Source organism: Solanum dulcamara, chromosome 9, assembly GCF_947179165.1.
Source record: "Solanum dulcamara chromosome 9, daSolDulc1.2, whole genome shotgun sequence".
NCBI lineage: Eukaryota > Viridiplantae > Streptophyta > Magnoliopsida > Solanales > Solanaceae > Solanum > Solanum dulcamara.
Window position 1 is genome coordinate 58957030 of NC_077245.1, and position 72089 is coordinate 59029118.

General features: G+C 34.4%; 2 protein-coding genes and 1 long non-coding RNA gene across 9 annotated transcripts; 1 reads left to right on the plus strand and 2 right to left on the minus strand.

Annotated features, from left to right (window-relative positions):
• Positions 1-16626: 16626 nt before the first annotated feature.
• Positions 16627-24521, minus strand: LOC129903411 (uncharacterized). Its single transcript, XM_055978961.1, has 5 exons — positions 23945-24521; positions 23739-23859; positions 18623-18906; positions 17920-18147; positions 16627-17293 (listed from the first exon to the last, which is right to left on the minus strand). Exons 1-5 carry the CDS (start codon positions 24269-24271, stop codon positions 16778-16780), a joined length of 1476 nt encoding a protein of 491 aa, XP_055834936.1. The 5' UTR covers positions 24272-24521; the 3' UTR covers positions 16627-16777.
• Positions 24522-45014: 20493 nt separating this feature from the next.
• Positions 45015-49086, plus strand: LOC129903273 (uncharacterized). 7 transcript variants are annotated; one of them, XR_008770238.1, is made up of 5 exons: positions 45015-45170; positions 46445-46533; positions 46609-46670; positions 47985-48045; positions 48222-49086. It is a non-coding gene; the product is annotated as an uncharacterized LOC129903273 (long non-coding RNA). The 7 variants fall into 7 exon arrangements; XR_008770235.1 differs by having other exon boundaries at positions 46445-46670; positions 47985-48149; positions 48241-49086; XR_008770233.1 differs by having other exon boundaries at positions 46445-46670.
• LOC129903272 (uncharacterized) lies at positions 48458-52677 on the minus strand. The gene is made up of 6 exons (XM_055978781.1): positions 52112-52677; positions 50720-50845; positions 50322-50456; positions 49500-49619; positions 49285-49371; positions 48458-48904 (listed from the first exon to the last, which is right to left on the minus strand). The coding sequence occupies exons 1-6, from the start codon at positions 52496-52498 to the stop codon at positions 48458-48460; spliced, it is 1302 nt and encodes a 433-aa protein (XP_055834756.1). The 5' UTR covers positions 52499-52677.
• Positions 52678-72089: the final 19412 nt, after the last annotated feature.

Here is a 72089-nt window from a genome sequence, read left to right on the forward strand (position 1 = left end):
CTCTTAGCAGAATAATATTTAAATGTCATAATAACATAAGCATTTATATAACTTTAACATAAAATAATCATTCCATTTAATAGCTCATTAAAATTTTTGGTTTATAATATCATCATGATTGCCATGCCCTATTTACCATTCTATTAATGAACCTTATTTTATAAGAAAATTAGGTCTACAATAAGTGATGATACTTCGAGTACCATGCTAGTCGGATCTTCCTTTTTCGAAAAATGTTCAAAAGCATTGACGGCCTATAGGGATGTCATACATGTCATATCATAACATTCAACATTTCATTTGATTCAATGCGAGAATTGTCCTTTCACATTGAAACCTTACTTTTTTCAAAAAGCCCTTTCATCAATCAATCATTTCATAAAGTCTCTCCTTCATAAGCATTTACTTCATAATATTCATTTGGAGTCAAACTTCATTTCAACTTTTCTTCATCACAAGAACTAGGAGGTTTCATTTTGTAAAGACCTTCAAATACATTTAAAGAATACTTGTATGCATGAGAGTGATATAAATACATCAAATCAAACATCTTAAAAATAACCCACCATATGCACTTTAAAACTACCTTTCAAACTTTCATATTAGAACCTTGATAAATCATCCATTTCATATAAATAAGAATCATCATAAGCCAATATAGGTAAATAAACATCAAATAATTTAAGAATCTATACATTTGGAATAGTAGTATGAAAACCCATAAAAGACTCATCACTTGAAATTGAGGGTCAATATACATATATCAATAGGAGTAAATAGACTTAAAATATACCATAATCTATGTATTTGGAACCATCATGTAAAATCCCATAGGATTTCATCATTAAAAATTAAATAACTAGGTTGAGAAAACATTTGGGCTCCATGGGTGAAAAAACCCATTGATGAAAACCCACATACCTTAGATTAAAGTCTGAAGGAATCTTGATGCTTGGTCTTCAATAAGAAGCCTTGAATCTCTTGATTTTGAGAGGCGTTTTTTTTGTAGGACGAGATTTGAGAGTATAAGAATGTTGTTAGATTGAAAGATTTAGAAACATGACATTTTAATGAGTTTCGTTGGCCAAATCGGTGAGTTGGAGGTCTCCTCGCCAACCTATTCGGCGAGTCGCCAAATGGTGTTTTAGCTCGCCCAATCTAACAGTTTCTGAAGGAATTTGGGTATTATTCGGTGAGCTAGGTCATGGTTCGCCGTACTATTCAGCGAATCGCCAAATTGGCTGGTGAGCTCACTAAATTGTCCTGTCTGGATGTGCTTCGGTAAAACTGTCATGACCCAACCCCGTAGGCCATGACGAGTGCCCTAACTGGACACATACGTGTACCCCTGCCTCCTACACAAAACCCATCTCCTATTTATACTTAAAATGTACTAATAGGTAAGAAAACATATAAGCCGACAGGGCTATTGTAACGTATAGGGTCGTTCTATAGTATACATATATGCAAGCTGATAAGGCCGCCACGACACAGGGAATGCCCCAATTCATAAGTCATATCAGCACAGTTGTACATACACGCATATACGACTCATATACCACTAATATCCAACTCATATACAGATTATATACAACTCATATACACACTAATATACAACTCATATATAGCTCATATACAACTCATATACACACACAACCCACTTATATACAACCTACATCCGTATCCACAGACCTCTAAGAGTAAGGAAAATAGTAACATAAGGCGAGACAGGGCACCCACCGTACCCGTGAACAAAACTAATATACACATCAAGGTTTAGTACCCAAAATCAGTCTCCAGCATATTGGAGCACTTCTGGACCGCTGAGTGGGACTCCTATGCTGGCGAATCCCCAAACTGTGTACCTGTACTTGCGGGTATAAATGCAGCCCCCTGAGAAAGGGGGCCAGTACGATAAATGTACTGAGTGTGTAAAACATAACATAGCATAACTGGAAACATATTTGAAGCAGAGAAGCAGGGAATCCAGTACATTATAAAAGAAGCCTCTGTACCTGTACTCTGTGAATCATAAAAACATGCATGTTCAAATTATATCATATAGACGGCCCTATCAGGAGTCCGGTGGATACACCTGTAAGATCATCACAACCCAGTGCCATCACTATCTTATTACAACACATCATCATATATATATACATACGTATCCCAGCCCTCTAGTGAGGGGCTCGGTGGACAATGTAGTGAATTATGCATGATTACTATTCTCGACTCGGGATGCGGTGAAAGAAGCATTATAGTATACACGAGTAGAGTAGTGAGTAATTATATGCTGTTTAAATCGTTATCGGAGACTCGATAGTATATGAAGGCTAAACTAGCGTCTGAGAATCAGGGTGGTAATATGATCAGCTTAAGTGCCGTCTAAAGGCCATTAGGACCATATTAATTAACATCTCGGGGTCCTTAGATACATACCAAAGTAGTTCTAACCGCTTAAGGATTTCAGAGTACATGTAGTCATATAGTCTCTCCAATTAGAAACCTGTATATTCATTGTTTGTTTAACGTATAGTAAGTTCTAGGAATGTAGTTCAACTACAGTGAGAGTTCACAATCCAGAAGATAAAAGGAGACATTTAGGAATGGAATTACTTTAGAGATCGTATTACTTTTTACTTACCTCTACGACATGCCAAAAGAAAGAGAAAGAATAGGCTTTACATACCTCTTATAGGTTACTTTTTATCCCGTTCGTCTTGTCGTACTTTGAACCTAAGTAATATAAAAGCAACATGAATATTAACAACCCTTGGCTGTCCATCACCTTAGGATACACATGAGTATTCATAGAACTCGACTCTTCGCTCGCCTCCTCGATTAGTTCTTTAACTAGTTAAAGAGTTAATGGAAATCGAGCAACACCTCCCCTATAATATGCCCTATCCAAATTTCCAATTACACTCCTAATAGCTACATCAAACCAAAAAAAAAATAACCTGCAAGGTATATATATGCCATTCATATCAACATTCTACAACACAAACTTCAAATGACTCGCTCGAAACCATGATACCAAAATAGAGTTTCTAGTTTCTATTTTGCAAAATCTTTAATTATACGAAATGGAGGGTCGAGTTTCTGAAACCAGCAGCACCCATACCTCTTTTAAAGCATTTTCCATCACCTCAACACACCACCACACAACAATCATCTGCAGCATCACAACCATATCACAAACACAACCCACTATTCGACTTTAATTTAGCTATAACGACTTTAATTTAGATTATTTCTAATGTCGATCATTACTATGACTTTCTCACACTTACAGCAACATCAAAGATGTGTACCACACCCTATTCTGACACCATAAACTTCAAATCAAAAGAAAAGAACTTACCTTTCCTGAAATTGACCAAAACTAGTTGAAACTTGCCTCGGAAACTCTTCTAACGCGATTAAAACATCGTGGCTGCTTGCTGTCCATTTTGTGCTGCTCCAAACCATGATTTTATAATATTAATACCTCTGTATCATCATGGTATACCATATATAATTAATACACGGAACGAAATCGGGACTTACCTATTTTTTTCTCCCATAGGTCATCACTCTTTTCCCTTTAGTTCTAGGGTTTTTGGTCTTTGTTTGGCTGATGTTTTGAGCAAGAAAATGACTTATGAGTCATTTATTATGTATATATATGCTTCCTAGGGGTGACACGTGTTATCCCCTAAGGGTGACACGTGTCCAGCCCCCATTGGGCCAACACATACATGCTGCCAATTAGGGGCTGTCACGTGGCAGTGGGGTTCACCCCCACCCCCAAGCAGGCAGGTGAGTCACCTGCTTGCTTGAGGTGCTTCCATGTGTCATCTTCTCCTTGGTGCCATATGTCATCCTCTCCTCTTTCCCGTGGGTTTGTAATCTTGTTCGTAATTTCATCTCACTTTAAGAACCTATGAAATTCTTTCTACGTAAGCTTGGTATGTACTCAAGTAACTCACATATGTAAGACTTCTAAATTAGTAGTTTACGTAGATAAGTCAAGTCCTAAGACCCATCACTTGGCCTCCAACTCCTTCCGGATTCTTATAACTCTATTTCCAACCTTCTCTACTATGAGGTGTCACATTCTCCCCTCCTTAGAGTTGTTTGATAGCATTTTGGATTGTCCGGCTCACATGATAACTTCTAAGTAACTTAAGAATATTCCGAGCCCAAGAGTGTGGGGTATAACAACTCACACCTCTTTTAGACCACCTTCTAAGAGGCTTAAGCACCTTTCAAGAAGCTTAAGAACCCCTCAAGAAGCTTAAGAACCTTCCAAGGTACGAAAGTCTCAAGGTACGACAATACGGGGTATAACAAAAACATCCATAACTTTCTACTCCGAACTCTAAATGAGGTAAACTTAGTGGAGTTTGAAAGAAGACTCGAAGACCTTTAATTGTATAGGCCATGGGACACCCAATTCGTCATAGTCTAGGAGAGATGGTCATTTTAAGTTGACTCTTATACGAACTCATTCGAAAATTTAGCCGATAGAACTTTTTTGGACTTGGCTTGGTGTTCCAGATCCCTTATCTCCCTAAACCACATCTAATACACTCTAAATAGTTAGTAATTGATGCTAACTCATATATACAACTAGAAGTCATCGAGTTCGATTTTATATGCATATGAAGAATGGTTCGGGTCTTGGTGTATAAATTTTTTTGGGGGTGTTATAATATCTCCCCCTTGGGAACATTCATCTTCGACTGAGAATCATTAGCATAGAAGGGTACATGGAATGAGGAATAGCAACCCAATAAGAAAATAATGACACTAGCAATGCATAAAACATGAGATCTTTAAACTTAGCATAAAACTTGACTTTAAAATTAGACTTCATGAACATGCATGCATGTGAGGACTTAAGAAAACTGAAACATAGGAGTCTTATGCATTTGAGTATGAATAACTTAGTACCTTAGGCTTGAGTAGAATGAACAAGATGAAGATAACATTTCATCATATCTATTTCCACTTCCCATATAGCGCTTTCAACTTGTTGATTTCTCCAAAGGACTTTGACGGATGTAACTTCCCTTTTCCTCAATCTCTTAACTTGCCGGTCCAAAATTTCAACCGGAACCTCTTCATAGGTCAAGCTTTCTTCAATATTTACTATTTCCAATGGGACGATGGAACTAGGATCATCCACATATTTTCTCAACATAAACACATGGAATACCGAATGAATCGAGGAAAACTCCAATGAAAAATTAAGTTCATATACCACCTTACCAATATACCTTAGGATCCTACACCTCTATAAGAAACAAAATTTCCCAAGAGTACTACTCCTAACCACCACATTTAATCAAACCTTGAGGCCTAATCAAGAACCACCCAATACACTGCACACTCACCCACATGCCATCAACAGCACATTCAAGCCTAGTTCTATAACCGCTCTAATACACTCACTTGAAACCCTTAACAAGAAGTCATCAATAACCTACTACAATCACTCATATATGTACAAACACGCATTCAAGCCTATCATTCTAACCACTTTATGTCTCTCTTGAAGTCATCATCACTTAAGAATTTTCATGTCTATATTAGCATCTCTAAATCTACATTTGCATTAACTCCTACTAACGGACACACCAATATACTCTTACCATACTATACACCACAAGATCCTTCTAGCTCTTCCTTCATGTCTATAACCTTAAATGGAATAAGCACATTTCAATCATCACAATATGGAACACCCACTTTTCTCTATCTATCATGACTCATCTAATATTATCAACCTTGGAACACATAACCGACCTTGATAACTAGGTACTCTATCTCCCCCTTGGGAAAAGATTTCTACTTTCTTATCTCCCTCCAATTCCTTCAACTTTACCAATGACGGATCAAGGTCTTTTTTTTTACTTAACATCTACTACCAAAAAGGATTCGGACCCAATTTGCACCACCATAATTGGAACCACTCAACCTCACCCTCAATCTAGCTAACCGATGAACATCCCTTAAAACTCCTTCTTCTATTCATCAATATGAGTCACGCTCCCTATAAACACCCTGCTAAGTGCATCGGCCACACATTGGCCTTACTCGTATTAGAATGCACACACATGTCATAAAACTCATTATCTACGGGATCCAACTCAAGAGAAGGACTCTCAAAGTTGACATCCCTAACCCACACAATATGATAAATGCAACCCTTAGAATATACTTTCGGGCCTTAAAACAAGAAATGAACCTACCCTTAGCTACTGAATCATAACCCTTCCATTCTAGAATAGACTCATTTGAGAATTGAAACTTGACTCAATGAGTTCAACAATCTATAAAAGAAAAAGGTGCATGCAACCAATCTATACCAATCATTATCATTTCAAAAAGAGAATTCACACTTACTGGATGAAGTACCACGCTAAGTTTGGGGACCCATATAAGGGTAGGGCTGAAATCGTCGACGACTATACTTATCATTTTTAGCAACACATGGACAATGCCTCAATTATGATCCTTCACCCTACAACCAAAATATGCACCCGAACTGGCTAAACAATCTCTCGGATGGTACCTTCCACACTTTTGGCATGCGAGAAAAGTTAGATCACTATCATTGTAACCTTGATACCAGGGTTAGGCACCCTATCCTTGTGATACTTAGGCACTGAGGCACTATCAAAAGATGATCCATCCTCAATATGGGATTTCTTGGTCACTCTAGAAACCTCCATAAGGTTTATCTCTTCAATTTGCTCAGCATGTTTCATTAACCGGGAGATGTCCATTTTCTTTATCAACATTGCCGTCTTGCACTCCTTGGACACCAATCTTAAGATACTGGAAATAAATTTGTTTATTCTATCACGAGGGTCGGAGGCCATAAAGGGAGCATACTTGGATAGTTTTATGAACTTGAGGGTATACTCCCTTACACTCATACTCCCTTGATGGAGGTTGATGAAATATTGGATTTTAGCCTCCCTAAGCTCTAATGGGAAGAAACAGTCTAGGAAAGAACTTTTGAACTCTTCCTATTCTATCGATCCCCTTTCCTCATTCCTATTAACAATCCATTGCTCATACCACACTCGAGCCACACCTTTTAGTTGGTAAGTCACTAGTTCGACTTTTTCATTTTATGGCACACCCATGATAGCCATAATCCGGTATACCTCATCAACAAACTCCATAGGATCCTCACCTAGCTTAGAACCATCAAACTTAGGTAGATTCATCCTTTGAAAATCCCAAATTCGAGAGGTTGGATTTTGCACTTGAGGAGGAGGTACACCTTGATGCCCTTGGTGGGCTATAGCTTGAGCTAATAATGCGATGATGTTGCGGAACTCGACATGAGTTACCCCTTCCTCATGATGTGGGATATCTGGAACCGGAGGAGCTTGGTCCTCATTGTCAACCCTTACTCTTTGAGGTACTTTTCCACAAGGCATTATCTAGAGAATATAAAATTGTTTTAGTTAGAGGAAAAGTTAGGACACTCTAGGGGATGTCATAAATTGCAAGAAGTGAAGACTTTCCTAAATGTATCATAATATCCTATTCATAATTGTGGCGCACTTAAAAACTATGAACAAGACCCTATTTGATGTAGTATATTGGATTTCGAGGACAATTTCAAAACCTCATGCTCTAATACCAAGTTTGTCATGACCTAAGCCTAGGGCCTAGATATGACACAGCGAATGAGACACCCGGAGGTACCTCACTCAAGCCTCTTAGCATTCATTTACCTTTTCATAAGTAATAACATACAATAACAAGCGAAAATAAAAACATTTTCCATTTGTGTCCAAATAGACCTTTACTAATAGACTTGGGAGAAAGGTTAAGACATGTCCCTAGATCACCCTCACGATATGTATCCAAAAATACCATAAGATAACTGAAAGTCTATACATGTAAATAGCGAGAAAAGGAAATGGAATACTGCTCCCGGAATATGGGAACTCACCAAAAAGTAGCTTTCAACGATCAAACTAGCCATATAAAGGAGCATATTGAGCAACGTCGTTCCCTACATGGTGATATCATGTAGGCAAAAACATGTTTTAGTACTTTGAATCTACTAAGTATGTGAGCATATAATGCAATATATCATTATATAATAAGGTGATACAATGGACCATGCTAGAACCTTGTATTCATTTGAAATACCATTTGGAGCTATGAAGCTTAGTCAATGAAATATAGAAACCATCATTAATCATAAAAGAAACTTAAACATTTTAGAGGTAATCATGAGTCATTATAAGAAACCATATATTTGTAAGGTACCATGAATCGTAAATAAGTATATCATAAACCTTTTGAAAGAAATCTTTAGATTTGTGAGAGTATATACTTTACTTTGTGATAGATATAATAGACATCATAAGATATATCTTAAACATGGAAGAGGGACCTCGCACCTTTCTGAGAGAGATCATTAACCGACATAAACTATGTGAGCTATAACATGGAGTCCCGATGTTACCCCTACATCAGAGAAAAAGGGGGAGACTACTTGCCAAGGTAGACTCTGTCATGCCTAAGTGGATCCACTAAGCTATTATGTGAACTGGGTACTCACCCCTAGTTCTTAGACTCGGGTACTCACCTCCAAGCCTTGATATATCGGGTACTCACCTCTTAGAGATTTGGGTATTTGCCTCTATCTCTTTTATACCTATGGTGGCATGTAGTTCTGGGACATGGGTATTTACCCCTAGTCCAGCTCGGTGCTACGTAAGCTCGCAGCAGAATAATATTTAAATGTCATAATAACATAAGAATTTATATAACTTTAACATAAAATCATCATTTCATGGAATAGCTCATTAAAACCTTTGGTTTATAATATCATCATGTCTGCCTGGCCCTTTTTACCGTTCTATTAATGAACCTTGTTTTATAAGAAAATTAAGCCTACAATCAGTGATGGTATTTCGAGTACCATGCTAGTCAAACCTTCCTTTTTGGAAAAATATTCAAAAGCATTGATGGCCTATAGGGATGTCATACATGTCATATCATAACATTCAACATTTTATTTAATTCAATGCGAGAATAGTCCTTTCACATTGAAATCTTACTTTGGCTAAGAAGTTTTTTCATCAATCAATCATTTCATAAAGACTCCCCTTCATACGCATTTACTTCATAATATTCATTTGGAGTCAAACTTCATTTCAACGTTTCTTTGTCATAAGAAGTAGGTGGGTTCATTTCATATAAATGCATCAAATCAAACATCTTAAAAATAACCCACCATATCTACTTTAAAACTACCTTACAAACCTTCATATAAGAACCTTGATAAACTATTCATTTCATGTAAATAAGAATCATCATAAGCCAATATAGGTAAATAAACTTCAAATATTCAAGAATCTATACATTTGAAATCGTAGTACAAAAATCCATAAAAAAACTCATCACTTGAAATTGAGGGTCAATATACATATATCAATAGGAGTAAATAAACTTAAAATATACCATAATCTATGCATTTGGAACCATCATGTAAAAGCCCATAGGATTTCATCATTAAAAATTTAAAATACTAAGTTGAGAAAATATTTGGGCTCCATGAGTGGAAGAACCCAAGGATGAAAACCCACATACCTTAGAGTAAAGTCTGAAGGAATCTTGATGTTTGGTCTTCAATAAGGAGCCTTGAATATCTTGATTTTGAGAGTAGTTTTTTTTGTAGGAGGAGATTTGAGAGTATAAGAATGTTGTTAGGTTGAAAGATTTAGAAACATGACATTTTAATGAGTTCTGTCTACCAAATCGGTGAGTTGGAGGTCTCCTCACTGACCTATTTGGCGAGTCGCCAAATTATGCTTTAGCTCACCCAATCCAATAGTTTTGAAAGGATTTCGGGCACTATTCGGCGAGCTAGGTCGTGGTTCGCCAAACTATTCGGCGAGTCACCAAATTGGCTAGTGAGCTCATCGAATTATCCTGTATGGACGTGCTTCGGTAAAACAACCATAACTTTCTACTACGAAATCCAAATAAGATAAATTTGGTGGCTTTAGAAAGAAGACTCAAATACCTTTAAATTTATAGGTCATGGGCCACCGAATCCATTATAGTCTAGGAGATATGGTCATTTGAAATTGTCCCTTATATGGACTTATTTGAAAACTTAGCCGATAGAAATTCTTTGGACTTGGGTTGGTGTTAAAGATACCTTATGACCCTAAACCACATATAATATACTCTAAATACTAAGTAATTTATGCTATCTCATATATACAACTAGAAGTCATCGATTTTGATCAAATAGAAGTCATCGAGTTCGATCCTATATGCATATGAAGAATGGTTCGAGTCTTGGTGTAGAAATATTTTTTTGGGGTGTTACACTATGGGTCGTCACTCTTCCTACGGGTCATGAAGTTCTTTCATGAAAACGACTTTCAAGTCATCCTTCAGTGCCTTTTCTATGGACAGGACCTACAGTCTGTAGGTCTATGCATGGTTCGTCCTGCTCACTTGTAGGTCAAGTATTGAGGCTTCATTCTCTGATCATCTTCTACGGACATCTTCCTACGACTCGTAAGGGTTACTATGACTCGTAGCTCTACTTGTAACTCAACCCGAACTTCAATTCTTCATACTTCTCACCTACGAGTGTCATCTACAGCTCATGGGAAGAATCACAGCTCGTAAGTTGACTCGTAGATGGCCAACATTACACTGCTAACACTTCCTTCTCCTTCTCCTCTGCGGAAATCTATTTTCCTGCAAATCAAAGATAAAAAATAATCAAATCTAATTGAAAATTCTTAAAAGACATGTAAAATCTTAAGTTTAATGGATTACAAGTACCATAAATCCATGATACATCACTATTGCATTTTAATTCGTCCTTATAGTTAATAAATTATTATTATTATTCAATCTATACCCATAAATTCTGAATTAAAAAGTTATTTTAAACTCCCAAATACTAAACCTAATCTTTAAGACAATATCTGCTAATTTCATTGCATGTGGAGTATTTTTTTTGAATTCGAGGAACTACTCAACGAACACAAAGTTACCCAAGTTAGTATTTTCTGTTTGGGTTGTTGTAGATTTTGGGTTTAGGGATTTTCCTTGGAAGTTTTTGTTTTTTAGTTGTGTTAGGTTTTGATTATATTATTATAGATCTTAAACTCGTATTTTTTATTATTTTTTCAGTTTAACAATAAATTTTGTGTACGTAACCTGGAGGTTTCACCATGGAGCTTCATTACAACAAAAACCCCATTTAAGTACATAGAGTTACTGTTACAGATTGCTTTAATGTACATGCTGATACATTCTCCTATTTTGAGTTTATTGATTATGTTAAAGAAATTTGATATAATTTTTCTTTGCATATTGTCTATTTTAGACCACCCAAATCTAGTTATTTAGTAGAAATTACAAGTTATAGTGATAATGGTAATTCAATTATGTTGGGGTCGAATTCATAGAGAATGTGAGACAACCTCTTACGTATATGTATTGGTATGGCTACTCAGTTTATAGCCTAAAAGTTGTAGTGATTGATTGTAAACTAAACTACTAAGACAGAAAGTAAACATGCTTATAATACCTATAGGATTAAAAAACTAAGATTGTATCCCTATAATGGATTGCTTTGTTAATCATGTAAGTACATGCACCTGGGGTTATAGATATGCACTTGGTATCCTATACTACCACTCAGTCTCTTTCACTTTCATGAACGATATCTATATATGATGTTGACATAATTACTATATGAATTATTAACAATAAGAACTATCACGATCCAAGCTACCCCTAGATGTGACATGATGAAGAGGATCCCAAAACACCTTAAACAAGTCTCTTAGCAAAAGCATGACACTAAAGCAACCATGAATCGAAAAGCGGAAGATAAATCTCAACATAGTAATCTCAATATAAGGAGAATCTAAGTATAACAACTAATAATGCAGAAATCATACTAAGTCTGACATAGGCTCTACTATCATAAATGCAACATAGGACAAGTCCTAGCTCATAAAATAAATTAAAACTGAAAGAAGTTTGAAAAAAATATAAAGAACTCATTATGTGGTCATGCCCTCGAATCATGAGGAATCACCAAGCAATATAATGTTGATAACATCTAATGCTAACCTCGAGCCTGATGAGAAGCATCGTGACCAATATTATAAAATAATATAGAAAAAAGAAGTATGATGCCAGTACTATGAAATGTATTGATTATGGAGAATGTGCAATGCATGACATAAAACATGATAATGTAATGACTAAGCTAAAACATAACAAGATCTCTTTGAAACATGGTCAATGAGAACTCGTAAGAAAATCATAATCATAACATAAGTGACAGATACCATTAACTGACATAAACCATGTGAGTTGTAACATGGAGTCCAGTATCTTCCCCACACCGAAAAGAGGTTGTTCTACTTGCCAGGTGAGGACCATGAAAATGAGCTATATCCACTAGCTTAAGCTGATTTGTCCAATTAGGACATCCTACGGGGTCACGTAGTTCTAGGAATTGGGTAATCTCCACTAGTCCAACTCAATGTTAGGTGATAATCTCAATAAGAATAGTCATAATCATAGCATAGTCTTTGAAAATGGTTAAGTCTAGTAATATCAAATTCATCATAACATACTAGAAATATAAGAAAAGCTCTTTTAACAAATCATGATTTCTAAACATATTCATAAAGACACTTATCTAAAGCATCTAGATCATTATATATTTTTTTCATAAAAATCATGAAAATTCTTCACGATGAGAATGCTTCACTTTGAATCAATCTTGTTTTCATAAAAATCATCGTGATATTTTCAAGCAATCAGCTTGAATCTACCAAGGGGGCTGATAGACATTTTGAAGAAACCAGTGGGGGGGACCATTCATGTCATGACACCACAACTTCCTTTATTCATGCCGCAACGCCTACCTAACAAGCTGTAGTTGCTCATGAAGAACCAGGAGCGGATCTATGTAGTAGTGTCCATGGCACTCAAGTCATCTCAGTTGAAACTCTATTATATAGGTATATATGTATGAGAATTTATATAAATATAACACATGTCACCCTCAATACAGCATGACTGCATAGTGCCAATGGCAAAGAGTCAACTTTTACTTTCTAGGGTCATGGGTTAACCTGCTCTTGCACGTTTTTCTTACAAAAATGTGTCTTCATATTGTTTTACAAAAGAAATTGTGGTTGAGCAGATTTGAACCAAAACGTCCTTTAGGGCCTGTTTTACACTCTCCAAACATTGTATTACTGATAATTACATGGTGTAATTATGAGTTGATTACTTTTTAATTTCTTCATTTGTTTCTATTTTTATTTTTAATTTAATTTATTTTTTATTTCTATTATTTTAAATTCTTTTTTATTTTTATTATTCTAAAAATTTCTAAAACATTTTTTACATAATATTTATATTTCATTTCTTTCTCATTCTCAACTTTTACTTCATGTGATTCTATGTAAATTTTTGAATTATCTATTTTTTAAAATTTATTCTATGTCTTTTTTTTAATGAGCATAATTTTATTAGTAATCTAATTTTTAAATGAAAGTAGAAATCATTGTTACCTTGTAGACTTACGTTTTTCTTTTCTTTTGAGTCATATTTATGTACGTTATGTTAAAATTTGACAAAAGGGTATTATGTTAAATTTTTTGTTTTTAATATAGAACTTATGTTATATTTGCACTTTCATTTGTTTTAGTAGTATTGACTTAATATTTCATATCGTAAGTTATTTATATTTTAGTTAGACTTGATAGATTATATTTTTGTCAAATGTTTAAATAAATTATGATATTATATTTATAATATTAACCTTTTTGTCAAACATGCATTTCATTATGTTCATAGAAATCTTGTACTTTTAATTTTTATGATTAATTTAATTAAAATATACTAATTTAAAAATAGAAAATCAATTATTTTTTAATAGTATTAGTTAAGAACATATGTTTATTAATTAATATATTTTCAAAAGATAATATATATATTTAATATTTAGTTTAATATCATTTATAAAGTCCCTTATTTGTCTAATATAATTTTTAAATTTTAGATAATTAACTTTTATTTTTAAAATCTATTATAACCTTACCATTGCAATTGTGCAACCAAACAGTACATTTGTAACATTGTGGCAAACACACAATTCAACTTAATTACTAGACTGATAATTACTAGCCTAATAATTACACTAACTATAATTATCAAATGGCTTTCCAAATAGACCCTTAAGGTAAAAATTCGAACAAACAAATAAGCCAAGTAGATGATAAAGGTTTTTATACCTTGTTTGAACAAGCTTTTAAGAACATATGTTTATTAAAGGAAAACCTATTTTTTTTTATCTGAAGTACTTTTTCAAGGAAAACATGTTTTTTTAAAATTCTTAAAAATAGGTTTTGCTATTCGTCAAAAATATTATTTTTTCTCCTAAAAACTTGATTAAATACCTTATTTTAAAAATAAATTCTAAAAAAAAAAGCACTTTCGAGGCCAAACGGGCTATTAGAATTCTCCTATGTAAATATTGAAATCATACTATTATTCATAGAATGTGGCACCCGGAAGATTAAAATCCTGGATCCGCCTCTCCGGAGATAGTCTAAATTTTCTACACTATGGTTTTCCAGCTGATGAGCTAGAAAAGCCAGCCAAGGTGCCTAAGTTATGTGAATATGAGGAGCTGCAGATGCTCTTTCCTAGCAATCATTGTTCTTCCATTAACAACTTAACTCAGTTATTCCTAGAATGCAGGTGAAGGAGTTGAGCCTCAGGCCTCTGTGTCTTAGTGAGGTCATAATCTTCCAAAACTCTTTTAGACACAACAATTAACAACACAGAGGTTAACGGTAAAGGTGATTTCCTCCATGGAGGCATTGTTTAGGTTCATAATTATAAGTAAATGAACTTCGTCTCTTATAGACGCTAAGCTTACTCGGACTACAGTCTAATAATGGCATGGAGAAATGAAGTTTTTGGTATATGTAATATGTATGAAGCACTGAGTTACATGCCATGCTCGCTGCAATACACTGAGCCTTCCAGTCAGTATGGCCTCTAGGTATTCTGAAGCCAACAGAAAGATGAGTTATTTTACTGTCTTCCCCAGCAGTAAGTGTTTTTTCTTATGTCTATGGATTAGTTTTACACTATTATCACATCCGGATTATATGAGATGTTGGAGTGTGTTATTTTAGTGGATATAAATTGACAAGAATGTGGTCGATTATTTGTGTAACTTATGTAACTACTAAGTCATGTTCTACCTCATTATGCCTTGTAGCTTATGTAACCTCCAAGGCATAATTCCTCCATTCATTTACTTATATTATTATCCACTCTATTCATATTCAAGACAAGGAAGATTTTCTCACCTATAAATAGTGGTATTTCTTCCTTTGTGAAGGAAATGCAAGAAAGATGAAAAGTATGGATAAATATTGTAGTGTCTAATAAGGTTAGTGTAGTGAAAGAGAGAGTTGAGACAGAGAAATTATTCTAAGTCTTTAACTAATTTACTATACAAAAAAGAGTAAATAGATGTTAAAGGAAGATATTCTTTTTGTGGAGCTTTGGACTCTTCAACTAATTTGGAGTTGTTTGAGTTACACAATGTTGTTGGTTGTTGCATCCTGGAGAGGACAAATCAAGGGTATTACTGCTGGATCGATGTAGATTATGTCGCAGTAGGCTTGAATTTTCTAAAAAAGAGCGAGAAATCTGCGTGTCGGCCTGAATATATTTTTTATTCAATTTTGTCATTTTACTTTTTCAACTGTAATTTATTATATGTATGGTACATTACAACAACATGAGACGTACCCAACTCACTTATGTGACGTACCCAACTCACTTATGTGGAGAAGAAGTCTTTGATTTCTCTCCGAGTCTGTTACTTGATTGCAGGAATTCGATGATGAAGCGGTTGTTTCAGGAGTTCCCTCGAGAAGAATAGGTAAGGAAGAAGAAATAGTGAGAGAAGAGTGTAATTTCATATATGATTGTGAATAAAGTGATTATAATCTATATATTGAATGACTAAATTAGTTGGACTCACTAACAATCTAACAGAATCTGTTATCGCAATTGCCAACTGCTGTAACTAATAAAGGGAAATGGCGGCTTCTACTTAATTCGTGTATCACTGTCCCTTCTTTTACCACTAGGTAGTGAGACTCTTGTGTTTGATAAGTAATGTATCTTTCACTTCTCAACAGTCAATTTGCACAATTTATGAAGATTGATTTATGTCATTATTAGATTTTGAACAATTTTAACTAGTATATAAATTAGAGCAGTTAAACAAAAGGTTTAAGCTTTTATGTTCCAGCTACTAAATACTGCTATTGAAAAGTTTATCTAAAAATACGAAAACAGAGAAAATTAACGGAAGACGCTAAAACAAAGAAGGGGAGGTAATAAATGTCATTCAAGTCGCTCTGAAAGAGTACAGCATGAGAGCTTGTTTATTAGTTCTAAAACTTAAGCAATCATGTTGAAGTTGTTCTTTTTGGTATATTTTCATCTGTTGTCTGGCATGATACGATCAATGAGAAAATCACCATTGCTCTCGACAATGCCTACAATTCTGACTAAACAGCAGAACTCTTTTTTTACTTTATAAAGTTTAATGATTGAAACTCCATAGCGGAATAAGCTGTTACAAATGCCCCTTAAACTGATCACCCTTAGTTGTAAAACTTGTCATCTTTATGTACATCAAACAACGTTAAAAGAAAAAAAATTACACCCAATTATTTGGTAGAGAAAAATCATGGAAGCGAAAAGAAGATTCCCCAGCAGTGTCCCTGTCATGCCTTAGTTCTGATTCATCACTGTGACTTCCTCTTTCATATTCAACTTCTAGAGGCAACGGCATCACCTGATTATCATTCGGTTGGCGTGCCAACCGAACTTCAGGTGCCAGCGGTGGTAGCATGGTCGGGGAAATAGTCCTCGACCGATTAATGTTACCACCATTTGGCACAGGGACAGAACGGTCCCAAAGGAACACGTGCATAAGAATGGGAACCTTTGCATGTCGATGCAAAGACAGTTTTTGACTCAGAGAGACAGTGTCAAAGCATCTGACTGCCCCCGTTGGAGAAACGATCCATGGAAGTACCTTTTGGTTGGATATTCTTGATACAACTAAAAGCTTGCACTCTTTCATTGCTTCTTTGTATAGATTGCTAAGGCCTGATCTTGAGGAAGGTGCATCCTCATCACCTTCATTTACTGATGATATGTGAATAAACCCCTAAAGAGTTAAATTGTAAAGTCAAAATATAAGCAGAGAATGATAATGAAAAGTAAAAAGGTAGAATTTTAATATATGGTTAGTGAGATTTTACATAATTAAAGTAAATTAATAGTCATTCTAACCAGTATGTTCAAACTTTCTAGATCAAACTAACAATACTATCATGGTCTAATCTTGAACGAACAATTGGTCAAGTTGGAATACAAAAATGAACTTTATCATAGTAGTAAAAATGTGATCTAAGATTATGGAAGTTTTCTTCTTGTGTAATCTGTACGGACTTTAAGAAATTACATGTTATTATTGTAATGTAATTGATTGACTTGGATACCTTGACATGGATGATATCACAGTGATAAAGAAGTTAATTTTAGTAAGGCTCTATAGTCTTCTTTAATGACTTGGAAGGTTAGTCATGCTACCTGATACAACAAGTTAAAAATGTACACTAATGTTGTAAAATAACAGCAATAACGATAACATACTCAGTGTAATCCCATAAGAGGGGTTTGGGGAGGATAGAGCGTACACAAACCTTATATCTACTGGGGGAGGTAGAGAAGTTGTTTTCGAGGTATATAAGTTCAATTATATGGATGGTAATGAAGCAAGAAGTTAGTTACCTCTTCTGTTCTGCTGATGGCAAATCCAAGTTTGACATCATTTTCTTTGATTTTAATGTCAATAGGAATCTCTCCTCCTAGTGGAGAAAACCAAAGACGAACTGCTCGGACAACACCAATATCCACTCCATGGTAATCTTCAAAACCATACAAACTTGCATTTGCTAGGTTTGATAAATCAGAAAGTGATCCAGCACTTACAGTGCACGAAGCTGTCTCCCCTGATATCTAACAGAAAGAAGTACAGAGGAAAGTTAATTATTGTCATAACTTGATTTTACATAGCTAAATGTTCAATACTAATATATTTGCCATTTGTAGCAGCGTTAAGCAAAAATTATTAAGCATAGTACTGGTGGAGTCCCACATCTTTTGCGGGATGGGTCATGGGTTCTAAGTCTCCTTATATCCATTTCATTACATGGTGTCCATGCTCAAGATGCCCAGTCCTTAGTCTTGGGCGATCTTCCCCTCATGAGCTAGGTTTTGGGGTTGATTTTGGCTCAAGATCCTTTTTTTACAATTACTTGCAAATATTGAAGTTCAATATTTAAAATGTTGGTGGATTAGGAGTTTGGATGATATTTAGTTGAGGTTGAAAGTAACAATATGTGAAGTTGAAGTTGTGTGAACATAAATTTCATCTGGAAAAAATTAAAGATAATTTTTGTGAGTGAAAAGATAGATATGAATATTTAGGTACCTTCGTAAGTAGAGACTCAGTCTGGATATTCATGAAAACAATGGGAACTCCAGAGGCTTGAGAAGCAATGAGCCAAGCATTTGCTCTGGAAAGGGTGTCTTCTAAATCATTATAATGAATTGAAACTTTGTCCGAGGCTTTTGGCAAGAGAAGTAGTGAGTAAAAGCTGCTTGACTTTGGAACTGCTAGCAACTCATTCATTCTCTTCTCCCATGGATAGCTCACATATCCATCTTGGAGTGGAGTCCTTGTCAGTGCTCCCACCATTCTTGACTTCCTTGAACCTGCATATAATTATATAAACATTTGTCAATAATAATATCATTAATTAAAGAGTGCAACGCGAAGTAAGTTGTTGGACTTAACATGTTTTGATGATAGACAGTGTATAGTGAAGAAGTAATTGTTTTCATCTTAAACATTACTACAAGTCAAGTCTTATCCTCTAAGGTGTTAGTAATAACTGACTTTCCATCATTTCCAAGTATATATGTGCAAGTTTCCTACAGAAGAAGGTCACACACATACATTAAGAGCTAAAGATAGAACTCAAAGAAAATAAGCAAGAGCATATCTAAGAGAGGTTTCGTACTTACTATCCAAGTCTTGCCTAATACAAGAACCGGATTAAAGAACATGTTTCATGCTTATATATATTACAGTCTTCAGATCTAGAATTCTTGTATTAGGAGTGTGATTGAATTGTAACTATATAAGTTTTTTTTCTTTTTTAAACAGCATAATAACTATATCAGCTTTCTTAGAAACAATTGTTTAGGATAAACTGTATATGAAGTTAGCTTCAAGTTAAGGGTTACTTGAAGAGAGAATAATATGTTTAAGTTTTTATTTGAGGGATTAGACATGGTTCCTAGATTTGAACTCTTGGAATCTAAATTCTATTGATCAGACTTACTAGTTTCAGTGAATTTGGGATAAATCTCTTGGTTTTGTACTTCATAATTCCGCATCGTAGTAGAAAGGAACAAGTTAAGTTACCCATCTCATCACTTAGAAGAAAATCAGGCATAACTTAATTCACCCCTCTTGTGTTCTTAGAACGTGCATAATATCATAATTAAATCAAACCCTTTTACTAGGGGCAGATTATTTAAATGTAAAAATATGTCCTCCATCATATTAGTTTACTGTGATTAATATGTATAAAATTGTGGAGACAACTGCAATAATTACTTATGATTAAGTGATAACTATATATTTATTTATGGAATTGACATAAATATTTGATGTTGGTAAGTCTTTATCCAGAAATATATATATGGCATGTCTATTTGTATCCACTTTTTGGTATGTCTGTGTATTCGAAATCTTTTTAAGATTATAGATAATTATATCAAATTCGCACCAATTGCCTTAAACAAGAAATAGGTATAGCTTATCCATTATCTTAAAATCTAAGTCTGCCTCTAATTAATTCATTAGTTAACCATTATTTTTCTATTACCTGGCACATTTTAATTTGTTAAAAGGGTAATCCGGTAATCCATACAGTCACACGTTTCGATACTTTTTTGTTTTACTCCTCCTCCAGAAGCTTCCATCTTTTTGGAAAAATGATGACTCGGACTCAAAATCTTAAGGTTAAAAATGACGGATGCTTACCATCTAAATAACTCCTCTCATCTGTTTTAATACTTTAGGAAATGGTTTAAATAAACATACCTTTGCTCTTGTAGATTTAATTTGAATGAGCTAAGTGCAGGCCATGCTTCGCCAAGGAGTAGCAACTAGCAACCATATTATCCTCATTGTAATTAGTTTACTAAAATTTGTTTGCCAAACATATTATATATATATAAAATATGTTTGGCACAATTGGAGTTCTTTGTTCTCTGGACACATCATAACCCCTCCACTAGGTCCCACGTCCCACTAAGCTTAAACCATAACCTAAAAAGGAAAAAAGAAAAAAAGAGAATTTCGATCGAAAAAAAAAAAACCACTCACACTCGATATTTTTATTAAATTAAAATAAATCTATGATATGTATTTGTATTTAATTCTTTATTACCCAACAAAAGTTAAACTCTATACATTTTCATCTCATTGTATTACTTGATTCTAATAAATTAATACATTTTGATATAGTCCCCTATAGATCTTAAATCACGAGGTCCTAATCTTATTAAGAAGTTATTATTTACCTGTCAACTATTTGGACAGAGAAACTAGGTCATTCCAAGTGGACAAATTTAATTTTGGGAAAAAGAGTCAAAAGTGTCCTTAAACTATTTGAAATAAATAAAAATGTCATTCATTTATAATTTGATTTTAAAATGTCATTGCCGTCAATATTTTGGTTCAAAAATGTCATTATTGTTATTTAATGGATCAAAAATGCTTTTTTTCAAATAAATATATTATTTATTTTCTTCTTAACACATTTTTTCCTAATAATATTTCTTTTATTAGCAAATTTTTATTCTACTTCAATTAAAAAAAATTAAAATTTAAAATATTTTTTATTTTATTATGATCTTATATATATGACATATATTATCCATTAAAACTTAGAACACATGAAATTATTATTTTTTAATTGATAAAATGAGATTACGAAGAATAAAAATAATTTTCTACATTTTTATTACTTAAAGTGGTTTAAAAAGAAAGAAAATAAAAATAGAGTTCCTTAAAAGTAATATTTTTATAAGGAACAAGATTTGTTTTTTTAACAATAGGGGCATTTTTGATTAATTAAATAACAATAAGGGCATTTCTGAACCAAAATATTGATGGCTCGAATGGTACGATCCCTCCGTCACCCCAGAATGAAAGGGGTGATCTCATAGTTTCCTTCATCAGTGATTATGAATGACTGATTTTTTGACAAAGACATTTTGAATCAAATTATAATTGAAGAATATTTTTATTTATTTCAAATAGTTTAAGAGGCATTTTGACCCTTTTTTCCTTCAATTTGATGGATCAATATTTATCAATGTGACTAGTATGCAATTACCAAATAAACAATTTAACAATTAAGAAGTTAAACAAACACCTAGTCAAAGGGCCTAACAAGCAATAACAACCTTTAAAATGATTTTTTCTTAAGACTAATCGTTTAACCGCAAAAACAAAAGGCCTCGAAAATGATGCCTTTGTAAAAAAAACATTTGAAGACTTTGTGTACTCTAACAAGTTTTGTTCATTTTTAATTTTCAAAATATGACATAAGCACTTTACATATATTCAGCAATTAAGTAAAGTCATTTTCCAATGAACAGCACTCAATATTTTTACTTACTAAATGAAAATTACATTAAATGCTTCTAGATCGCATAGTTCCAAGTCAGTCCGCTGGCCTTCGGGCCGAGGCCAACTCGTGGGCTCAAAAGCAGCTCCGAGTTGATCATTTTAAGTACTTGTACGTGTACTTTCCGTGTGCGTAATATGTACTCCTTCTATTTTATATTAATTAAATTTTTAAAATAATATATACATATTAAAAAAATATTTAAAAATAAAATTTAAATTATATTTTTCTCTATTATCTTTTTGTTTAATCAACCTCATAAGAAGATTAAATGTGAAATCATAAATAGAAGAAATCATTTATTGAAGTATAACTTTGTAAGCAATGTAATTTAACTTCTAGAAAATTACAAAACTTCGTTAATGGAAAGGGTAAACATGAAAAAAGTTTCAAACATTTTTCTTGAATTTTGAATAATTCAACTATTTTGAATAATAAAAAAACCTCTAGAAATTCAATTAATATAAAATAGAGGGAGTACTACAATAATATGGTGTTGTTGACATTTTGCGTACATTATTTGACTAAATTATTTGTTATATATTACTTCCTAGCCAACCCCCAAACAATATATATATATATATATATATATATATATATATATATATATATATATATTCTACAAAACTTAGAGAAAAAATTATTATTTCTTCCGTTTCAATTTGTTTGACTTATTTTTTTAGTCTGTTTAAAAAAGATCACAGAATGATTTGTTTTTTTTAGCAATTCTTTAATTTTAATTTTCTCTTAACATGTTTATGACCACAAAATTAAAAGATATTTTATTATATTTAATATATTTTAAATTTTAAATCACAAAATTCAAAAGTAAATATATGAATGATGAAAAATATGCAAAATCAAAATGGGAAAACGTGTGGAAAGAAAACAAGTTGCATGTACGGGCAACTACAAGCAAAACAAAAGAATAGTAGTACCACCTCCAATAAATTAAAAGTAGGAAAGAGCTAGCTAGCGCACCTAAGGGCTGAGTCAAAAGGGAAGAGCTTGTTCTTGAATTTAGAGCCCGTTTGGATGGGCTTAAAAAAAATAATTTTTATGTATGAAGTGTTTTTAGAATTTTGAAGTGCTGAAAGTTATTTTTATAAATAAGCAGTTGAGTGTTTGGATAAAAGTGCTTATGATGTAATTTTTAGGGTTAAAAGAATAAAAAAATATAGTTTGGGAATTTAGTTAAAATATAAGGAATATAAAAGTAATTTCCATGGTCAAAGAAAATGACTTTAAGCACTTTGGAAAAAAAAAGTTAAGAATCCTAACTTTTCATTTTTGACTGACTTTAAAAACTTTATGGCTTAAAGTCAGAATTAGACAAACACGTCCAAAAGCTAAAAATAGGCTTTAAGTTGGTTAACCAACTTAAAGCCAATCCAAATGGGCTCTTAGAGCCCGTTTGGATGGGCTTAAAAAAAGTAACTTTTATGTATAAAGTGCTTTTAGAACTTTGAAGTGCTGAAAGTTATTTTTATAAATAAGCAGTTGAGTGTTTGGATAAAAGTGCTTATAATGTGAATTTTAGGGTTAAAAGAATAAAAAAAGGTAGTTTGAGAATTTAGTTAAAATATAAAAGATATAAAAGTAATTTCCATGGTCAAAAAAAATAACTTTAAGCACTTTGGAAAAAAAAGGTAGGAATCCTAACTTTTCATTTCTGACTGACTTTAAGAACTTTATAGCTTAAAATCAGCATTAGGCAAACACATCCAAAAGCTAAAAAAGGGTTTTATCCAAACGGGCTCTTAGTCTAAAAATTCATTCACATCGATAAGGGGCAGAAAACACAAAGCAAAAGAAAAGTCAACTATGGAGAAAGGATACCTTGCAATTCCAAACACTCCATCTCCGTTCGATCAACAAAACCGACGGCATAATTAGGATCATCAATAGCTCTAAGCATATAGTTTTTTCTTCCGCCAAACTCATTCGGAACGATACATGCCTAGTTCAAACATAATATAATATAATATAACATGGATATATTTCTCTCTTTCTAAACTTGTAGATAGATAATAAATATTCAATACCTGTAATTCGGTGAATAATTCATCATCAGATTCAGATCCACGTCTAACACGAACAGTAATAAAAGTTTCCTTAGCTTTAAAAGAATTATGCATGATCTTTTGTATACCATTTTTGCCATTTTTGAAGGGTGATCGGAGAATCATGTTCCCTATTCGAAGCTCCTCCACGATATCCCCCGTTATCAACATGTCTCCTGTCCATTCATCGCCTTTTGAGCTACCTTTTAAGCACTGTATTGATACAACTACTGAGGTTGATGATGATCTTGATGTTGTTGAGTATGAAGAGTTTGTGCTTCCTGATGAGTTTGAACGTTCCATGGGCATTTCTTTTAAGTCTTCAAAAATGGGCTTTTAAGAAAAGTTTGGGGAAGAAAATATATAATAAAGAAAGAGGAGAGATTAAATGTTTATGGAGGAAATATTTTAATCGAAGGAAAAAACAAATGGTAGTTGAGGTTGGGTTTTGAGAAATTTAGGAACAAGATTGTGGGAGAAAATAGAGAGGAGAATAATATCTAGGAAGGTCTAGGTGAAGGACTAGAGAGGTCAAATAGTTATTGGAGGGGTTGGCAAATTAAATTTAGTTACGTAAATGTACTTTAATTTCTTGGAAGTTATAAAAGTCGTCTTTACATCGCTTTTTACATGTCAAATGATTTAAAACGACAATTCCTCTTAATTTATTGAAGTAATTAATTTGAAGTTGTGTTACATAAAATTCATTTTAAATTTATTTTTTAAAAGAAATTTCTTTATTGTTATATTTTGAACCTAACATTTCTTATTAAAAGAGAAGCGATGACATGCATCTGATCACTCTCCTTCGTAATTGAATCAGTGATTGATAGAGAATAGAAGTGCTAGGTTTATATGAATTCGATTTTATTGATACGAAGCAATGAGTATAGAACTATATCTGAAAAATTACTAAATTTTTAATAATTAATAAGTTATGAATAAGTAATTTTAAAAGTGTAGTGGATTATATGATAAAAACCTAAAAATTAAACTCATATGAACTCAATGTTTTTGACACAAAATTTTTATATGTGAAAAGTTACTAAAATTTTAATACATTATAAACTTATAATTTTTGAAGTGTAATGAGTTCTATGATAAGAAGCTAGAGCTAAATTCACATGAACATAGTGTTTGACACAGAGCATTTTATATGTCCAAAAAATTACTAAACATTTAGTAGTTAATAAATTATAAATCTATAATTTTTAAAGTATAATGAGTGCTATAATAAGAACATAAAGATTGAACTTATTAGATTAAAATTCTAAATTCATCTCTCGAATAAAGTGAGAAATCATCTCATTGATTTAGTACTTGAAACGAGAATCAAATATTAAAAATCCGTTTGAATTAGATTTTAACTTGAAAACAAATACTTATTAACATATATTTTATTTTACCCAAACAATATAAAAATACTAAAACTTATTTTAACTTAAAATAAAATAAATTAATCCAAGCAGGCTCTAAGCCCTTCACTTCATCTTGTTTTGATCGAAGCAAAGACTTCATATTTTTTTCTGAAGTCACTAGCGAACATAGAGGTTACAAATGCTTAAAAGACAAAACATTTGGCTGAAATATGCTATGTTAGACTATTTTAGTCATTTAAAATCATTTTCTCTTGGAAATGATTTTAATAAAATGTAAAAAAAAATTACCTTTATAAAAATTCCTTAAAAGTCATTCTTTAGATTTTGTGGAATATTCGTAAATTTGCTATTTTTTTAAAAGGATTTCTAGAATGTAGAACTTTTCGTATTTTCATTATTGTATATAGTAAACTTATCAAGTAGGCCGGATCGACTAGGAATCGGCATGGTTAGCACGGCCCACGATTGGCTCGGCACCGACTAGGCACGGACCAACTTGAGTGGCCCAATTTGGGGGTTGGACTGGCCAAGCCTTAGAGCATGTACACCGGCCCAGTAGTAAATTGATAGCCGGCCCATCGGTGCAGCGGGCAAGCACGAACTAGTTTTTTAAATATATAATTTTAAGTATAATTTATATAAATCTCATAGTGTTAAAAGCTGATTTCATTATTTTCCTACTCTTTTTCAAATTACAAAAATCCCTTAAAATTTACAGATTTCAAATACATCATTAGATTTCTGAATACATTAGTAGACAATCGGATAGATAAGGGAGGGATGTATCCAAGAGGGGATAGAGATATATCAGAGAGAGGATAGGACATCCAGATACATAGGGGAGGGTTGTATCTGAGAGGAGAGGGGTGTATATGAGAGGGGAGGGATGTATCCAAGAGGGGGATAGAGATCTATCAGCGAGAGGGAAGTAATGTATCCAAGAGGGATTTTTCAATTTTTTTTAAATGATAGAAAATTTTAAAGATTATAGTAAAAGAATATGTGTATTTAGATAATTCTTTTTAATTTTAATGTCAACTTGATCCAATTGTTGGGCCAACAACTATTTCCGCAAAAATAGTCGTTTTGGCTAATGAAAAAAAATGGTAAAATGGGACCCAAAATACTCCCAACCCCCCCCCCCTCCCCCCCTCCCCCCCTCTAAAAAATATTTTTAACCCCCAAGTTAAAAAATTATATTTTAACTCATTTTTGTCTATAAATGCTTTCTACATTTCATCATTTTTGTACAACAATCTCCTTTTTCTCTCTCAATTTCTCTCTTAAAGTATTAATTTTTCAACAATATCTACTTTATTATTTTTGTATTTAACAATATTAAGTGAAAGTTTTCAACTTTCAAGTGTTCAAATCATCAATTTACGGTTGCTTAATGCTTCTTTGTCTCCAATAATCTGATATATTTGTTCCATCTCTTATTTTTATTTAATATATTAACTAGTGAATTTGTCCGTTCTTTACACAGTTATAAAAGACGATAAGATACCAACTTACGTCTCCCTTCTTCATTGATTTGGGGGAAAGGGAACTGTCCAGTTGGGAAGCTAGATACCAAGTAAGTGGTTTGATGATGATAACTAAGTTGTTTAATTAAATATTACCATCTCTTTCTCTCTATTTCTATCTATCTATTTATATTTGATCAGATAGTAGACTTTCAACAAAGTCATGACTTGATATTTTGAACCAAAATAAATATAGATTTACGACAATCAGAAATTCATATAAAATAGTAAATAAAGAGAAAATATAGAGAGAACATATAAAAAATTAATAATGCAACATCATTTTTATGATCATAGTTAGGGCTGTACAGGGCAAATCGATAAACCGCACTAAATCAACAAACCGAACCAAACCGGAAAAAAAACCCGACTAGTGGTTTGGTTTGACTTGGTTTGATGTTTGGAAAAACCCCCGACCATTATAGGGTTGGTTTGGTTTTAACTAAAAAAAGTCAAATCGAACCCAAACCGACCCGATTATAGATATACTACTTTTAAATTATGTTATACATAAAAATATTTATTAAAATATTTTTTATAAATATTTTTTAAAATTTTTTCATAATTTTTGTTTTCTTTCTTACATTTAGATTTGGACTTGAGAAGCTCATCTAAATAATATACAAAAAAAGCCCATCTTATAAAGTTAAAACTTCAAACAGTGTTCTGCCTCTATCTTATATGTTGATATTTTGTTCTAGAACTCCTTTTAAGAAGCACTGCTTTGTGCTTTTTATTAGATACTATGAGAAATCCGAAAAAAATTGAGAAACTCGAAAAAACCCGAAAAACCCGAGAAAAATTGATATAAAAAAACCCGACTTTTATTGGTTTGGTTTGGTTTATAAATTTAATAACCCGACACAAATGGTTTGGTTTGATTTGTAAAAAATCTGAACCAACCCGGTCCATGTACACCCCTAATCATAGTCATTAAAAATAAAAGAAAAAAAATGAATTCAATGAACAATCTTCCGAGCTCTTGTCGACATCCACTCACATAAGACGATCACCATTCAATAACCTTCATCTTATTTATTGAAGATTAAATCTAAAGTATGGTTAATTAACATGTATAGTGTACTAGAGTTAGTTGTTGATTAGTTAGTTAAGTGTTCTGATTAGTTAGTTTGTTATGATTAGTTTGTAGTTAGTTAGATATTTTCCTAGTTGGATGTAGCTGACATGCTCACTGATTTGTATATATACTACATTGCTCAGTGAATGAAATTAAGAGTTCTCATTTTCTCAAAAACTTGGTTCTCATGAATTCCTTCTGCTCACATTGCAAGCCATGGTTTCTTTGCTCAATTGAATTGAGTCCTCTCCATGAATGTGAAGATTTAATATGATATCAGAGCAATGTTCGTGAGCCCAGTTCTCTTGCTTTCATCTTCATCGATCATTGATCGGTTATCTTCTCATTTTTCCTTTCTTAGAAGTTTTCCTTGATCAATACACATAGTCGAGTCTCCTTGAAGATTGGTGTTCTTTTCTAGTTTGAATTACTTGTAGATTTTGTTTCTGAGTTCTCTACCTTCTATTTTGAGAGAATTTTGTAAGTCAATTCGAGAAATACTACATCTATGGCGGTTGGTGAAGGTAATTCTGCTACAGTTGAGCCTAATACTATTAGTAATGACACAAAAAATGCACAGTATGTGCATCCCTCAGATAGTCCAGGGATGATCTTTATCTTGCTCAGTTTGATGGAGCAGGGTATCGATCATGGAGGAGAGGAGTTATGCAAGCGCTTTTAATGAAGAATAAGCTAGGCTTCATTGATGGAAGTTGTAAAAGGACACATACAAATTCACCTACTTCGGCAATGGAAAAGGTGTGATTATATGGTAACATCATGGATATTGAATTCGTTAACAAAAGAAATCTCGGATAGTGTTGAGTATTTAAACGATTCTATGGAACTTTGAAAAGAATTAGAAGATAGATATGATCAGACTAATGGAGCAAAGTTGTATCAAAGACAAAAGGAAATTAATGACCTCACCTAGGGAATATTGGATATTATTGTGTATTACACAAGAATGAAAAAGCTATGGGAGGAGTTGAACACTTTTAGTTTGAAGAATGAATGCATTTGTGCATGCACTTGTGGTGCTAAGGATAGTTTACATAAGGAATAGTAGGATGGACGCTTAATTCAGTTTCTCATAGGTTTAAATGAAGTGTATACAGTGGTAAGGAGAAACATTCTCATGATGAACCCACTCTGTTTTATGGCACAAGCTTTTTTCTTATTGATCCAGGAAGAGAAACAAAGGGAGTTCAAGCCTACTTGTAGAATGCCTATAGATTTAACATCTTTGAATGTGAATACTCTCAACACAATAGCAAGGGTCCAACAGGAAGAACTTTAAAAACAAATTATCAGATCAACAGCTATGCAGGAAGTAGTAATAAAACAGGATGAAATAATAGCTACACAGGCAAAAACTACTACTTAGGAAGTAGCACTGGTAGGAATGCCATGTTCTATAACTTTTGCAAACGATCAAGTCACATCAGGAATAAGTGTTATAAGTTGCATGGATATCCAAAAAACAACAACAATCATAATTACAAGCCAAATGCCTACAGTAATAGTCAAAACAACCGACAGAATAATTAAAATTTCAAGGGAAAGAAGGTAGTGGCAAATGTACATGGTATCCCAAATGACATGATGTCTACTCATGGAGAAGAACAGTCATAGGGTAACAATCACTAGGGTGTTGGTATTACAAAGGAGCAATATAGACAAATTATGGACCTCTTTCAATAATTTCAGATTGAAAATGTGGATGAAGATCAAAATAACTCAAGCGTCAATGCTGATTCTATGAATTTTACAGGTATTGTGGTCTGTTTCTTCTTCTATTGATTTTAGCAATCCTTCATGTAAATATTTTGAATCAAGTGTTGACTTATTGATCATAGACTCAGGGGCATCAAATCACATGACCTTTAACAGACCATCCTTAACCAACATTACAACACTACCTTGTCCTATATTATTTTCACTTCCTAATGGATACAAGGTTAATGTGATAGAGTTTGGTGATGTATAAATCACACCTGAGATCATTTTACATAATGTGTTCTCTGTGCCTTTTTTAAAGTACAATCTTGTTTCAGTTCATTCATTATCCCTTTCCATGAAATGCATGGTAGTGTTCATTGTGAGGTCCCTCGGGAGATTGGTAATAGCAAGGATGGGCTTTACTTGCTGTGTTCAAGATATCTGAAGAATGCTGATAGTGTCACTATAAATCCTTCATGTTGTTGTCTCCCTATTAATAATTCTCTTTTTGATGGAAGTAAAGTACACAATTCTTTTGTTCGTTTTCCCTTCAGGCAAGTCTAAGTTGTTTCCTACTAATAGAAATATATTGCATATTGCTCATAGTCCTACTCCTCTTATATGTACATCTACTTCCAATAATAAAGGTGTCTTGTTTGATAATAATTCTAGTATGGCTACCAGAGATAATTTGGACTTATTGTGGCATAGTAGACTTGGCCATGTACTTTTTGCTAAAATGAGGAATATTTCCAACCTTTCAACCACTTTATATTCAAAACATCCCTTTTTGTGTACCATTTGTCCAATGGCAACGCAGTAAAGGTCTCCATTCAACCAAACCACATCTAAATTTGAAATATTTCATGTTAACTTATGGGGTCTATATCATGTGCCCACCTATGATAACTAAAGATACTTTATCACCCTAGTAGATGATCATACTAGATCTACCTGGACACACCTTCTGAATATCAAAAGCAATGCCTTACAAGTACTGAGGTCCTTCACAAACATGGCGGAAAATCAGTTTAAAACCACAGTGTAATGACCCTGAAGGTCATTTTTGATATTTTTGACAAAATTCCCATTTTACTTCTCTCTATAGTTGTCCTGAGTCATTTTGGTTGGGTCTAAAAGTTGATTTTTGGAAATCTTATGAAAAGCGGAAGTTTTGCTAAAGAAATGAGTTTTAAAGGCTTAAGTTGTCAAATTTTGAGTTTCAAAGTCATTTGGCGTTTCAAGTCTCGGAATGGAATTCTATCGATTCCATCAGTTTTGGAATGTGAAAATTGTTCTAGAAAAGTTATCGAAATTAAATTTGGAGTTGAAACATGGATTTTAGGTCCGAAGTTGAAAATTCAGTTAAAGTTTGATTGAAGTTTGACTTTGATTAATATTTGAACTTCGGGTGCTTGGATTAGATTTTTGATGGTTCCAATGGTTTCAGGAGATGATTCTTATTTTTTAGAGGTCCCGAAGATATTTTGGGTATTTTAAGTATTGAAACTAGTTTAGTTGCGACTTATCAGATTTCAGATCAAGAAGACCTCGAATTTGAATTATGATGATTTTATTGAGTCTAAAATATTGAATTTAGTAGGGTAGCATATATGGTTTATAAGTACGGATCTGAACAAATCTCAAGGGTCCGATCGGAGGCTTGAGTTTTTAACCTTGTTCAGTTTTCTGGTGCTAGTGCAGTGTCCGCTTAAGGGAACCAAGTTCGCTAAAGCGAACCTTTTCTTTAGAGATACGCATAGCTTAAGCAAAGGGGCTCACTTAAATGGGGTTCGCGAAAGCGAACCTCCACTTTAGCGACCTTATGTTGCTATCCGCTTTAGCGATCTTATGTCACTATTTCAACATCTGAGAAAGGTTTTTGGCCGGGATTTAAGCCATTTTTATCATTCCAAAGCTTGGATTGGGTAATTTCTTCGAAGTTTTTCATGACAAAACTATTGGGTAAGCTAATTTCAACCTATATCTTTGATTTCCGTTGATTAAATAAAGAATTTAACCTCAAATTTGGTGATTTGAATTGGAGATTTGAGGTTTTTTTGCCTAATCCAAAATTTTATCAAAAATGGGTTTGTGAACTCATTTTAACCCCATTTTTAAAATGGTTTACACCGTTATATTTATGATTACTTGAAGAGTGTTTTCATCTAAAAATAATCAGATTCTAAGTTCATTTTTTAACGTGGAATGTTTGACCATTTTACCCTTTTCACCCAAATTTCTTGATTTTAGTATCATTAGATTTAAATGTGATTGTGAATCTATATTTGATTAGATTGTGGTGATTTGGAGTATCATCGGAGAGAGAAAACATTGATTTGGGTTGATTGTTACTTTGACTAAAGCAAGTGGATTTCTAACCTTTTGTTAAGTATGTTGAACATTGTATTTTCCTATGTGTAAGAGTTAGGGTGTATTTGAGATAGTAGATTGAGTATGATTCATCTATTATGAGACATTGATTATGGAATTTGGATGGGTAATTGTCTAAGTGTTGTAAATTTTTGGGTTACTGACTATTTATGTGTGATTGTAGACTATATGGTTTTATATTTTGGCCATTTACTATATATTCACTCATTAATTGTGCATCTTTCTGTATGTCATGACTGAGAAACTGATATAAGTAAAATAATGCATATAGGGACCAAGGTTTCTACCGATCAAAGAGATTTGTCGAGGTCTTTTTCAGCGGACGAGGTCTTTTTCAGAGGATATTATGGCCGAGGTCTTTTTCGATAGATATTATGGTCAAGGTCTCTTCCGATAATGATAATAGATACATGGTCCATGTGAGGCCCCCATGGATTTCGGTCTAAGGTGATCAGCGGATGTGTATGGTAGGACAAACATACATCACATTTATTTGACATTGCAGTTACATCTATTTTATCATGTGGCTGCATATGATTGAGATTTCCTGTGTATGCCTGAGTATGGTAATAAGAACAGATATGTATTTTCTATTTGTGAAATGTCTGATATTTATGAGATAACTGTTGTATAAACTGTATAGACTAGGTTGTCTGAGTGCAAGTGTTTTTTTAGGCGGTATGTGATTGGGATCTCAGGAGTACCCGTGTTCTGCATTTCTTTACTTATGGTTTAGTTTCTATTTTCTTGTACCGTGTTGTTTTGTGTTCATCCCTTGCTTCTACATCTGTGTAAATTCTGAGCTCGATGCCTCCTATTCTTAGTATTCTTGTTGATTAGACCAAGATTCTAGATGCGTGAGGGACAACAACTTGTCTTCTTCGACAGACTCTCGGCACCTATTTATTTTATATTTTGTTCTACTTGAGGATAAAGACATTTGGACTTGTACCTTCTCTTTTCTGTTAATACTAGTGGCTTGTACTTGTGATACCAAGTCTTGAGTGTTTTAGACTAATCTTTCACTTACCCTTATGTATATATATCTTGTTAGACTTTACTCTTCCTCTTTTATTTTGATTTATTGACTTGTTTACACTCTTAGGCTGACTTGCCTTTGGTGGGTTAGATAAGTGTCATCATACCCTATTTCGGGTTGTGACAAATTAGTATCAGAGAATCAGGTTCTTAGGTCTCATGTGTACAAGCCAAGTCTAAGTAGAGTCTCGAAGATCGGTACGGAGATGTCTATAGTTATCTTTGAGAGTCTATGAATACTTTTAGAAAATATTTTCACTTCTTGATTCTCTATAGTGCGTCCTTTATCCGATCTAATTCCTATCGCTTTACTCCATCCTCTCCCTTATAGTGATGACTCATGCTTTATCCTACATGTATGTAGTTGAGTTGACGTCACTTGGTTTTAGTATCGGATCTAGTATTGAGGCCGAAGTTATATAGTTATCAATACAGAGACGTCTGTACTTATCTTTGAGAGGCTATGAAGACTTTTAGAAATTATTTTTACTTATTGATTATCTACCGTGCGTCCTTTATCCAATCTAATACTTATCACTTCACTTCATCCTCTACCTTATAGTGATGACTCGTACTTTATTCTGCGTGCGTGTAGTTGAGGTGACATCACTTGGTTTTAGTGTTTGATCTGGTATTGAGGTGGAAGTGATATAGTCATAGGAATGATGTGTGGACTGACTGGAAATGCATTGCGATTTAAAAGGAACGAGTAAGGTTGTGGCTTAGTGATATGTTTTGAGGATATGGTATTGGAAGGTGAATAATGGTTGAGAGACCACGTGAACCTCTCATCATGTCTAGTTAGTTATTCAATAATGAAAAATAGTATTTGTGTGGCTTATTCGATATCTGAAATGGTTTGAAAATGAAGAATGATATAATCAGGGGAATGTCTATATGGTGAGCACCGTGCCTTTGGGGGATATAGTCTGGGAAATTCATCATAAAAGACTGGGTTGTATAGTGTATGATGATAATGATGTTACGATAATCGAGATTAAAATTTTTACTATAATTTTATTAGATGGGTGTATATCAGGAAGAGTTATGATATGTCTATAGCCGCGATACCTTTGTTTACTTGAGTGAGGTTATGAGTTGTGTTGCTTCTTCTAACAAACTATTTTATGAAAAAAGTGCCTATCATTTTCGATCGGAGACTGAAATGTTTTAGTAATGTATGATGGTTTCATAATGGGTAGAAAGGTGTAGGTCATTTGGGAATGATCTTTTCGATGGATATGAGGTATTCTAGTAGTGGATCTGTTGGGCTCTCACGGTATGGTACTAAAGGTATATGGGAATGAAGACATCGGTTGACAAGCGTGAATAATAGCTATTGAGGAGTTATCAATGGTTTCACCTACTCAGGCAATAAAGTTCGATGTTACATTCACATTTGAGACCGACTGGTTGTTACTATAGACACTTGAGTTAGGCATGGTTTATAAGGAAAATTATAGTGGTGGATCTTTGGTGGGGTATTAATGTGTTTGGATGGTGAAGTGTATTTTGAGTGTCTAATTGGGGATTGGTGAGTTCTTTATGAGCCAAAAAGAGTGGGATTACATTGAAAGGAAAAGTCTATGGGTAAAGGAAGTCCCATCAAGTATACTTGTGTGGAGACAAGTGAGTGTACCAGTGAGAGAATACATATGGGAATTGGTTAACTCACAAGTTTAGACAGTATAACAAGTTTGAGGTATCACATAGATGATAAAGTTAACTCTGTGATGATGGCAAGGGTGGTTGAGCATGGTAATAGTAGTTTGGGATGGACTCAGATTAGGATGTAACTAAGTGGTGATGACTTTCGATTAAGGGGATCAAGTATGATAAAGTTGACTTGCGAATATCTAAGGTTTCGATTGCTATCACTTGATGAGTAGTGAAGTTGTATGATGTGTTGGGGACCACTCGAGTAGACTTATGATGAAAGAATTAGTGGGATATAGTTTGACCTTCAGAATGAGGCAAGGGAAAGAATACTTACATTAATTGCAGAGTTCAAGGATTTAAATTCAAGGATGTTGGAAAGTTTGGTTCAGGAACATGTGGCTTAGTTCATTTTGTTCTGATTATGGGAATAGTATCCAGTGTTCATCTATCGGGTTGAGCATGCTTTGAGTGTAGAGTCTACAAATGTTCAGCTCTAGCATTGTGGTAAGTTCTATAGTGGTCTCGATCAAATGACTGACACTATTTGAGTTCCTAATGAGGGACAAGGTAAGATCAGCGTAAAAATATTTGATGATAAGCTAAGGTATGTGGTTGTATAAAATATTCAAGGTATGGGCCAATGTTGATTAATAAGGGGATTGATTTATATGATTTAATTAAAATTCAAGTTTTGCATTGTAATTCTACATTCGTGGTGGTTGGTTAAAGGTACGAATAGACAAGGTAATGAAGGACTGCTTGTGTTAATTATTGAGCATTTGGAAGAACTTGTGCATGGTTCAAGTTGTGGAGTGTATTACTTTTGGTTGTAAAAGAGTTCGATGAATTCTTCATGTGAGAAGTTTGATTTATGGTAAAAGGTAACATGTTGTGGAAGTTTGGCCAAGAAATAACGATGGTAAATGAGTTAAGGAAAGGAACACAAGTCTGGTGCGTCAAAAGAGTTCAAGCATTTGGTATTGGGTCATGAGTATGAGTTGAGAGTTTGAATGTCCTAAAAATATTGTACAGTGGATACAAGCTAAGAAATGTGAAGGAATAAGACCTCGGGTGTAGATCCCTTAGTTCAAAGTTAAAGATTGAATGGGTTTTCGACTTTGAGTTCAGACATAACAATACAAGGTGGGTTGGTTCAGCACAGATGTATGATGGGTCATCAAAGACTTTTTGAATGTTTGGTTTGGTTTTAGTTTGGGTGACAGACAATAAGGTATGAAGATTTTGTGTTTTATGTAGGGTTGGATTGCTCACATTATGGTATGCGACTTATGAATGCACTACAGGATGAGATATAGTTCTACATGGTTATTAAGGATTTCGAGTGTGATTAATACCACTCTATTGATGGGACTACACAGGCTACTGCAGTGTGTTCCATAAGTCATATGTTCATAGTATACAGAAGTATTGGGGTGACTAAGGGTACCTCTATGTTTTGGCATAAAGTACATGATGGTTGAATAGTAGTTGAAATTAAGTAAGTGTAAGATTGTGTGGAGTTGATATTGGTCGTGATTCAATAGTTTTATCTTAATGAAAAAGTACTATGAGATTTGAAATTTGGAGTTTTAGCAATTGGTTGAGACCCGTACCTATCATGGGATACTTAAATAGGAAGAGAGAGCTCTATAGTTTGAAATTTGGAGACAACAATATGTTGCTAAGAGGACTTAGATACTAGCGACGATCTGAGAGTAAAGTAACTGGACGGTGTGATCACGATGTCTTAATAGTATTGAGAGTGTTGGCTTCAGTGGAGTACCGTAAAGAGTATGTGAAAGTTGATAAATTGAGTATGTCTATGATTGTTATGAGATCGGCCTGATTAATTGTGAATTCAGATGAAATAGAATACGTGCTATGGACACTATGGAAGGAATATCTCGTGTTATTTGACTTCAGTTTTGTACACTCCTATGTAAAAACCTACTTTGTTTCAGACGTGATTTGGAGTATGATTCTATGTCTATGTCCATGTGTGTTTTCACTTTCGTGGATGGATTCCTAATGGTGGATCGGATGTACCGATCCATGCCCTCTTGGTAAGGTAAGATGTTTGCGTACTTTTGGTCAACTAAGATATAGCAGATTTGGTGTTACCTTGAGGTGGTTAAAGGTTTTTAGAAATTCTACAAGTGTCACCTTGCTTATGAGGACTTATAAAAGAGCTACTATATATATTTGCACTGGCTAGCAGACTTATTGTACACCTTTTCATTGAACTCATGTCTCTTCTACGTATAATTGGATATGAGGAGCCGTTGAGCTTAGTGCTACCACTCTAAGAGGTTGTTTACAATCATAACTATTGATCTGGGAAGTTTGACGGAGTGGTTTGAAGCTCGGTGTGCTTGTGGTATCTCTCTCTAGATGGTTGCTTGATCTTTTTATTCTTTGGGTCAGATAAATTTGATTTCCCAATGATGAGTAACTGATTTCTATGAACTAGATTGGTATAACTTAAGCTTGTGGAAGGAGTTGGTTGTGAGAATGGAAATCAGCTAGAATCCATAATGGCTCGTGTGTTAGGAGTGGTTGGTGGTTGACTCAAGCCCACCCCTAACTTTAGGGTGTATTGATTCAGAAGTTTTCTCATGGTTATGTAATGAAGGATTTGTTCTGATGGGTATGCTGTGATTTTGAGGAGTTCAGTTCAAATTTAATTCATGAGTTAGTCCGTCACTTGGAATTACACCTGACTTGTACATCCGCCAAAGTTTGATTTGAAAGTTCAGTTTGATAGTGGTTTCTGATGATATGATCTAAGGATTGGTTCACTTGGAGAAGGCAAATACCAAACTTGGAGGTTATGTCTCAGACTCTTGGTAGCGTCAAGTATTCTTCTTTCTTTTATTTTATGTTTGAGGACGAATTGAATTTTTAGTGAAGGATGATGTAATGAACCTGAAGGTCTTTTTCAACATCCCATTGGTTTCCCCGAGTCCTCTTGGTTGGGTTTGGAAGTTGATTTTTGAAAATCTTGTAAAAAGTGGAGGTTTTGCTAAAGAAATAAGTTTTAAAGGTTTAAGTTATCAAATTTTAAATTTTGGAGTTATTTGGTGTTTCGAGTCTCGAAATAAAATTCTGTTGATTTTATCAGTTTTGAAATGTGGAAATTGGTCTAGAAAAGTTATCGGAATTAGATTTGGAGTTGAAACGCGGATTTTAGGTCCAAAGTTGGAAATTTAATTAAAGTTTGATCCAAGTTTGTCTTTGGTCAACATTTGGGGTTCGGGTGCTCGAATTAGATTTCTAATGGTTCCAATGGTTTTGGGAGGTGATTCTAATGCTATAAATGGCTTCGTTGTAATGTTTAGAGGTCCCAAGCGTACTTTGGATATTTCAAGTGTCAAAACTAGTTTAGTTGCGACTTATCGGATTTTGAGTCAAGAAGATATCAAATTCAAATTTTGATAATTCCATTGAGTCTGAAACATCGAATATAGTAGGGTAGCATATGTGGTGTGTGTATACAGGATTCCGAACAAACCCCGAGGGTCCGATCAGAGGCTTGAGTTTTTAACTTTGTTCAGTTTTCTGGTGCTAGTGCAAGGTCTGCCAGGTTCGCTAAAGAAAAGTTATGCTTTAGGGATACCCATCGCTTAAGAGAAGGGGCTCACTTAAGCGGGGTTCGCGAAAGTGAACCTCTGCTTTAGCGATCCCATGTCGCTTTTATGATATCTGAGAGAGGTTTTTGGCTGGAATTTAAGCCATTTTTATCATTCCAAAGCTTGAGTTGGGCGATTGCTTCAAGCTTTTTCACAAAAAACTATTGAGTAAGCTAATTTCAACCTATATCTTTGATTTCCATTGATTAAATGATGATTTTAACCTCAAATTTGGTGATTTGAATTGGAGATTTTAGGGGGTTTTGCCTAAGCCAAAATTTTATCAAAATGGGGTTTGTGAACTCATTTTAAGACTATTTTTGAATTCACCATCATATTCCTGATTACTTGAAGAATGTTTTCATCTAAAAATAATCGGATTCCAAGTTTATATTTCGATAAGAAATTATTGACCATTTTACCCCTTTTTACCTGAATTGCTTGATTTTAGTATCAGTAGCTTCAAAATATGATTGTGAATCTATATTTGATTAGATTGTGATGATTTAGAGTATTGTCGGAGAGGAAAATCCTTGATTTCAGATTGATCGTGACTTTGACTAAGGCGAGTAGATTTCTAATATTTTGTTAAGTATGTTGAACATTGTATTTTCCTATGTGTGAGAGTTAGGGTGTATTTGAAATAGTAGATTGAGTATGATTCATCAAAAATGAGATGTTGATTGTGGAATATGGATATGGGTAATTGTCTAAGTGTTGTAAATTCTCGGGTTATTGGCGGTTTGTGTGTGATTGTGGACTATATGGTATTATATTATGGCCATTTACTATGTGTTCATTCATTACTTGTGCATATATCTGTATGTGATGACTAATAAAGTGATATGAGTGATATTCTATATATGGAGACCGAGGTTTCTACCAATTGAGGTGATTTGTCAAGGTCTTTTCCAGCGGCTAAGGTCTTTTTTGGTAGAAAATATGGCCGAGATCTTTTTCGATAGATATTATGGCTGAGGTCTCTTCCGATAATTTATGATAGATACATGGTCCATGTGATGTCCCCATGGGTTCTGATCGGAGGTGATCAGCGGATGTGTATCATAGGACGAACATACATCACGATTTTTTGACATTGCATTTGCATCTATTTCATCTTGTGGTTATATATATGATTGAAATTTCTTGTGTATGCCTGAGTATGGTGATGAGAACAGATATGTATTTTCTATTTATAGACTATCTGATATTTCTGACATAACTGTTGTATACACTGTATAAACTAGGTTGTTTAAGTACAGATGTGTAGTTGTGGCGGTATGTGGTTGGGATATCAAGAGTACCCATATTTCACATTTCTTTACTTATGGTTTATTTCTATTTGCCGAGTTACGTGTTGTTTGGTGCTCATCCCTTGCTTCTACATCTGTGTAGGATCTGAGCCCGATGCCTCCTGCTCTTAGTAATCTTGTTGATTGAATCAAGCTTCTAGACACGTGAGAGGCAGCATCTTGTCTTCTTCGATAGACTTTCGCCGCCCATTTATTTTATGCTTTGTTTTACTTGAGGACAGAGACATTTGGACTTGTACCTTCTCTTTTCTGTTAATACTAGTGGTTTCTACATGTGACACCAAGTCTTGGGTGGTTTAGACTTATCTTCTACTTACCCTTATGTATATATATCTTGTTAGACTTTACTCTTCTACTTTTATTTTGGTTTATTGACTTGTTTAGACTTTTAGGATGACTTGCCTTTGGTGAGTTAGGTAAGTGCCATTACACCCGATTTCAGGTCATGACACACAATTAGAAATATCAGGTCTGATAATGGTCTAGAGTTTACCAAATAATGAGGTAACTCAATTTTTCCTAGCTAAGGGAATTATTTATCAGAAAAGCTATCCATACATACCATAATCAAATAGTGTGGTGGAAAAAAAGCATAAGTATTTGAGCCCTTTTATTCCAATCAAAGTTACCTCTAAATATTGGGGGGAATGTGTTCTAGCAGCTACACACCTCATAAACAGACTTCCTTCAAGTCAAAAAAAAATGTCCTTATGAATCGTTGTACAAAAGAAAACCAACTACAATCAACATAGATCCTTTGGTTGTCTTTGTTACCCTACGGTACCAAAAGTTCTTAGAGACAAATTTGAGCTTAGAGCCACCTACCAGTCCATCAGAACCACATGTCATTGCACATGAACCACTCACCTAACACTAATCACCCTCTACCACAAACAACTCCTGCAATAGTGCAAAAGAGATCTCACAGGGTAAGCAAAGTTTCTGATCATCTAAAAGACTACATTGTACATGTCCCTACTTTGAGAAACCCCAACACTGTCACACCACTTGATCCCAACACAACCAACCTTTCCTTTAATGATTTGTTCACCAAACATCAACACATATTCCCTGATGCTATTGCATCTAACAAGCAGGCACTTGTTGAAAATGTTTATCATGATAGTGAGCCATCATCATATGAAGAGGGATCACTTAGCCCTGCTTTCCAGAAAGCTATGACACAATAGTTTGAGGCACTATATGCTAATAACACTTGAGACCATGTGAGGCTACCAGCAGATAAATAAGTCATCGGATGTAGGTGGGTATATAAAGTGAAACACAAATAAGATGGTAGCATAGAGAGATTCAAGGACAGATTGGTAATGAAGGGCTACACCAAACAAACGGGAGTAGATTATACAGAAAAATACTCACTTATAGTCAAAATGATCACTGTGAGAATCCTGATAGCATGTGTTGTTAAAAGGGGATGGAGTATGTTTCATCTTGATGTTAACAATGCATTTATTCATGGTGATCTCCATGAATAAGTGTACATGAAAGTACCTTAGGGCCTTGATGTACATGATCCAGGTTTAGTTTGCAAGCTAAACAAATCTCTTTATGCCTCAAGCAAGCAAGTAGACTGTGGTATGTCAAATTAACTGAAGCTTTATCTTTGAGGAGACACACTCACTCTCTTCATGATTACTCATTATTTTTCAATAAGTTGGGTCCTTTGGTGGTTTTTGTGGCAGTATATATAGATGATGTTATTCTAATAGGCACTAACACTACTAAGATTACATAACTCAAGACTTACCTAGACAACACCTTCAAGATTAAGGACCTTGACAAGTTACACTACTTCCTAGGCCTAGAGATACTTGACACCACAGGAGGGTTACTTATCTCCTAGAGGAAATTTGTTCTGAACTTGTTGAAAGCATATGATTTTTTCAATTATGTACCTCTTTCATATCCTCTTGATCCTACTATCAAACTGAGAGTCAAAGAAGGAATACCTCTGCCTGATCCCACGTATTATAGAAAGTTGATAGGGAAGTTGAACTTTCTCACCAATACTAGATTGGACATAGCGTTCAGTGTACAACAACTCAGTTAGTTTATGCAAGATTCCAGATCTCCTCATTTACAAGAAACTTTCCATCTACTCAAATACCTGAAGAAGGATCTAACTTTGGGAATTCACCTTTTTAATGATCCTGATTGCACAGTAAGGGCTTTCTGTGATTCTGACTAGGATTCTTGTTCAAACTCCAGGAGATCAGTAAGTGGATATTTAGTCTTGCTTGGTAACAGTCCTATTAGCTGGAAATCTAAGAAACAGGAGACCATCTCTTTATCATCAGTTGAAGCAGAATATAGGTCACTAAGAAAAGTGATAGATGAGTTAACTTGGCTTCATAGAATTGACTGTCCCTAATCCATCTCCTATTGTTGTTCATTGTGATAGTCAATATTCAATACATATAAATCATAATCCTATATTCTACGAGAAAACCAAGTGTATTGAAGTTGACTGTCACTTTGTGAAGAATAAGCTTCAAGAGGGATTGATATCTCTTCATCATGTTTTCACTATTGATCAGCTTTCCGACATACTTAAAGGCTCTCACTGGTGTCAAGCACACTGCCATTCTCAGTAAGTTGGCTGTGAGTAACTCACCACCAACTTGAGGAGGGGTATTGAATATTACATCTAAAGTATGGTTAATTAACATATATAGTGTACCAGAGTTAGTTGTCGATTAGTTAGTTAAGTGTTCTGATTAGTTAGTTTGTTATAATTAGTTTGTAGTTAGATATTTTCCTAGTTGGATACAGCTGGCATGCTCACTGATTTGTATATAAACTACATTCCTCAGTGAATGAAATTGAGAGTTCTGATTTTCTTAAAAACTCAGTTCTCATGAATTCCTTCTGCTCAGATTGCAAGCCATGATTTCTTTGTCGCAATTCAATTGAGTTCTCTCCATGAATGTGAAGATTTAATATTATTCTTCAAGTCAACTAAAGTATGAATATAATAAGCACCGGATACATAACAACTTAAAAGGCTAATATAATCATTAATGTTTCTATTTAGAAAATAATGTCACGAGTATTATTATTAATAACTTTAGGGGATATGATAAGAAAAAGTTGTGAAAATAATAAAAAAAGATCATTAAATTTTACATGAAATTTAAACTTCCTTTTAATTTCTTAACATCGCATATTTTCATATAATTAAGAGGGTTAATTGAGTGTTTCTTTAGTGATTTTATTATAACACATAAATGAGAAAACAATAGAGTAAATCCCCCAAAAGGAGAAAAATAAATTTATTTGCTCTATAATACCATTTCTAGACTATATATATCAAATACAAATTCTATATATAGTCTAAGGATTGAAGTTTCTCGTGCGACTTCAACCTCTCGCTCACTATCAATAAGTATGATAAATATTTAATTAATTTGTTTCTTCATTTAATTCTGCTTGATTCTTAGGGGAAAAATTTTGAAATTGAGTAGATGTTCCATCCGAATTCAATGGATTAGAACTGCAGTACCAAAGAAACATATATTCAAAACTTGACAATAAATGAAGATAGTCTAATAATTAGAAATTTCACCGAATTTTTACTAACTCATCCTATGTCTTGAAAAAATAAAATCAAAATCAAAATAATATTATAATGTAATGAATAAATCTAAAATTCCTTGCAAATACAAAGCAAAAGATAAATCCACATCATCAATAAAATTAACTACCTATTAATCTTCACGTATCATCACTAATGAAAATGAAACAGAGAAAGAGAAAAGTATTAAAATAGGAAAGAAAGAATTAAAAAATAACAAAATACATACCTTAGACTAGTTTCGTCTCGCGAAATTTTCACTTTAGGCTTTTGGCCTTTTTTGTACTATAATTAAAGTAAATATCCTTCTTAGGGTTGATACTTGAGGCCTTAGACTAGGATTGAGCTGTGCATGCCTTAGAGTGTGTTATATCGCCCTTGTAGCTGAGTGTGTGCCCCTGAAAAGCTTGTTGCGAGTTGCATATCTTCTGTTAGTGCTTGAGACCTTAGTGGCTTGTCATAACCATAGGTTGGCTTTAGCTATGCTCGATTGTGAGCTTGAGTGGTATAATGTGGGGTAAGGCGTTATTCCTCTAGTTATTCTTCCCCTATTTGATAACTCTTCTTGATTCCTTCACTTCTAAGTAGCATTGAGCATGTTATGCTATTATTAATCATGTTAATATATTTTTGGACCTGAGGTCGTGGTCGAGGACTAGTTGGATTCCAGGTTAGTTCTCTCCATCTTTAAATAGAGTACTGGTGTTGTTATTGTATTATGATCTTGTGTGCCTTGTTTGGATGCTGGCGATGGCATGCATTGCATTGGTTGTGAAGTCTCACATGTTTTGTGGTACGATCCCGATTCATACATTGGATTTTCAAATAATAGAGAAGACTATTTTCACAATATTACTATTTAAACTGGTTTAGCGGGAACCGTACCACCTACACTACTTGATAAACTATTTTTTTTGAGGTATATGAGGCGTTGAGGACGTACTCTCTTGTTACTTTGAAATATTAGAGGCATTAGGGATGCACTCAGTTTTTACTTGACTAGTTGTCGCATCGTCGCCCATTGTTTACTAATGATGCTTTCCTTTGTAATGAAGAATAATCTCTATTTGGCGAAGAAGAGAGAAAGGGAATCACACCATTGCATTTCCGCGCACAATTTCTCTTCATTTTTGGAATGTCACTGAGTATTTAACCTTTCTCAAAGTGGTGTTGTGCTCTGTTTTGGTGGTGCCCTAAAAATGATCTCGCAAGGCCTTTTTAAGTCTTCAATTAAAAGAAAAATGCTTGGTAGGGAGTATCCCTAGTGCTTTATGCCGTGTGAATTTGCAATAGTCGAACTTCAATGCGGATATTAAACATTGAGCGAATTTTTTTTTTTTAAAAAGAAGGGGCATATGAGCCCCACTTAAGCTTTTCTTTTCTTTTTCTATCTATTAAATATTACTCTCTCTGTCTCATTTTATGTGACACCATTTGACTTGACACGGTTTTTAAGAAAAAATAAAACTTTTGAAACTTGTCATCTAAAACAGTCTTTAAATATTTTTGTGGTTGTAATGATATCATTTTATTAAGAATAAAAGATAAATTTTAAAGTTAAATTATTTCTTATTATAGTAAAGAGATATTTTTTTGAGACAGATTAAAAAAAAGAGGTAATCAGGTAAAATGGAACGTAGAGAGTAATTAAATTAGAGAGGGTAAAGTTATAATATCTAAAAGTTGGAGTTTGAAATTAAAAAATAATTCTTCCTTTTTTCTCCAACATATTCTGCAAACGGGTCTATCTCCCTTCAAAACAAAACCAGTCTCTCAAGCTTCTCTTCTTCATAAACAAAAGCATTCGTTTCTCTTTTTCGTTCTCCTTTTCCTTCAGTGAAGCTAATTTGATCAGGCGTTGTCATTAAATATAAGGTAGTTTTTCTCTCTTTTCTATTTCAAATTGTTAGAATTAGGACTTAATAAAGAAGAAATTCATTAAGTAGAAAAATATTGCACCGATCTGATTTAACTTTATAATCGTACTTCATCCCTCTTTAACCTATTGTATTTTTCTTTTTTTAAAATTTATTTTTGTTGTTTTAGTGAATTTTCTGTGGTAATTTAGAGAAAGAAAAGATTTTTTTTGGTAATTTGGTGAGCTTTGGAAGAAAAACAAAAAAATAAATAAATTGTTGATATATTGCAGAGATTAATTGTATTGAGGATTTTTATAGTTGTTTAACTATTTATTCCAATAATTAATAAATTTCTCCACAATTACACTATTTATCCTAACAATTAATCAGTTGACCAACAACTTAACTCAGTCGTTGAACAACTTAAGTAATTATTGGGACAATTTCTTTAATCATTCAACTATAGAAGTTGTTCCACTATTGCATTAGTTGTTCAACTATTTAATATTAGAACTTTAGGTACTTAAAGATTGAATTCTTTTTGTTCTGAATACTAAATAATGTATAACGCGGGACTGGATTGACTCGGAATGTTGCTAATAGAATTCTTAAGGAGTGAAGAATACAATGAGGTAAAAAAAGAGCTTTAAAAGATGTTGCTTTCGAAATTTGACATTTTTTCTTTGTATATTGGGTGCTTTTATCAGCAATTGGGTAATAAAACATTTTTCACTCACTAATTCTTTCTTTTGATCTTTCTTTCAGTTGTGTACATGTTTTGTTGGATTTGTGATTGAATTATGAAGAGTTTATTGAAGTATTTTACAATCTAGATCTTCTTGAATTGTACAATTTTTATATGTTTTGTGGATGGACCTTTTCCATTCAAGAAATTATGTTGCATATACTCTCCAATGAAGCATGTAGATGATGACTTTTAAGATGTTGTGCCAGCACGAGTGAATGTTGTGGTACTTGACAATTTAAAATCTATTACAATTTTTAAGTTTTGTGGCTCGCAACCACCAATCACAATTCAGATCTACACATCTAACACACTTTTAGAACGCTTCACTAATTTAATTTTTTCATGGGTTTTCACTATCCGACAACGAAAGTGGGTATATACACAGCATATGCATAGCATTGCATTCATGCGTTATAATTTACTTGGTTGTTGTTGGATTTTCGTGATAAATACGTGCTTAAGTGTTGTGAATTTGACTTGGTGATTATCTAAAATTGTATGAGAATTGATTATTGTGTTGATCATTTTGTTCTTGGTTTTAGAAGCTAGTCCGAGTCTATAAAGATGAATTGATATTTGAGACTGATCACAAGGTTGAGCAGTGTAGGATCGACCCTCGATATCGCTTTAGGTCAGTGGACGATGCTGCTGAATACATGTGAATTGTCATACTAATTCTTGTCTTTTCTGCACCTTTGTTGTGCAGATTTTGAGCCGGACACGAGTTACAGGTGATCATCGTTCCTTGTTGATCATTTGAGATCGGAGGTAGGCTATTTGGTTGATCTGTAGTTCCTAGATCTCTTCTATCCTTATGCTTTATCTCTGTCTTTCTTGTTCCTAAGCTTTGTAGTATTTGTTATCTAACTTTGAGATTTCTTAGATGCTTGTACTTATGACATTATATTTTAATGAGTTTTGACTTGTCTTCCGCATTTTATTTCTAGTTTATATGAATGAGGCCATTTAAGACATGCTTTGTTTTGAGCTTTTACTTCCACGTTTCTTCTTCTTCTTCTTATTGATTGGAAAGAGTTGGCTTACCTATCGATAGATTGGGTTGTGGCAAATAATATATATGAATTCTGTATATAACTATATACTTTAGTGTGGTAACAAATATTTTTTTATAAACACCGAATGCCGTATCAAATATAAAAATAAATAAATTAAAATGCATACCAAATACCACAATATCGATAATGAGCTATCAAAAGTTATGATTTCATTATGGAATTCGATATCTACCATACCATGTCAATCTTTTATTTTGGATGAGGAGAGAAAATAAGGAAAGCTTAGTTTATTTAAGTTATTCCATAATACAAACCTAATTTTTATACTGCTTTTTAATTTAATTTATTTTGTAAGAAAACTACCGCTACACATGATAAACAGAAAAATTTCAGCACCACCACCCCTTAAATTTTTTCAATAAACTTCATTTAAACACTCGAAATACGACTTGTTTTAATTGAACAACACATGATAAAATATTCTCTCTAAACACTTTTGGTTCAAAGTTTGTAAAACCTTTTGTGCATGTATTCAAGTACCAATTACATGGACAAGTAAACCACACTTGAAATGTGTCACATTAGCCTCAATAAACTGTAAAACCTCAAACATGTTCCAATTGAGGCTGATATACATAATTAAATGGATGACAATTTTTTTTATATGATTAATTTAACTAAGTACCTAAATAGACGCTCAAGAGCGCGCACAAAAAAAAAGTGTCTAACAGAAACACTCTTATCATGTGTTAAGATGTTGAATAGTTCAAATTTCTGAATGAAATTTATTAATAAGTTTAAAGGGTTGTCAAATGAAAATGTGTCGTCAAAAGTTGCATGCATACATACACTTCAGAAGAAGCAAAATGTGTCATATCATAGCAATACATAGGAAGTATAATTGCTAGTTCGGGCAACATCCCAAAATTGCATAATTGACACATTTTATCTTTGCTACAATATAACAGGAAGTCTAACTAAATATAAGACTGGTTTCATCACTTTTATGTACTCTACTATTTTACTACCTAGATATAATGCTGTCTATTTGGCATCTTCGTCATAGGAAATGATGGAGGTGCGAAGCAGCCATAGAAGTTGATGAAGCTACACTGAAGCTCTTTCAGGTCCAGATAATTCTTCTACTTAGCATAGCCTATTTACTTGTGACATTCACATCTGATAGCCTGAAGAAATGGGTGAAAAGTTAAGAAAAATACAGAAAGCTAATGTTAGTGTTCCGTGTTTAAATAGTATTGTTGTGTATCTTTGTTCTCTACATAATAATTCATATGTTACATAGGTTTCTCTTAATCATTCAGTAAAGCTTTTGGTAATCCTATTCACGGAAGCCAGTATACAATTTCAAAAAGAGCACATGGTCTTTAGAGGTACAAAAGACACCGTGTTTGCAAGTTAAAGCAACTAATTGCAGTCTCTTGAGTTAGAGAAATACACATGGTCTTTAGAGGTACAAAAGACACCGTGTTTGAAAGTTAAAGCAACTAATTGCAGTCTCTTGAGTTAGAGAAATACTTACTAAAGCCATCGTTTTTGTGCAAGCACATCCTTCGACTTAGCAACAGGAGGTCGCCTCCTCCTAGATTCTGCACTAATCGATGATGCCTGCCTTGGTTTCAATCTGAAGACTGAATCCTGTGTCTGATTCAATGATTTCTCCTTCAAGGGGCTTACTGGTCGTGACTTTGGATGTCTGTCTGTTGGTTTCACTAATAAAGGTAAGCTTTCGACCTGCTCCTGTTTCTGGTTTTCCCTTAAAGTATTTTTACCATGATAAATGCTGATGTCTTGACTAGCAAAAAGAGGTTGAGCTATTCTCCCAGGGGAGCTATCTGAATCTGAAGATGAAGGGCTAGTAGTACTGTCCATATCATAAAGGATGTTGTCTGTCAATGGAGGAAGCAGCACCCCCTTTGAGCTTCTTGAAGAGAAAGATGGTCTTCTAAGTCTTGTTAGATTCACAACCTGTTAAAAGCCAAATTCAAATCATAAACCAAAAATGGTTCACGCTTCGTGCAGGCCTAATAAATCAAATTACTAGTCGAATAAGTCAAAATAAATTTTAGTTTGGAACATTAAGTTTAAGCATTCTGTTTTCAAGAATTCAAATATGCTCAAGCAAATATATTGTCAAGATTAGACCGTAATTTCAGTTTACAAGACCATTTTATTCTCAGACATCACAACATTAATCAGTAGGTATCATGATGGGGACATTTTCAAAAAGTACTGTAATTCAAAATTTTGCCACAACTTGTAACAAAAATTTGTAAAAGAACTAGACAACATTTTGTTGCAACAAGTTCTTTCACATATACAGACAGAGACTACTAGGTGTCATTTACCTTCTGCTCTAAGATTAAAACATCTTTCTTGAGTTTTGTTATAATCATATTCTTTCTGCGGATGATATCTTCAAGCTCTCCAATCCTCTGTTAGACCAAACCAATGGGACAATTGTAAGTAACTGTAACAGTGGTATAAACCACATTGTTTTGTACAAAGAGCAGCACACATTTCTTCTTTAATATTGCATAAAGAAAAATACATGTTACAGCACCTTTCCACCAAAAGCTTCTGATGATTGAAGAAAAGTGGATAACTCCCTGATGGTGGCATCTTTTTCTTCACATTCCTTCTGGAGATTATAAAAATCTTGTTCAACTGCTGAAGTGTTCAGCTGAAAGGAATAACATATGTTGTAAATTAGACTATATCCTTATTTAGGTAAAATCTCTTAAAAATCAATTAGTTGAAATTCCACCAAAACATAAAAGCAAAGAACATAATTATCATAGGTGGAGAGTTAAAAAATGCCAAGACCTTACTCTTGATTTTTCACGCTCAAACTAAAGAACTAAATCATGTCTATACCCTTGCTTCTTAACAAAGAATGTGCAACTTCTATGTCTCATCAGTAAAGATTTAAAAGACACAGCCAATTATCTAGTTGACTTTGACTTCTATGTGCAAATGGTGGTTACCATCAGTAATTGTCTATTTGACTTTGACTTCTACAAGCCGAAGTAGGTACAAGGGAAAAACAATCTCATGAATTAATTCGAACAATAACTTGCAAATTCGTCCACTGCATCAACTAAACTGCAAGCATCCTACACTGAAATTTATCTGCCCCAAGAAATTCTGATTTCACGGTTACCAAAATTCCAGGATATCCAATCTCAAAAAGTCCATATTCATCCATTTGAGAACATTTTTCTTCTCTTGGAAAGTGTGGTCATCTAAATTTTTGACATGAGAAACCATAAGATGAGAAATTCTGATGTGGGATACACTATTGGAAAACAAGAGATTCACATGTAAGCAAAGCTCAATGCTAGTTCATTGCATAATCGACAAATCTAATCGATATTGTAGTTACCTGAATGTCTACAGAGGAAGTCATACTAGCAGCCCAATCTGACAAATCAGACATACGCCGTTCCTCTGGTTCAGCCTGATTTGCTGCTGGAGGCATTTCAAATTTAAGCATCTCTTCTCCCTTGATCATATTCCTCTAGTTAAGAGGAGAGAAATGGTAAGCACTGGTTTCAAGTCCCAAAAGAGTACAAAAATAAACAACTTCGTCTCAATTCCATACTTGTTGGTGCGACTATTTTAATCCTCTATATCCATTCCATTCTATTTGTGCCTGTTCATTAGTATTCTTCTGTATGATTTGCTGCTAGAGGCATTTCATAACTAATCACCTTCTCTTCCTTGATCAGAATTGACTTGCAATGAAATAGAACACTAATTGAGCCTGTCAGGATTGTTTACCTCATAAACGTTGTTGGACTGAAAATATTCATATGTATCTACTGCAGTCTCTGGCTGATCCTTGAAATAGTTAACCTGTTCACATAATGTGTCCAGCTTCTGTTGCATGCCTAAGAGTACTTGATCCTGGACAAAATAGAAGAGGAAATTGAAAAACCTGAAGAGACTACTAAATTCAAGCAAACACAGTTTCTATCCCAATTTAAATGACACCTACCATTTAGGAATGTCCATATGTGGAACGCTTTATACTATCAATGTAGCTTAACCAGTGAGAGCAATTCTAAGTTGCGCGGACTCTTCACTTTCGATGCCGCACCTGTGTCGGATTCTCCAAAAATACACTACTTTTGGAGAATCCTTTGGAGAATCCGACACGCACCCCTTGATATTTTTGAAGAGTCCGAGCAACATATGACAACATACCATTTTACCAAGTTACCACGTACTAGTTAATGCTTATCATAGGGATTTACTTGTAATTGCCCTTGAGGTGAAAAATAGTTGTGTATATTTTAAACCATCGGTGCAAAGAATTTAAACTCTTTCACTAACAATATTATTTTATACTCTTTCATGACTTTCAAGAATGTGAATACATTTAATTACTCAACTTTTAAATCTGATTAAATGTTTTCTCTATCAGAAAGAACTTTCAACCATTAACCTGCTACAATATTGATATAAGAAGATACATTAGTGAATCAACACCACATCATCTAATTTGGAACAAAGGCAGTACATGATTTCGGTAAATAACTTTTAACTTTTGAATACTAATATTTAGGTGTAATAGCCTGGGAGACTTTTATACTTGGCTCGGAAAAAAAATTAATTGGAAAAAAGTGAATTTATTTTGCATTGGGTTTATTAAGTGTCCAGTTGGCAAAGCCCCCTAAGTAGAAGGGTCTAGTTAACAATTCTAGCCAAGTATAAATACCTCTTAGAGAGATAAGTGAAATTATTTTGCATAAACATTAAAACTAGAAGATGAAAAAACCAAATCCTAATGCAAGAGGAAATAAAATAACAACAACATGTCCAATGTAATCCCATTAGTGTGGTTTGAGAAGGATAATCATAGAGAATAAGCAAACTTTACCTCTACCTTTAGAGGGGAGAAAGTTGTTTCCCATATATCCTTGACTCAAAAGATAAAAAGGAAATAGAAGAAAATGAAAAATAGAATTTTCTGTAGTAAGAAATGATTAACAAAATCCCAAAACCCTATTAAATTTCCCGTCTAAAATATAAAAGAATCCTACAAATCAAATTATAATGAAGACGAGAAGTGGTAACAGCAGTATTAAACAATTAACAATAAATAAAACAAGTACTTTACGCAATAATGGAAGTACACAAAACCCCATTACCAAAAATTAAACAACTAACCCTAAGTTCAACAGATTTCTTCAGCCGACAAATCTGCCTATTCTTCTTTGAATTCGCAGCAGCAACGGCGACAACAGCAACTATAAGAATCCGATGAATGGGGCTAAAGAGTTCCCAAGCGAAAGCTTCTTTAGGATTTAAGCCACCGCCAATTTTCCTAGCAGAACTTGCTTCCTCTGCGCCGATAAGCCTTCCTTGAAGAGATACCCATGCAAGTTGCCTTTTTGCTTTTATGGGTTGGCTCCGCTGAGAATAGCAGCTCGAAAGCCGCCGAGAAGAAGGTGAAACTGATGTAGTGAAAGGTGATAATGACACTAAATTCGGTGGCGGCTGCGTGAAAAAAACTGAGTCACATATAGAAGCTTGATCTTCTTCGGCTGATTCCATGGAGGCGAAGATACAGGGGAGAAGAGAAAGAGAAGAGGCGTAATTGAAGCTTTTCAAAATGTATTTTTTTTTTGTTTTTTATTTATATGCTTTCTGTGTTTTGAATTTATATTTGGGAGGGAATAACAGGAAATTGGGTAATTAACGCTTGGAGAATACACACATGGCACTTGGATTGCCAAGCTGGATATTTTGGATTTAAGTAGCCGTTGAGGGATTTGAATTTTGAAATGTTTGGCATTTTGCTAAACTTCTTTTGTGGGTTGATCACTTATTTTTAGAAAATAACTAGTATACGTTGCGCGGTCAGTTGATAAATATAATTATAATACTGATTTATTGACAATTTTAAAATTTAACTTATTATAAAATAATATTGTTTAATTTATATGAGATAATATTAGCACTTAGAACCTTGATAGGTTATAATAATAGAAAAATTATGAAACTAAATCAATATATAAGCTTAGTTCAATGTCTAAATTTGACAATAATATTTTTAGCATAATTTAATTTAGTTATATTTCAAATTATTCAAAATCTTAAATACTCACACCCCTCCATATTATCATCTTGTTAGAATAATAAAGATATAAAAAAAAATTAATCATTTGACTAAAATAAATATAACTTAGAGTAGTCCTATGATTATAATAATGGTAAGCATAAAACTAAGAAGTTTGTAATAACTTGGATATAAAATTGTAGGCATGCTATTAAATTCTTAGAATTTTGTCATTCAATTTTTCTAAAAATCATATATCAGTTATATTATATTCTTAAAAAAATTGTATAATTATATGATATTCTAGTACTATATAATTCTTGTAGTTGAATGATATTTTTATAAATTAATTTCCAAAATTAATTTCATATACCACATTAAACGGATAAGGAAATAAGAAAATAATTCTATAAAAAAATTCATTAATAAGATGCAAAATCATTGAGAAAAAAAATTGTTGCATATGTCTTAGTTATCAAAATTTTAGGAATTATATAATCATTTTTCTTCATAAACTATTTTAACTAAATTTTCATTCTATACCGAAAATTCAAATTAATAATGTCGAACAAGGTATGACCATTAGGAGTTCTTAGTTATATCATTTGGATTGACCAATGGTCCCGCGACATTCATAGACCTAATGAATAGGGTGTTCAAGCAATCTCTGGACATTATTGTAATTGTGTTCATTGATGACATTTTAATTTACTCTCGAAATCAGGAGGACACACTAATTACTTGAGAATTGTGTTGCAAACTCTAGGGGACAAGAAATTATTTGCCAAGTTCAACAAGTGTGAGATTTGGCTAAAAGAGGTGGCTTTTCTTGGTAACACTATATCCGGTGAATGGATTATGGTTGATCCTAAGAAAATCGAAGCGATTAAGAATTGGCCTAGACAGTTGTCTCCTTCGGATAGTAGAAGTTTCTTGGGCCTAGCCAGATATTATAAAAGATTTGTAGAAGGGTTCTCATCGATCTCGTCACCATTGACTAAGCTGACTCAAAAGGTGAAGTTCTAATGGTTGAAAGCTTGTGAGAAGAGTTTTCAATCGTCTCACTACCGCTCTTATTTTGACCTTGTCGGAAGATTCCGATGGCTTTGTTGTATATTATGACACTTTAAGGATTGGTCTTGATTGTGTTTTAATGCAATATGGTAAGGTGATAGCCTATAATTCTAGGAAACTTAAGGTGCATGAACGAAATTATCCAACTCATGACTTGGAGCTAGTGGCGGTTGTTTTTGCCTTAAAGATTTGCGGACACTATCTTTTTGGTGTCCATATGGGTGTGTTCACCGACCATAAGAGTTTACAATATGTGTTTAAGTAAAAAGACTTGAACCTTTGGCAAAGGAGATAACTTGAATTGTTGAAGGACTATGATATGAGTATGCTATAACATTCGGGAAAAGCGAACATGGTTGCCGATGTCCTTAGTCTGTTGTCCATGGATAGTGTTGCACATGTTGAGGAAGGTAAGAAGGAATTGGTTAAGTATGTTCATATGTTGACACATTTAGGTTTGCGGTTGGTTGACTCTTATGATGGAGGTGTTCTTGTTCATAATGATTCGGAATCTTCTCTTGTGACGGATGTTAAGGCCCAAAATGATCATGATCCAGTGTTAGTTGAACTAAAAAAGTCGATTACCGAAAAAGCCATTGAGGTTCTCCCAAGAGGGAGATGGTGTACTTCGCTACCAAGGTCGGTTGTGTGTACCTAATGTTGATGGGTTAAGATGACTGATATTAGAAGAAGCCCATAGTTCTCAGTATTCGATTCATTTGGGTTCCACCAAGATGTATCGTGATTTGAGGAAAGGGTATTGGTGGAATGGTATTAAGAAGGACATAGCGGAGTTTGTGGCTAAGTATCCAAATTGCCAACAAGTTAAAGTTGAGCATCAAAGATTGGGAGGTTTAGCTCAAAACATCAAAATCCATACTTGAAAGTGTGAAGATGTGAATATGGACTTTGTAACTGGTTTGCATCATACTAAGAAACAACATGATTCCATTTGGGTTGTAGTGGATCGAATGACTAAGTCGCCTCATTTTCTGCCGGTTAACATCTTATGGTGCCCAAGATTATGCAAAGTTGTATGTTTGTGATTTGGTAAGAATTCATGATGTTTCCTTGTCCATTATGTCGGATCGAGGTACTCAATTCACTTTGCACTTTTGGAAGACATTTCACAAGGATCTTAGTACAAAGGTTAAGTTAAGTACCACTTTGCATCCTCAAACTGATGGTCAAGCCGAAAGGACGATTCAAACTCTAGAGGATATGTTGAGGGAATGTGTGATTGATTTTAAAGGAAGTTGGAATAAGCATTTGCCATTGATTGAATTTGCCTATAATAATAATTATCACTCTAGCATCCTAATGGCTCCTTTTGAAATATTATATGGGTGAAGATGTAGGTCTCCAGTGGGATGATTTGAAGTAGGTGAGATGACCTTAATCGGTCCAGATTTGGTAATAGATGCTATGGAAAAAGTGAGACTCATAAGAGAGAGGATGAAGATGGATCAAAGTCGTCAAAAGTCCTATTAGGATGTTAGGAAAAGAGAGCTTGAATTTGAGGTGGATGATTGGGTCTATTTGAACATTTCACCCATGAAGGGTGTAATGCGCTTTGGTAAGAAAGGAAAATTGAGTTCTAGATATGTTGGACCTTATAAGATATTGAGATGTATTGGCAAGGTGGCGTATGAGTTAGATTTTTCATTTGTGTTGGCTATGGTTCACTCAGTATTTCATGTATCTATGTTGAGGAAGTTTGTGGGTGATCCGAATTTCATCATCCCATTGGAAGATGTAAGCGTTGAAGAGAATTTGACTTATGAAGAGGTTTTGGTGGAAATCTTAGACCGGCAAGTAAAGAAGTTAAGAAACAAAGATGTTGCATCCGTTCAAGTATTATGGAGAAATCAACAAGTAGAAAATGCTATATGGAAAGCGGAGGCTGATATGATGAAATGATACCCGTATCTCTTTTCCTCTACTCAAGCCTAAAGTAGTAAGTTGTTCTTATTTATTGAACTCTTACATATTCAGTTCCTCTTATGTCATTCATATGCATTTTCATGAAAGTTGATTTTAAGTCATATTTTATGTTAAAGTTTGAAGTTTTCATGTTCCATGCATTAGCAGGTGTCATTATTATCATGTTGGGTTGCTAGTTTTCTTTCTATGACTTTTCTATGATAAGTTAATCCAATTCGAGGAAGAACGCTTCCCAGGGGGAGATATTGTAAGACCCCATAAAGTTAGAAGACAAACCAAGAGAAAATTCAAGGAAAACTTTGATCAGTTTCGAGTCAACGAACGAGTCTACGACTCATAGAGGCCCTTACGAGTCATAGAGGCAATCATGAAAATGAATTTGAGGCTAAAAAATTTAATAAGGGAAGGGTTTGGGTCTATAAGTTGTTTGACGACTCGTAAAGGAGTCTACGACCTATAGGCATCAGTCGTAGTGCAGGGTTTGAATACCTACAACTACTGAGCCTCAGTATCACTTCTACGATTTGACAAGGTGAGTCGTAGGAAAGAACATGACTCATAAACATGGGTCATTTCAAAGTTTTAGAGACCCTAAAGTTTGCAGGTTTTGTAACCTATAGGACGAGTCCAAATGGCGACTTGTAGTCTTGAAGACAAGTCGTCGACACAACTCTTTTGCAAACTTCAGAGACTTGAAATTAAACCCCTTTTCTCAAACCTATAGGACAAGTCATCTTGACGACTCTTCATTTCTTCTATGATTCATAGACATAAATTCATTGGGCCAAATTTGAGTTTTAATGAAGGGTATTTGTGTTATTTTCCAAATTCAGTTCAATGAACCTAGACACAATTATGGCTATGTTCAAGCCTATATTTACCCAATCCTTTGAAATTTCCCTCATTATAAATCATTCTTCAAAATTCTCCTAAGGCAAGAACTAAATTCTCTCAAGGATTCTTTTCCAAGTTTCAAGCTAGGGTTTCAGATTTCTTCATGGTTTCTTCTCAATTCTAACTGAATTCAATTAAGGTATGTAGGGATTGATTCATGGGTTCCTTTCACCTATGGAGTCCCAAAGGTTTCTCAAAGTTTCCTTCAATTTTCAATTGGTTTATGAGCCCTAGTTTTGATGGATTGCATTGAGCTATTTTATTTTGTTTTAGATGATTATCAATGATCTTTATAAGCATGTTTTTATATGAATTGCATAATTTTATGTTGAATTATGAATGCCAATGTATAAAACTATTTTCAAGTTATGATTATGAAGTTAAAGATGATTTTTATGAGTTGATCATGAGTTCAATGATTTCAAAGAAAGTTTTCATGAATGAAGTAAAGATTGCGATTTTTATGATAAAAGTTATGATAATGATCAATTATGATCTAAGAAAGTTATTATGGTGTGATAAGTACAATTCTCACACAATCATTTTTAAGATGGTGATAAGGACAATTCTCACCGAAGCTATGGATTCCTATGAATCACTAGAGTTAATGAGCTATTCCTATTATGTTTTTACAAAGACGGATTGATAGGTAGTAAATATCATACCCTATAACGTTATGATCATGTTTTTATGAGTTTCAGTTGGGATATAAACTAAGCACCCAGAGGACTTGTAGATGGACTTCGGTCTAGTAACACAGTTAGTTACCCAAGGGAATTCTAGTTTCAACGTAACGTCTCAAATTATGTTGCCCACATACGATTGCCTTCATGGTCTAGCTAGTGGATCCACATATAGCACAATTGATTTGAGTTGAGTATCATGACGGAGTATACCTTGGAAAGGTAGCCTCTCCCTTCTCGATGAAGGTTACATAGGATTCCATATTATAGCTCGTATGGTCTTAAGATTTCCGTTAAAGGTCTTATCCCACACAAGTTAACAGTTAAACTATGAGTTTTATGATATGCTTTGACCATGAGTTTTCATATGTTTTTAATTTCTTTAAAGCTTTGTTGATGTTCATTATGTTGATCATGCATCTTAAGTCATATTGTTCATGTCCTATTACTTTTTTATGTATATCTCATATACTTAGCACCTTCTATGTACTAACACATAATTTTTTCTACATTGTCTCATAATGTAGGGGCGGACGTCGATCATTCGATTTGTGGCTAGAGTGCTTAATTTTCTCCTAGAAGTTGGTGAGTCCTCATATCATCGAGGACATAACTTTCTTTTCACATTGTTTCATTAACTATCTTCTTATGACTTGAGTGAGCTAGGAGCTTGTCCTAAGCCCCTTTCAAAGACTAGAATAGAGGCACATTTAGATGATATTTTGATGTAGTCCATTCGTACATTGATTTGAGTATTACTATCCCTTAGAACCATCCCCTTGAGGTTTTGCTTCCACTCATATTTATCATGAGACTTTATCTTATGCATGCGATGTATGCTAAGATAGCTTGGTTAGGATCTCTCGTAATCCTGATCGTCGTGTTGCAGCTTGGCCCTAGTTCAGGTCGTGACATTAACCAACTCTCGTATATAGAGCTTAAAATAATCTTTAGTTGAAAATGATGTCTTTATAGGAAGAAAATGCGCTACCTTTTCATTCAATCGATTACAACCCAAATCGAATCATGTTGCTTATGGATACGAGGTAAACCTATGATGAAATCCATATTTTAGTCCTCCGGTTCCAAGTAGGGATCTCAATGTCTTGAGGTAACCCTCCCGACTTTTGATTCTCAATCTTTACTTGTGTACAATTAGGAAACTTAGCTATAAAATCCACAATGTCACTTTTTATACTATTCCATCAATAAACTTTTGTCAAGTCGCGATACATCTTGGTGGATCCCGGATGGATTGAATACCGAGAACTATGAGCTTCGAACAAATCATTTCCCTCAAACCATTAACATCGGGAATATATATTCAACCTTTGTAACAAAGCACACCATATCCCCTTTTTGAGATAGCCTCAATAGCTTTCTTGGAAACTATTTTCTTCAACTCAACCAAAAGTCAGATCACTATCTTGCTTTGCTTTCACATCTGACAAAAGAGAAGATTCTGAACTATTTTGATCAATAACTCACCATCTGCTGAATCAATCAAATGAATACCTAATTGAGCCAGTATATGAACATCACGAACCAACTTTTTTTTTATCATCTTCTACATGGGAAACACTATTCATGGACAATCTACTAAGAGCATCAACAACCATATTTGTCTTACTCGAATGGTACAACACACTTATATCATAATCCTTTAACAACTCAATCAATTTTTTTTGTCGAACGTTGAATTTATATTGTCTGAACACATATATTGTAAAATTTTATAATCGGTTAGAGAATCCATATGGACACCATAGAGATAGTGCCTCCATATCTTCAAAGTAAACACAATCGCCGCTAACTCAAAATCATGAGCAGAATAGTTCTTTTTATGCACCTTAAGTTGCTTAGAAGCATATGCTATTACTTTACCATTTTGCATCAAAACACAACCATGATCAATCCTTAAGGCATCAAAATACAGAACAAAACCATCAGACCTAATTGGTAAAGTAAAAATGGGCAGAAGTAAGTCTATCTTTCAACTCTTGGAAACTCTTCTCACATGCTTCTGACCATTGAAATTTCACTTTCTTTTGGGTCAAAGTAGTCAAGGGAGAAAAAAATGATAAAAACCCTTCCACAAATCTTCTATAGTAACCGGTCAAACCCAAGAAACTCCGAATATCCAAAAGAGATAGCTGTCTAGGTCAATTTTTAACCTCTTCGATCTTCTTAGGATCAACCATAATACCTTCACTAGAAACAATATGGCAAAGGAAAGTAAATGACCTCAACCAAAACTCACACTTGCTAAACTTAACAAATTATTGGTGATACGTGAGAACTTGCAAGAAAATCCTCAAATGATCGACATGCTCCTCCTTACTCTGAGAATAGACCAAAATATCATCAATAAACATAATATCAAACATATCCAAATTTTATTTGAACACCCTGTTCATCAAATCCATACAAGTTGCAGGAGCATTCATTAGTCCAAAAGACATAACCAAAAAATTTTAAGTGACAATACGAGTTCTAAAAGTCGTGTTTCGAACGTGTCCTTCTTCAATTGCACCTTGAAGTTGATCAAAAAAGTCATCGATCCTTAGGATAGGATACTTATTCTTAATTATTTCCTTCTTCAATTGCCGATAATCAATACACATATAGAGGGAACCATCCTTCTTTTGAAAAATGAGAATCAGAGCACCCCATAGAGAGATACTCGATCTAATAAAACTCTTATCCAACAAAACCTTTAACTGATCCTTTAAATCCTTAAATTATATTGGAGCCCTTTGGTAAGGAGGGATTGAGATAGGCTGGTTATCGGGAAGAAGATCTATGCCAAAGTCATTTTCTTTTTTGGGAGAATAATTGGGTAGATCATCGGGAAATACTTTCAGAAACTCATTAACAATGGGGACTGATTTAAGAGTAGGGGCTTAGGATTCATATCCCTAACCCAAACTAGATGATAGATGCAACCCTTAGAAATCATTTTTAGAGCTTTAAGGCACGAGTTAATTTGACCTTTGAACACATAATTACTACTCTTCCATTCTAGAACTGTCTTATTAGGAAACTAAAACTTAATCACTCGAGTTCTACAATCAATAGTAGAATAGAATGCATTAAGCCAATCCATACCAAGGATAGCATCAAAATAAGTCATATGAAGCTCTACAAGATCACATGAAGTAACTTTATGAAAAACTAAAACTGGGCAATTTCTATACACCCGCTTACCCACAACTGTCACTAATGGGAGTATAGATTAAAATAGGCTTCAATAAGATCTCGGGACTAACATCAAATTTTATAGAAATAAGGAGTAACAAAATAAAAATTCTATCTCAGATCTAATAAAGCATAAACATTAAAGAGAAAGAACCGTAACACACTGATAACCTCATCGAGAGGATCCTCCAAATCATATTGAGTCTGTAAGGCATAAAATCTATTCTTGTGCTGACTAACACTAGAACTAGAAGTAGTACCATACTGAGTTTGTCGGCTTGTAGTAGTCTGAGTCTGAATCTAGGGTCGACCACCTCCACTTCTAGTAGCACTCGAAGGACAATCCTTCACTTGGTGACCCATTTTGCCACATCCAAAGCTAGCACCCAAAGGGCAATCTCTCACTTGGTGATCCATCTTGCTATATCCATAACGTGCACCAGAACTAGCTAAACAATCACCTCGATGATTTTTCCCATACCTTCTACATTTGGGGTAGGACTTTTCCTTTCTATCATCTTTTCTACAATAAGATTTAGATGTTTCCCCCTAGAAGACTTTTGATGGTTAAAGTCATTACCTCCCATAACAATCCTTTTGTTCACCTTTTTTCTTTTCTTATTACTTTGGTTCCGAAGTGCCACCCTTTGTTGATTCAATTGAGTCATCACTGCTTAAACCAAAAAATAGAATGACATCACAAAACTCTGCATAAAAAATATTGGCAGTAGAAGGTGCTTTGACCAGAGCAGGAAGGTTATCATCTTGATCAATCTTTTGTCCGGTCTCTTTTTGAGCAGACATATTCTGAAACACGTAGTACAAAAGGTAAAAGGAAAACTTATAGAGTTCAGCTCTATTGCACAACTTAAGAGTGATGAAAGAAGTGAAGTTTCCTAAACACCTCATAGCCTCCTATTCATAAATGTGGCGCGCTTCACACCCATGAACAAGACTCTACTTGATGTGGCATGTCAGATACCCTAGGACACTTGAACCTTGTGCTCTGAAACCAAGTTTTACATGACACAAGCTAGGTTCTAAATGTGATGTGGTGATTAGAATTCCGAAAGACCCCAACAAAGACTCTTAGCATACATAACATACATAAGGTATTTAGACCTACATAAAGAAAATTATAAATGTGGAAGGAATCCTCAAAGTAGATGTCTCAATATAAGAGAATCAAAAGATAATCTCACAACAAATGGGAACCACATACTCATATTGGTCTAGACTTTCCTTTTGTGCTTTAGATGGGCATAAGACAAACTCCTATTTTACTGAAACATAATAAAAGAACATAAGTCTTAAACAATAAAGAGAGAAAACAACGGGCATGCCCTCAGAACATGAGGACTCTCAAAAAAGTTGTGTGGATGGATCTCTAAGCTAGACACGTGCGGGAGGATGTGAATAATGCCCTACATTATGAAAATATATAGGTAAAAGTATGCGTAAGTACATGAAATATACTAAGTATGTAAGGAGTATGCATAAACACGAATAAACGGGCATAATGAATATGTACATGTGATGCATGACCAAATACCTTAAAAAGTATGAAGTAAAACTTGAAAACATTTAATGAGGTCAATGCATCATAAAAACATCTTAATATCTTATAAAAAGAACATAGTACTTTGTGGGATATTAACCTTAACCGATATTTAAGACCATGTGAGCTATAACATGTAATCCGATATAACTCCCACAAAAAGAAGAGAGAGGCTACTTACCAAGGTAGACTATGTAGTATATCATTATTTTTGCTATTTGTTGATCCACTAGCTAGGCCAACTAAGGCAAACCTATGGGGGCACGTAGTTTGCGACTAGGGATTGCTACTAGAAACTCCCTTACCAAGTCTGCACCATAATGTCCTCTTGGTTCTTAGTTAATCACAATGGAATAAATAAATCATATATCATAACTTGACATTAGGAAAGGCCATAATCAATACACATCATAAAATACATCATAAGAATAGCTCCTTAAAAACCATGATCATAAAATAAATATATAGACACTTATGTTTCTAAGCATCTAAATCAAGATTTATTCATATTGTGAGAAAATCTTTGACAATTCATGGATACTCGCTTGAAAACATACTTCCAACATAGTTCATAACTTTCACAAAATGATGCATAATTCTTCATCAAATCCTTAATCATAACTTCATAGTTCATAATTGAAAATCATAGCATAATGCATTGGTCCATACAAAATCAATTGAAAATCATGTCTAATTGTAAATTCATGCATAATATTGATGAATAATAAAAATTGAAATTAATTAAAAAGGACCCATGAAGAATTGACATAAAGCCCTTATGAATTAGGTAAAATTGAATTTGTAGAATTAACATCTTCTGGGACCCAATGGATGAATGGAATCCATTGTTGAATTCCCACATACCTTGATAATCATAATATAAAAGCAAGCTCTAACAATAAAGACATGATTTGTGTCATGATCCAACCCCGTAGGCCATGACGGATGCTTGAACTGGACACTCGCGTATACCCTTGCTAACTATAAGGAAACCTGTCTCCAATTTAAGTCATAGCGTGACAACAGATAGGATAATATATATAAGCCAACGAGGCTATCGTAACATATAGGCACAACTGTTCACACATACATATACAACCCACATACATGTCTACAGACCTCTAAGAGTAAAAAGAAACAAAATATAAGGCGGAACAGGGCCCCCGTCATACCCTTGAGCACACAAATATATACATCAATGTTCGGTATTAAAAGTTGGGCTCCGACACGAGGGAGCTCTTTTTAAACCCGCTGGGTGGAATTCTAAGCTGGTGGATCCTCAAGTCGCGTGTCCGTACCTGCAGGCATGAAACGCAGCCCCCCGAAGAAAGGGGAGGGTCAGTACGAAATATGTACTGAGTATGTAATCATAAAAAACCATAACGAGATTACAGTTGGAACAGGGATGTAGGGGACAAGTATAATAATTAACCCATTACCGTGCCTGCGTCTTATGCAGTAAAATCATTTTCATCATAATATCATATGATCATCTCTTTTCATCATATATATCACTTTATTGTGTCATCGTATATGGCATCATACCATCGTATACGACATAACTTCATCGTATATATATATATATCATAACATATCCGGCCCATTATAGGGTTCGGTGTCACAAATATATCACTATATTTACACATGCATGCCTACCTACGGTATCCGACCCTTTAGTAAGGGACTCGGTGAAAGAGTAGCATACATAACGTACTATAACCTGCCCCTTTATGGGACTCGGTACCATTATCACATAGTAAAATATACCGAGGAATGTTCGACCCAATCCATAATTTAAAACAATGCCGAGGAACGTATGGTTCGATCCACATTTTTATCATATCATCATATATATATATATATATCCGGCCCGAGACTCAGTGAATAACTTTATCACATACGACATCATTATATGCTTCAACTTCATCATATATGGGATTTCATCATCATATACTTCATATATATATATATACATAGCCGGCTTGGGACTCAGTGAAGGAGTAATAAAGCTGTGCACAATAACGTTCCCGGCCCATCGTGGAACTCGATGAAAGAAGGGTTACCATATGTACAAGTAGAGTAGTGAGAAACCATATGCAATTAGGTCATCTCCTGAGACTCAATGAAATAATCAAGTGAACCATCACTTGAAGACCAGTGAAGTAATTCTCTGAGGTACCCTTTAGATGTTATTAGGGATTTCATGAATTAGGGCTTCAGGAACCACAAGCGTGTACCAAGATAATGCCACACAGTTTATGCAATCAAAGACACAATTTATACAATCAAACACATGGCTTATGCAATCAGAGATACAACTTATACAATCAAAGATATTTATCCTCTCAGAGCCTTTCAGAATAGGAGCTTATATTTCCACTTATTATTCAACATATAGGTGGCTCGGGAGTAGTAATCTAACTACTTTAGGACCCTTGGTATTCAGAGGTGACTACGAATCATGAATTATATACAGAACCTATAAATGGAATTACCTCTAAACTCATATCAGGCGTCATTTCATTTACCTTAAGTTATTTCAACGAAAGAAAGAGATAGGCCTTATGTGTACTACTCTTCATCCTACAGAAGACTTAAAATGCGATGAGTCCACTTAGTGTAGGAGTTCTAACATCCAGAAGTGAAAAAGGATCTTGACTCATACTCAGAGCTTTAAGAATGGAATGACTCCCAAGCTTCATATATATATAACTTAAGGCTAAGACATGCCAAAAGAAAGAAAGGGTAAGCTTCACATACCTTTTGTGGATTAACTGTAACCCAGCTCGCCTCATTATCTCCTTGACCTATTAACATGAGAGTAATACTAATATTAATAACCTTTCACTTTCCAATTTCCAACTCTACAATCAAGTACCCATAGGAATCATTTCCTTATCCAATACCCTTGACTAATTTATTATTAGTTCCGAAGTTACCAAAAATCGGGCAGTATTTCCCCTATAACTTTAACATTCTTAAATTTCAACTCGGCCAATGTATCAACAACCATACCAAAAAAAACAACCAGCAGCATATACACAAGTAAATTACTTCAACATTACACAATACAAACTCCAAACAACTCGCCCGAAGCTACGATATCAAAATAGAGTTTTTAATATTTATTTCGCAAAACCTTTAACAATATGAAATAATGGGTCGTGTGGTTGCAACCAGAAGTAACCACACCCCTTTTAGAATAATTTCCATCCCTGAAACACGCCATCCAACCAGCTGCAACCGTAGCACCACAATCCAACACACTACTCGACTTTGATTTAACTACAATGACTTCAATTTAGTTTGTTCCTAATGTCAACTATCCTTATGCAATTTTTCCACTTCCAACCTTGTTTAAGATATGTAATATACCAAATAACAACATACTAAACTTCAATTTGAAAGGGAAAGTCTTTCCTTGTCCGAAACTCGCCAAAACTCATCTCAGAAGCTTCTTTATCATAGCTGAAACTTCGTGGCTATTTTTTTATCCTTTTGGGGCTGATCCAAACCCTAAATTTATATTAATAACACCTTCATACCTTATTGGTATACCCTAGATAATTAGTTCACGGAACAAAATTGGAGAACTCACCTTTCCATCTCAAAACCATAGTTCTCTCTCTCTAGCTTCAAGTTTTCTCTTCTCTTCTTTTCTTAAATCTTCTTTTGTTGATAAAGATGACTTATGAGATAAGGATAAAATTAAAAAGTCATAAACATACATATATAGGAAATTTATTGGGTGAAACATGTCAACCCCTAAGTGGTAACGCGTGTCAAGCCTTCATAGGCCAACACACCTCCTCCTCTAACTAGGGGCTGCCACATGGTAGGTGGGGTACCCACCCTTTGCTTCAGCTGCTGCCATGTTGCACTTCCAGCTTCTTCCATGTGTCACTCCCTCATGCTGCCATGTGTCACTCTCTTTTCCTCCTCATGGGTTTATAATCCCGTCTTACTTTACGAACCTATGTATTCCTTGCTACGTAAGCTTGGTATGTACTCAAGTAGATTAAGCATGTAAGATTTCCAAGTTGGTAGCTTACTTAAGTAAGTCGAGTCCTACGACTCATTATTTGGTCTCCAACTTCTTTCGGATTCTTACAACGCTATTTCCAATCTTCTCTATCATGAGGTGTCACATTCTCCCTTCCTTAGAGTTGTTTGATAGCGTTATGAGCTATACGAATCCCATGGTAACTTCTAAGAAGCTTGAGAAGCTTTAAGAAGCTTTAAGAAACTGAAGAATCCTTCCAAAAACTTAAGAACCTTTCAAGATACTTAAGAAGCTTCCAAGGTACAAAAGTACGGGGTGTAACATCCTTCCCCCCTTTAGAACATTCATCCTCGAATGTGAACCAAAACCCTCTTCAAGATCTTAAACCGACTACATGGCATAACCTCATTATATATATATATATATATATATATATATATATCATAACATATCCGGCCTGTTATGGGGTTCGGTGTCACAAATGTATTACTATATTTGCACATGCATGCCTACCTACGGTATTCGACCCTTTAGTGAGAGACTCGGTAAAAGAGTAGTGTACATAACGTACCACACCCGACCCCTTTATGGGACTCCATACCATTATCACATAGTAAAATATACCGAGGAACGTTCGACCCGATCCATAATTTAAGACAATGCCGAGGAACGTACGGCTCGATCCACATTTTCATCATATCATCACACACACATATATATATATATATATATATATATATATATCCGGCCTCGGACTCAGTGAATAACTTCATCACATACGGCGTCATCGTATGCTTCAACTTTATTGTATATATCATTTCATCATCGTATACTTCATACATATATATACATAGCCGGCCCGGGACTTGGTGAAGGAGTAATAAAGCTAAGCACCCATCATGAAACTCAGTGAAAGAATGCTTACCATATGCACGAGTAGAGTAGTGAGAAACCATATACAACTAGGTCATCTCCTGAGACTCAATGAAACAGTCAAGTGAACCGTCACTTGAAGACCAGGAAAGTAATTCTCCGAGGTACCCTTTAGATGTTATTAGGGATTTTATGAATTAGGGCCTCAGGAACCACAGACGTGTACCAAGATAATGGCACACAATTTATGCAATCAAAGACACAATTTATGCAATCAGACACATGGCTTATGCAATCAGAGATACAACTTATGCAATCAGAGACATTTATCCTCTCAAAGCCTTTCAGAATAGGAGCTTATATTTCAACTTACTATTCAACATATAGGTGGCTTGGGAGTAGTAATCTAACTACTTTAGGACCCTTAGTATTTAGAGGTGACTACGAGTCATGAATTATATACAGAACCTATAAATGGAATTACCTCTAAACTCATATCAGGCGTAATTTCATTTACCTTAAGTTATTTCAACGAAAGAAAGAGATAGGCCTTATGTGTACTACTCTTCATCCTACAGAAGACTTAAAATGCGATGAGTCCACTTAGTGCAGGAGTTCTAACATCCAGAAGTGAACAAGGATCTTGACTCATACTCAGAGCTTTAAGAATGGAATGACTCCCAAGCTTCGTATATATATAACTTAAGGCTAAGACATGCCAAAAGAAAGAAAGGGTAAGCTTCACATACCTTTTGTGGATTAATTGTAACCCAGCTCGCCTCATTATCTTCTTGACCTATTAACATGAGAGTAATACTAATATTAATAACCTTTCACTTTCCAATTTCCAACTCTACAATCAAGTACCCATAGGAATCATTTCCTTATCCAATACCCTCGACTAATTTGTTATTAGTTCCGAAGTTACCAAAAATCGGGCAGTATTTCCCCTATAACTTTAACATTCTTAAATTTCAACTCAGCCACTGTGTCAACAACCATACCAACAAAAACAACCAGCAGCATATACACAAGTAAATTACTTCAATATTACACAATACAAACTCCAAACAACTCGCCCGAAGCTACGATATCAAAATAGAGTTTTTAATATTTATTTCTCAAAACCTTTAACAATACAAAATGGAGGGTCGTGTGGCTTAAAAAAGAAGTACCCACACCCCTTTTAGAACACTTTCCAGCCCTACAACACACCATCCAACCAGCTGCAACCGCAACACCACAATCGCAACACACTACTCAACTTTGATTTAACTATGATGACTTTAATTTAGTTTGTTCCTAACGTCAACCATCCTTATGCAATTTTTAAGACCTTTAATATACAACATAATAACATAATAAACTTCAATTTGAAAGGGAAAGCCTTACCTTGTCCGGAGCTCGCCAAAACTCATCTTAGAAGCTCTTTAAGTGCGGCTGAAACTTCGTGGCTGTTTGTTATCCTTTTAGGGTTGCTACAAACCCTAAATTTATATTAATAACACCTTCATACATTCTTGTTATACCCTATATAATTAGTTCACTGAACAAAATCAGGGAACTCACCTTTCCTCCTCAAAATCGTAGCTCTCTCTCTCTAGCTTCAAGTTTTCTCTTCTCTTCTTTTCTTGAATCTTGTTTTGTTGATAAAGATGACTTATGAGTTAAGGATAAAAGTAAAAAGTCATAAACATACATATATATTCAACTTTAGGGGTAACACATGTCAACCCCTAAGTGGTGACACGTGTCAAGCCCTCATAGGCCAACACACCCCTCCTCCAACTAGGGGATGCCATGTGGCAGGTGGGGGCCCACCCCTTGCTTAAGCTTCTGCCACATGGAACTCCTAGCTTCTCCCACATGGATCTTCCTCATTCTTCCATGTGTCACTCTCTTTTCCTCCTCGTGGGTTCATAATCCCGTCTTACTTTACGAACCTATATAATCCTTGTTACGTAAGCTTGGTATGTACGCAAGTAACTTAAGTATGTAAGATTTTCAATTTTGTAGCTTACGTAAGTAAGTCGAGTCCTATGACTCATTATTTGGTCTCCAACTTCTTCCGGATTTTTACAATGCTATTTCCAATCTTTCCTATCATGAGGTGTCACATTCTCCCTTCCTTAGAGTTGTTTGATAGCTTTATGGGCTATTCGGCTTCCATGGTAACTTCTAAGAAACTTGAGAATATTTAAGAAGCTTTAAGAAGCTTTAAGAAACTTAAGAATCCTTCCAAAAACTTAAGAACCTTTCAAGATACTTAAGAAGCTTAAGAATCTTTAGAACCTTCCAAGGTACAAAAATACAGGGTATAACAATTTGATCGTGCAATCCTAGCTTTTTATTTCTTGAGCTTGAGAAAAGATTTCAGAGAGAATATTCTTGATTGCAATAGCTTGAGAGAGAATGAGGGAAATTCAAAGGGTTTGGGTAGTTATAGGTCTTCTAAATATAGTCTAAAATATTATAGCTTTGGGATACATAGGTTAGGAAAAGACTAAAATAACCTTGATTGGATTAATTATGGGTCGATTTGGCAAGATTGATTGAGCTCATCAACCAATTTGGTGAGTCACTGACCTCTCCCTTTTCTCGCTAAATTTAAGACTCTGAAAATTGGAAAGTTGGAAAATAGAGTTTAAAAAGGGAACCATGGGAAAATGCAACTTTTTATGCACCTAATGGTGACAATAAGAGCCTTCACGGGCCATATTTATCTTCATAGCTCGCGAAAAGGGTCTGTGCAGGTGGAATGAACAAGGGAATTATAAGAGAAGCGTCTACGGAGGGATCTATGGACTACAGTGAGTATCAGAAGCTGTGAAGGCTTTTGCGAACTCAACCCCAAGACTTTTGAGTTTGGTGAGGACCATGATAGGGACAAAGACCCATGGTGGGCACCACGAGCTGTGGTAGCCTCCATGGAAGCCAACCCTCCAACCCTTTCCAATTCCTATTCACCACGACCATCACTACAATCCATGGTGAGCTTCACGGGCCGTAGTGGACCATCCATGCAGGTGCCCAATTCAATTAAGTTAGGGGTATTTTGGCCTTTTCCCTATTGACTTATTGATTAATATGGAAGGTTTTGGGGGTTTTTTTCTATCCTATTAACTACCCAAAGCCCTCTTAATACTCTCATTCTCACCCTAACACCCAAAGTCATAAAATTCTGTCACTAAAGCTTTCTCTCTAAGTCTTCTTCTTCCTCAAGCCAATTCCAAAAGGAATCAAGTCAAGTCTCCAAGTCAAGAGAAAATGAAGGCTTCTAAAGTCTAAGGTACGTGGGAATTCATACATGGGGCCTTTCACCCATGGAGTCCCAAGGTTTTTTCTCAAATTCTCTTTATGAATTCTTCTTCTAAAGCCTTAGTTTTCATGGAATTACATTGGGTCTTCTTAATTATGATTTATCTTATGGTTATTAATTAAATTATGTATAAATCAAATTACATCGCATGATTTCAAGTGAAATTTCAATGACCCATGCTATATGCTATATTCAAGTATGTTTCGAATGAATTATGATCATGAATTTCAAGGGATTTTAGTGAATATTTATGAATGATTATTAAGGCTTATGAATGACTCGTGAAAGGGTATGAATGATGATTCAAGAAAGAAATTATAGTGTCAAAGGTAATTCTAACACAATCATTTCAAAGAGGTGAAAAGACATTTTCACCAACTCATGAATTCTTATGAATCAATCATGTGAATGAGCTACTCTTATGAATATTTTATGATCAGGATTGATATCCTTAATTATCTTTTCTAATGATGTTAATGACTATGATTTATGAATTTTATTAGGATAATTACCAAGAACCAAGAGGAATTTAATATAGAGTTTGGTCTTGTAGGCAAAGTAGCGACCCACATAGGTTTATGATGCCAATATGGCCTAGCTTGTGGATCCACTATAGCTCATGATGTTATGATGTTTTTACGGAGTCTACCTTGGCAAAGTAGTATCACGACCCGACCTAGGGTCTAGTTATAACATGGTGATTAAAACCCCGAAGGGCTCTAACCAAGCCTCTTGTACATATCATAAGCATACATAAGGTAAAATATAAAAGTAGAACCATCATAAGAGAGTCTAAAACAAGAATAGAAATTAAAGAATGTCATATGACAACATAAACTCAAAATATTTGACCAACTAGATGCCTCTACTCATGAATATGGGCGGGGGCTATGACATATCTCTAGCACACCCTCAATGTGAAATATAGGAAAAGTCTTTGAAAAAATAACAACCTCGCTAACTTGTCCCCAATAAATGAGGACTCACCACAACTACCGCCGGAAAGAAAAGCTTAACTAGCCACGTAGATGAGTATAATCTTCAACCTCAACCCCTATATTATGAGATAATGTAGGCAAAAAATATACATTAGTACGTTGGAATGTACTAAGTATGAGGGCGTGACATGAAACGTAAATCATGGAATGCAATGGTCAAGTAAAACACATGATGAGATGACATAAGTAAAGCCATGAAAAAATCATATTGACCAAAGCATTTAAAAAGAATAATTAAAAATCATAGCATATGTAAGAGATCATACATATGTGGGATAGGAACCATAACCAACATTAAGATCATGCGAGCTATAACATGGAATCCCAATATTACCCCTACATCGGAGGAAAGGGGGAGAATACTTGCCAAGATAGACTCCTACATACCTAAGTGGATCCATTAAGCGGTCGTGTGAACTGGGTACTCACCCCTAGTTCTTAGACTTGGGTATTCACCTCCAAGACTTGATATTTCAGGTATTTACCGCATAGAGATTTGGGTATTTACCTCTAATCCCTTTGTACCTACGATGACACGTAGT

Bases quoted from the DNA above. Each gene is read 5' to 3' on its own strand.
- LOC129903272 (XM_055978781.1), bottom strand. From the start codon at position 52,498: ATGGAATCAGCCGAAGAAGATCAAGCTTCTATATGTGACTCAGTTTTT. The intron at 50,457-50,719 runs GTAAACAATCCT...CCTCTTAACTAG, and splicing joins AGTCCAACAACGTTTATGAG to AGGAATATGATCAAGGGAGA. The intron at 49,372-49,499 runs GTGCTGTAACAT...TTGGTCTAACAG, and splicing joins CAGAAGCTTTTGGTGGAAAG to AGGATTGGAGAGCTTGAAGA.
- LOC129903411 (XM_055978961.1), bottom strand. From the start codon at position 24,271: ATGCCCATGGAACGTTCAAACTCATCAGGAAGCACAAACTCTTCATAC. The intron at 18,148-18,622 runs GTACCTAAATAT...TCTTTCTGTTAG, and splicing joins CTGAGTCTCTACTTACGAAG to ATATCAGGGGAGACAGCTTC. The intron at 17,294-17,919 runs GTAACTAACTTC...TTAACTCTTTAG, and splicing joins CCATCAGCAGAACAGAAGAG to GGGTTTATTCACATATCATC.